Source organism: Rutidosis leptorrhynchoides, chromosome 9 (assembly GCF_046630445.1).
Source record: "Rutidosis leptorrhynchoides isolate AG116_Rl617_1_P2 chromosome 9, CSIRO_AGI_Rlap_v1, whole genome shotgun sequence".
In the NCBI taxonomy this organism is placed as follows: domain Eukaryota; kingdom Viridiplantae; phylum Streptophyta; class Magnoliopsida; order Asterales; family Asteraceae; genus Rutidosis; species Rutidosis leptorrhynchoides.
In genome coordinates this window covers 368,966,741-369,038,829 of record NC_092341.1, presented here as the reverse complement: position 1 = coordinate 369,038,829, position 72,089 = coordinate 368,966,741, and the positions used below count along the sequence as shown (strand labels likewise).

Sequence of the window (72,089 nt, the reverse complement as noted above, 5' to 3'; positions counted from 1 at the left end):
GTGTCATTATATTATACTAACTCATGCATCAGTTCCCAACATTACTTCAATAACATTCATATTTAAGCTCGAAAGTTACAGAATATAGAAACTAACAGTTTCTATATGATGTAACACTGATAGCACGAAGTGATTAATGATTTCAGATAAGAATAGTTATGAAAATATTTTCAGAAATATAGAGGATATTTATAATGAAAGATACGATGATATCTTGGAATTTCTAATATCGAAGGGTGGTGAAGAAAATTTATTCGCAAGAGTTTGGAGTCAGAAGGCAGGTATTCGCTAAAGATTTCATCAGAAACAGAATCATCAGGATTCTTAATGTACAAGCTTAGTTCTTGTGATTTGTTCAAAGACTCCTTCGTAGTTTGCTCAATCAGTTTTCTAGTTCTAACTTTTCTGAGCTTTTCCAACATACTATTCTTTATCATCAAACTTCCGATGATTAAGGGCGTTTATGGTTGTCTATGGTTTCTACTGCTTCATTTAGCTTTTTCAACATTCAGAGTATTGATTTGTGACTGAGTGCTTTTCAGAATTTTAGAATGAGAGATCATAATTCTAAGAGATAAATGTCATACATATAACTGTTGATGTAGATATGATGTGAGTTTTCAAAGTACTGATTGCTGATTCCCGGTAATTAGTATGGCAGTTCTCGTTACAAGATGCGAATGAGTATATGATAGGGTTTCAATGAATAAATATAATGATTTGTCAGAGAGATTTAAGCCAAGAAACAACGAGGTTGCTGGTACGTCTGCTGGTAATATGGTGGAATATAAAAGAATTCTCCGGTATCAAAAGGGTAATCGTATATATTAGGATTTATAGTAAGGCTACTTCGAATGAAAAGTCGAAGTTGACCTGCTGGAGCTGTGACAAAATTGGCTACTTTGAAAAGGGATCGCAAAGTTATTTTTGCTAATAAATGCCAAAGGATCTGACGCGGCTACGTGTTAAACTTTTACTCAATTGCCGAGAGTTTCTTAGGTGCATAACTATATGCATAAATCTTTTCTTCCGTAGATGAAGTGCAGTTGATTCATCCTATCGATTGAGGTGTTTTCAAAAATCATGAAAGGTTTGAAGGCAGATTGTAATCATCAAGATACTAATGAAATTTAGAATGAAATCAAGTGGCAAACTTGAAGAATTGTTTAGTTTCATATGTTATAATCAATATTTTAATTCATTTTAATTGTCCAATGTTGATAGTCCTCAGTTGATAGTCCACAGTTAGCAATTCAATAATTCATATATAGTTTAATATATAATATTCGAATTAATTAGTACGTATCGTGACCCGTGTACATGTCTCAGACTCGATCACAACTCAAACTATATATATTATTGTAGAATCAACCTCAACCCTGTATAGAGAACTCGATCATTACTGCATATAGAGTGTCTATGGTTATTCCAAATAATATATATAAATGCGTCTATATGATATGTCAAAACCTTGTATACGTGTCCCGATTATTTAAAGTGCGTAAAATAAATACAGAATTTAAATGACGATAAATAAAATTGCGAGAATGTAAATTGCGATAATTAAATTGCGATAAATAAATGTACAATAAGGAATTAACAGTTAGCTAGGAACAGTTAGCTAGGATTTTGTTAGCGTGGATTCTTAACAAAATTACTCATAGTTAATTTGTTTGTTTCTAACAAATTTTTATTTTGTCAAATGTTTTCTTCACTATGCCACTTGTTGGATTCTGATAAGTCAAAATCCAAATATGAAATTAGATGAAAATGGTTATTCTGTGGTGAACGGATTTGCATATCGGTGGATGTAAGTAGGATAGTAAATGACTGTTGAATCAGCTTTGAAGAATGTACAGTGTAACTTATTAATGTGAATCTTAAATATTCCTCAGGTATTACCTACCCGTTAAAATATTTTCATCATTAACAGTTTGTACAAAAGGATTTTTAATTACAATCTTTATGAAACATATATACATATATATTTTCTTCATATGTAATCATGGATTTAATGAGTCAATATGATATTAGACTCATTTGATTTACCGTTTAGAATAAGAATATATAATCTCTAAAACATTAGAGATTATATAACCGCCATGTCGAACGAAGATAATTGATGTAGAACGATTCGTGGAACGATAATTATACTCGAGGTACAGAATGAGATGTTGAGGCATGGATTGTTGATAGTACTTGTGCTGTTACTGATGGTACTGTTGGTGCCGGTGATGTTGCTGAAGCTGGTAGATTTTGCACCATATTCTCCAAATTGATTACTCAAGCACGAAGTTCGTTGTCTTCTTGTATTACTCCGGGATAATTGTCGATCGGAACGAGCAGATGAATAAGGTTTCAAATTGTGGATAGAATATAATCATGTCGAGCTACTCTGGAAATGAGGGTGAAGATGGTGTTTTGGATTGATTCACCGATAAGTACTTCGGGTTAGTCATCAAGAGGTGAATTTGGTTGATGGAAAGGATTGCCTTCTTCTTGTCTCCATTAATTAAGTCGACTACGAACTCATCATATGAACTAGGGATGGTTGGTTGGTTGATTCATTCTGGTAGCGTTGATTTCGGAGCTTAGGTGAACGTCCACGTCGGAATAGCTGTCGGAATAACTATCGGAATAGCTATCGGAATTCGAGGGACTCGAACTGGTTGAAGGATTCATCCCGTATGATCAGATGAAGGATTTTCGATAAGAAATAGATTATAGGATGTAGATTAGTACCCTGAAATACATAATTTACATATGCATATATAATACTGAAATCCCATAAGTTACGGAGGAATCTATGGAAGCTGTCAGGCAAAGGTAACAATAACAGATACGCTAAGATATGAATTTATCTATACACTGTCTATGCAATAGAGGCATTAAGACGTGTCTAGACTAAGAGTGATAAGTAAGTGATTCCCTAATAATGATAAGCAGGTAATTTTCGACACGAAATGATAAGCAAAACTTTTGACATGTAGACACGGTCGGAGTCCAGACTCACTAATGCATCCTATCGACTTATCAATTAGACACACTAATGCAGACCTGGTTCGCTAAGACCACCGCTCTGATACCAACTGTAGAGACCCGTCCTAATCCATCCGGACAAAGTCCATATCGATTACAAACGATTCACAATAGTTGGTTACATCGCGAGGTACTTGACCTCTATATGATACATTTTACAAACATTGCATTCGTTTTTAAAAGACAAACTTGCTTTATATCGAAAATTGATGACATGCAAATCATTTCATAATATATTCAACTATAATTAACTAAATAATAATCTTGATGAACTCGACGACTCGAATGCAACGTCTTTTGAAATATGTCATGAATGACTCCAAGTAATATCTTTTAAATGAGCAATTGCACAGCGGAAGACTTCTTTCATACCTGAGAATAAACATGCTTTAAAGTGTCAACCAAAAGGTTGGTGAGTTCATTAGTTTATCATAACAATCATTTCAATATTTTAATAGACCACAAGATTTCATATTTCAATTTCTCATAAACATACGTCCCATGCATAGAGACAAAAATATCATTCATATGAATTGAACACCTGGTAACCGACATTCACAATATGCATATAAGAATATCCCCATCATTCCGGGATCCTCCTTCGGACATGATATAAATTTCGAAGTACTAAAGCATCCGGTACTTTGGATGGGGCTTGTTGGGCCCAATAGATCTATCTTTAGAGTTCGCGTCAATTAGGGTGTCTGTTCCCTAATTCTTAGATTACCAGACTATAAAGGGGCATATTCGATTTCGATCATTCAACCATATAATGTAGTTTCGATTACTTGTGTCTATTTCGTAAAACAGTTATAAAAAGTTACGCATGTATTCTCAGCCCAAAAATATAAAGGGTAAAATGGTAAATGAAACTCACCATACTGTATTTTGTAGTAAAAATACATATAACATCTATGAACAAGTGTAAGGTTGGCCTCGGATTCACGAACCTATTATTCAATCATGTATATTAATACAAGTAATGGTAATTGAACAAATATATATATTATTAGTGATATCATTTTTATATTAATAACCTATATGTTTCATAGGTATATTCATTTTATGTATTATATAGTTATGTTATATGTATTAAGTATGGTTTTATATAACTAGTAGTTATTTGATAAAATAATAATAAATAAGATGTTGTATCTTTTCATAATAATGATAATATTAATCATAATAATAATAATAATGATAATAATAATAATCATAATAATAATATTTGTAGTAAACTTAATCATAATCTTAATCATAATTCTTCTTATTAATCCTACATAATATAATCATAATAATAATAATAACAAGAATTTACCATTAATATATTAAACCATAATATTTATACTCATAATATCATAATCATCTTAATTAGTAACTTAATCAATTTCATAATAATATTTGTATTTATAATATTTATCTTTCTAATCATAATCTTAGCAATATTATTAATCAAGTCATAATACTTAGAATTTTTAAAATAATAATACTGATAGAAAACTACCTCAAGGAATAAGTTCCAAAAAAACAAAAAATGCTCTTGTCCAGGCTCGAACCCGCAACCACTCGTTCCTCACACAACACTCTAACCATCGAACCCGCAACCACTCGTTCCTCACACAACACTCTAACCATCAGACCATGTCCGTTTTTCTGAATTGTTATGAACCTAATTGTATTTAACCCGTAACTTATTTTGATTCAATTTTCTTCTTCTTCACTTAAAATTAATCAAATCATATAATCAGCCTTAACATCCTTCCATCATTCTCTACATCTTCATCATCATTTTATTTCGTGGTTAAACAGAAACATGATAACATCAAATAATCATTATCATCTATATCATTATCATTATTATAACATCATCATCTAAGTAATCATATCCTCTAATTCTATCAATGCATCTCGATCACCCATCTATATTCTGGCCCAGCAGCTATTAACAACCACGACCCACATAAATTTACAAGTTAATTCAATACCCAAGATATTTGTCCAAGGTACCGATTTACATCGGGTTCCATTTAAATCCTTCAACACTCGCCTCATGTTCGACCCCACTCCCCACTAAGACTATATTATCATCATGTTCCATTCCACAAGTCCACATCGATTCATAACTCATAATCATATGTATTAAGAACCGGCTTTTGCAGGGATACAAAGAAAAATTTAAATAAACAGAAAAAGGAAGGCAAGTTGTAGTAGCCCCCATCGTGACCCCTCCATCTTCTTTAATTCGAAAAAAATATATCAAGCATTCAATTTGTAATTTAATTAGTGAGCTGTAAAAATCTTGATAACAGCAACTCTTTCGGTGTTGTTTGTATCGATGGGACCAGAGAAAAACAAAAGAAAAAGAAAAGCAAAAGTTTTGCACTCTTCATCGTTATTTAAAACAAGATGATCTTTCATCATTCAGTTTGTTCCATCGAAACAGGAACATAATCATAGTAGCATAAACAAGAGTCTTTATATTGATTTCGAGCTGTAAGATCAAGGAGGATTAGTGGTATAAGTTGCTGAAACAGAAAAAAAAATATATAATATGCATACGCATAAACAAGGATTCAAGTGAAGGTGAAAGTTAATTAAAAGACTGCAGCAACAATGATTGAAGATAACAGGAGTTAGTAGCAGTCGGTTTGATCATGTTGATGATTGATTAGAGTAGAAGGCAAGATGGTAAAAGAAAGAAGAAGAAGAAGAAGAAGAAGAAGAAGAAGAAGAAGAAGAAGAAGAAGAAGAAAAAAATAATTAGGGTTTCGGTGACATGTTGTTGATGATGGTTTTTCCGATGGAAACAAGGAACAAGACGAAAGCAGAAGCCTATTTTGATAAAGGTGTGGATAGGGAAGGTGTCGAGCTTCTCACGGTTGTGTAAGGTGATTGTTTGTTTTCTTAAATTTCTGTTTTTGAATTGTAGTGAAAAATGGGATGTGTCTGAGAAAAATGAACGAATTGTAATACTTATAATCGACCCTAATTTGTTTACATTGTAATTCGATATGGACGTGTAACGATAGCAGACAGGAAGTACTAGCCGTATGTAGCAGATGAAGAAAAGATTAAAGCAGATAGCTTAATTCAACAGAATCGTACGAATTCCTAAAAGAATTTGTTATGTTGTGGTTATTTGGAATCAAATTTTGTACTGGTTTCAGACAGAAATCAAGATTATCTATAGTATGAAAGAGATTGAAAACTGAATACGTACATTGTCTATATCTATTTTTATTTATACCGTATTTATATGTTCTTATATATGTGTACCTGTATTTAGTTAATTGTATATAATTTGTAATCGTATTTGTATATGTATTTATATATATATATCTGATTTTATATATCTGTTTATATATCTGTACTTATATATTTATATGTATATATATTTGTATTTACATAATATGATAAATCTTATTAATTAATAAATATAACTAGAATAATACTACAATTAATAATAATAATAAAAATTTACATTAATATACTAGTAATCATAATAATATTATTAATGAATATGATGATAATATCTACAAAATTTATAACAACAATATTAATAATTTATAATAATAATAATAATAATAATAATAATAATAATAATAATAATAATAATAATAATACTAATTATAATACTAATATTAAAATAATAATATTGATAATCATACTATGACAATTTATATATATCTATTTCATTTTCATATGTTGTATATTGAAAATAATAATGTTAATAATACTGATTTTATTATTAATATTACTATTGATAATAATATTGAAAGTAATGACAATCATACTCCAATTTGTATCTAGATTTAATATATTGCAATTTATTACTATTTTCTAATTATTCAATATATTGAATCTTTAATATTTATTATATATATATATATTCACACATATTTATTTAAAATTAATTGTTCGTGAATCGTCGGAAGCGGTCGAGGTCAAATGATTATATGAACACAGTTCAAAATGTTTGAGATTTAATTTAACAAACTTTGCTTATCGTGTCGATTTCATATAAAGATTAAGTTTAAATTTGGTCGGAAATGTCCGGGTCATCACAAATGTTGTATGTGAGAAGTGCCAACGGTCTGGGCATGTTGGAAAAGACTGCAAGGTCACCACTTTGAATGGGAAGCCGAATACCAACGGACCGAAGAAGTGTTATGAATGCGGGCAGACGGGACATTTTAGAAATGCGTGCCCAAACAAGCGAAAAGATGGCGGACCACCCCGCGCTAGAGCTTTCAATTTTAATGCAAGAGACGCACGCGAAAACCCCGACTTGGTGACAGGTATATTCAAAATCAACAATCTTTTAGCTTCTGTCTTGTTTGATACTGGTGCGGATAGAAGTTATGTATGTAGACATTTTTGCGATAAGATTAATTGGTCATTAGTCCCGTTAAAAGAGAGTATGCTTGTCGAGGTCACCAATGGAAAACTTGAAAAGGTTGACCATATTAGTCGTGGAGCTATTATCAACATAGCTGGTGCAGATTTTGAAATTGATTTGATGCCCATCAAACTGGGAAGTTTTGACGTGATCGTCGGTATGGATTGGTTGAGCAAGATAAGGGCCGATATTATCTGTGAAGATAAAGCACTTCACATACCACAAGGAGATGGCGAACCACGGGTGATCTATGAAGAGAGATGTACCTCGAAGTTGAACCTCATTAGTTGCGTGAAAGCGCAAAAGATTATGAAGAAAGGGACGTTTTGCTGTCCTAGCACATGTGAAAGCGGTAGAAACTGAGGTGAAGAGCGTGAACGACGTTCGAATTGTGAATGAATTTTTCGATGTCTTCCCTGAGGAATTGCCTGGATTACTGCCGCCAAGAGCAGTAGAGTTTCAGATCGACTTAGTGCCAGGAGCTGCACCTGTAGCTCGCGCACCTTATAGACTCGCACCTTCTGAGATGCAAGAATTACAAAGCCAACTACAAGACCTACTTGATCAAGGATTTATTCAACCAAGTTTCTCGCCTTGGTGCGCACCTGTGTTGTTTGTGAAGAAGAAGGATGGATCCTTCCGTATGTGTATCGACTACCGCGAACTCAACAAATTGACTATCAAGAATCGGTATCCTCTTCCACGAATTGATGATCTTTTTGACCAACTACAAGGATCGAGCGTCTACTCAAAGATCGATTTGCGATCCGGTTATCACCAGTTGAGGGTGAAAGAAAGCGATGTAATGAAAACTGCATTCAGGACCCGTTATTGTGACGATCGCTCCAAATCCATATGGATGAACACGTCATTCATTGATTTCATTGCGAGGTATTTGACCTCTATGTGATACATTTTGTAACATTGTATTCGTTTGAAAAGGTATTTCATAAATGAATATATAAATTCCAGGTTTTTAACATCTGATGATTCCTACGTATAGACAATCACCATTTAAATAGTTTACAATAATACATCTGTTGACAATACAGTCAAAATAAGATACATGGTAATGGTTTGGTGAATGAAAGTTTCTTGTATATAGCATGTATGACTCCAAGCACATATCTTGTATCACGTATAAGCAAACAGCGGAAGACTTCTAGAATCCTGAGAATAAACATGCTTCAAGTGTCAACACAAAGGTTGGTGAGTTCATAGTTTTAATATTACACATAATCCGTATATCAATGTGGATTACAAAAGTTCAGTTGTTTTATTCAAAACGTTTATCAATAGGTTTTACATAAAAGGTGGATCACAAGATTTCAGTTGTTTCATCCGAAACGTTTATCAATCGGTTCTACAAAATTGAGCACCCTGGTAACTAAACTTTAACGTTTATATAATTTGTACCCTTTGTATAATCATCTTAATAATACACGCAAACCAACGTGTACGCTTCTCAAATAGCATACGTCCGTTAAAAGGCTAGTGCTCTAGCTCGGACGGGGATATCAAGCCCTATGGATCCATATACTACTACTCGCGCCCACCAGTTCTTATAACTGGCAGTTAACAGTTACCAAAGCTAAGGGATTTTCGGTTCAAACTCAGTGTAGAATTTAGTATGTACTTGTATCCATTGCGTTTAAAATAAAGTGCATGTATTCTCAGCCCAAAAATATATATTGAAAAAGCAATTAAAAAGGGATCAATGAAACTCACGCATATAAATATTGTATATCGGTTAATAAAGCATTTGCATGTTTTCTCAGCCCAAAAATGTAGGGAGTAAAAGGGATCATATGAAACTCATTGTTTAATATTGATATACAATATTGTAGGAAAGCACGTAGACGCATCGGAGATGATAAACACGAGGTTTGATTCACAAAAATACCCCCGAACATTACCCATAATTTTCTTGGAAATAACCCATAATTTTCTTAGCTCTAGCTCGCTTGGAAACCATTTTGAAAGTGACAAGCTCATAACCTCGTCATAGTATTTTATGTATAATACTAATTAATAATAATAATAAGATTATTAATAATATTAATCTTAATAATAATAATAATAATAATAATAATAATAATAATAATAATAATAATAATAATAATAATAATAATAATAATAAAATAAATACGGAGTAATATGTATGTGTGTGTGTTAATGTGTCGAGCAAAATGCCATTTTATAGCATCAGGCCAGACTTTTGCCTCCATGCGATCGCATGGATTTATAGGCTTGTGGCCATGCGATCGCATGGCCTCAGATTCCAGCTCACAAATTTTTGTTTTCTTGTTTGTCGACATAATATTAAATTAATATAAATATAATTTATATAATTTATATAATTAATTATATATTATATTAAATTTACGTGCATAGTTAACTTGTAATTTTTGTTTCGATAAGTCGTACGTCATCACTCGACTTATGTCCCGGTTCCGGTTTTTCAAATGTCCTTTCGTACCTTTAGAACACTTGCATTTTACGTTTCGTGTCACGTACCTTTGTCAAAATATAGCCTTAAATTATTCATAAACTATACCATTCATAGTATAACTTAAACTTTCAAATGTTTTGGTCATTTACTTCTATAAATCATCGTCTCGCTATTTGTTAATATATATATATAATATATACATTTTCATTTTGAAATAGTGTTTTACTGTAGCAATTCACTGTAGCAAAGTCAATTTCACTTTAGCAAATAGTGATTTTCGAAAACACTGTAGCATTTTGAGTAATGTGGCAATTTGAAAACACTGTAGCAAATTAGTGTTTAACTGGTTCATCTTAAACGCTTTAGTTAACTTATCTAAATATCAATTGAATCAATAAACGAATGTTACTATCGTTTATTATATATATATGTATATATCTTTTTAATATACATAAATCAGTTTTTAAATACACATTGAAAGTTATTTATAAATAAATTTTAATAATAAATATTTCAACTTATCATATACATTCAAATAGATATTTAAACCAATAAGTTTAATGTACGGTATCAAAAAATTAATACATTGTTACTTTTTCATGTTATAGTATATATGTATCTATTTACATATAATTGTTCGCGAATCGTCGAAAACAACCGAAGGGTATTTAAATATATAAAAGTAATTCAAAAATTTTGAGATTCAGTTTTACAGACTTTGCTTATCGTGTCGGAAATGTAAATCATACAAAGATTAAGTTTAAGTTTAGTCGAAATTTCTGGGTCATCACAGTTATGGTCATTATGAGTTTCTCGTGATGCCATTCAGTTTGACAAATGCACCTGCCGTGTCCATGGACCTCATGAATCGTGTCTGCAAGCCGTACTTGGATAAGTTTGTTATCGTCTTCATAGATGATATCCTCATCTACTCTAAGAGCGAAGAATATCATGAGCAACACCTCCGACTAGTACTTGAACTCTTGAGACAAGAGCAACTTTACGCCAAATTCTCCAAGTGTGAATTTTGGTTGAAGGAAGTACAATTTCTGGGTCATGTTGTGAGCGACCAGGGTATCAAAGTTGATCCCACCAAGATTGAAGCTATCAGTAAGTGGGAGACCCCCACTACTCCGACTCATATTCGCCAATTCCTAGGTCTCGCCGGTTACTACCGAAGGTTCATTGAAGGATTTTCTCTGATTGCGCGTCCTTTGACCGCGCTTACTCACAAGGGCAAGAAGTTCATTTGGGAACCCGCACACGAATCAGCATTTCAAACTTTGAAGAAGAAGTTAACCACCGCACCTATCCTATCACTTCCTGAGGGCATTGACGACTTTGTTGTTTATTGTGATGCATCGAAGAGTGGTTTTGGTTGTGTACTGATGCAACGATCAAAGGTTATTGCCTATGCCTCCTGCCAATTAAAGATTCACGAGCGGAACTACACTACTCACGATCTTGAACTGGGAGCCGTTGTCTTTGCGCTCAAATTGTGGAGACATTATTTGTATGGAACTAAGAGCACTATCTTCACTGATCACAAGAGTCTCCAGCACATCTTTGATCAGAAGCAACTGAATATGAGACAGCGTCGATGGATCGAGACGCTCAACGACTATGATTGTGAACTTCGCTATCATCCTGGCAAGGCCAATGTTGTAGCTGACGCTTTGAGCCGAAAGGAGAGAGCGGCACCTCTTCGTGTTAGGGCTCTGAACATCACCATCCATTCGAACCTCAACAGCCAGATTATAGTAGCCCAAGATGAGGCTCTCAAGGAGGAGAATATATCTCATGAACATTTAAACATACTTGTCTCTCGATTCGAGGTTAGGGAGTCTGGACTCCGATGTTATACCGGAAGAATTTGGGTACCACTTTATGGAGATCTACGGAACCTTATACTTGATGAAGCACACAAATCGAGGTATTCGAATCACCCTGGAGCGGGCAAGATGTACCATGATCTTAAGGAACAGTATTGGTGGCCGAATCTTAAGAAGGACGTTGCGACTTATGTTGGTAAGTGTTTGACTTGCTCGAAGGTTAAAGCCGAGCATCAGAGACCTTATGGTTTACTTCAACAACCGGAAATCCCACAATGGAAGTAGGAAAGGATCACAATGGATTTCATTACTAAGCTGCCGAAGACGGTGGGCGGATACGATACCATCTGGGTTATCGTTGACCGTCTTACCAAATCTGCACACTTTCTAGCGATGAAGGAAACAGATACAATGGAGAGACTTGCCCAACTATACATCAAGGAGGTTGTATCTTGTCATGGTGTACCTTTATCGATCATCTCCGATCGCGATCCCCGTTTTGCTTCTAGATTTTGGCGTTCTTTGCAAGAAGCCATGGGAACTCGTCTTGACATGAGTACTGCTTATCACCCTCAGACTGACAGGCAAAGTGAACGAACGATTCAGACCTTGGAAGACATGTTGCATGCATGTGTCATTGATTTCGGAAAGGCCTGGGAAAGGCATTTGCCACTCGCCGAATTTTCTTACAACAACAGTTATCACTCGAGCATTAATGCTGCACCTTTTGAAGCATTGTATGGCCGTAAGTGCTGATCTACTATTTGTTGGGCCGAAGTAGGCGAAAAGCAAATCACCAGACCCGAGGTAGCCCATGAAACAACGGAAAAGATTGCTCAGATTCAAGCTAGACTTAAGACTGCCTGTGATCGCCAAAAGAGTTATGCCGATCTTAAACGTAAAGACTTTGAATTCAACGTTGGTGACCGTGTAATGTTAAAGGTTGCACCTTGGAAAGGTGTGATCCATTTTGGAAAACGTGGAAAGTTGAACCCACGATACATTGGTCCTTTTGAAATCTTGGAACGTGTTGGACCCGTTGCTTACCGTTTGGATCTACCAGTACGATTGAGCTCAGTTCATCCTACCTTCCACGTGTCAAACTTGAAAAAGTGTCTTGCTGCACCAGAACTTATCATACCACTTGAGGAACTTATGATTGATGACAAACTCCACTTTGTGGAAGAGCCTGTTGAGATTATGGATCGTGAGATCAAAACTTTGAAACGCAACAAGATTCCGATCATTCGAGTACGATGGAATGCCAAACGAGGACCTGAGTTTACTTGGGAGCGAGAGGATCAAATGATGCAGAAGTATCCTCACCTTTTTCCGACTCCTCCATCTACCTCAGCTTAAAATTTCGGGACGAAATTTTCTTTAACAGGTGGGTAATGTAACGACCCTGGATTTTCCAATGTTAATTATTAATAATTATTATTATTAATATGTGTGATAAAATGAATGTATGTTATAACATTTACATGTTGCCATGATTGCCCGTACTTGACTTTAATTGCCCGAAACGTCTTTGTGACACGCGAAACTTTTACGAATAATATTTTTGAATATTATTTACATTCATGATTAATTTATTAATCATTTTAATTAACTATGGTTATTAGTTAGTTAGTTGGGCTTTAATTGGATTTATTTGTTAATTAATTGAACTTGGGCTTTATTAGTGTAATGGACTCATGATATTGGGCTTATAAGCCCACCCTACATTTTAAGTGGACTAACTAGCCTACTCTTGCATGTAAGTATCAAATTGACTGGAAACTAGTTAGTTAAGAACAATTGGAATCGTGTTAGCTCATAATCCCCATGAAACCCCATCTATTAACCACCCTTTTGAACTTTAACATGCTAGTAACCATAAAACATTTCCCTCCCCCTTTTTTTCTGCAGAAAACCGTGGCCTATAGGCCTTGGGATGGAGTGTTTGGTTTCAATTTTTCATTACTTACTTCATTCTCATTTACTCACTCTCAAAACACACACATACTTGCTTCATCTTTTCTCTCATTTTTCTTTCTTTCTTGTAAGTGAATGGAACTTATTTTCTCTTCTTCTTTCTTACAAAAACCGAACCACATACACATGTATCATCATCATCTTTTGTTATTTGATTATTGTTTACTTAATTGTAATTGTTAGTTGTAGTTGCTTACTTTGTTGTTGTTTATTTACTATTTTTTCTAAGAAGCAAACTTGTTAGTTTGATTCTCCATCTAACTTGTTCTTACAAGGCATACAAGAACATAAAGTTTCTAGCTTATGTTCTTCATTTATTGTTTCAAAAGTTTGTAAGTTCATAGTTGTTAAACTCATACTTGTAAGTCATGTTAGTAAACTTTAAAGTTTACTCTCTTAAAGATCAAACTTTGGTTTGAATCTTTAAAGTATGAACAACAATGAACTAGTTACTTACTTATTTAGTTTATTACTTCATTTCTTGTACATTTAAATTCATGTTTGTTGTTAAATGGTCAAGTATTACAAGTTAGTCTTGATCTCATATCTCTTGGAACTAAAAGTTAACTTAAAAGTTCAAGAACATGTAAGTAAGTTTTCTTTAAATATAACTTTGTATACTTATGCTTGATCTAGACTTTTGAGTCTTGGATCTTCAAGATCAAACTAAGAACTATGTTCTACAACTTAAGATCTTGATTTCATAAGTTCACTTTCAAGTTTGTAACTTATTATTAGTTTTAAAGTTCATGTATGTGTTAGATCTAAGACTTTGATGTAACTTTGGTTCATCAAAACACTTGCAACACTTAAGTGAGTTGTGCTTCATGTCTTAGACTTGCACTTGGGTTATGATGGTCAAACCATGGTAAAGATGATGTAAACACATCAATGAGTTGTACACTTGAAGCTATAGGCATCAAGGATGAGAACCATGATGAACATCAAGCACCAAACTCACCGGAACCCATTATTTTTCTGCTTTCTGTCTTCTACCTACTGTTTTCTGGTTTTTGTAACAGACCAGTAGACCTGGGATGTTGTGATTATGATTTTCAAATAGCTCTGTTCGAGTAGATAACTTTTCATATAGGACTCATCTTAATCCGAGTTACGGTTTAGGATTTATGGCCCTCCGATCGTCACTATGTCCTTTTAACGTTGTGCAGAAATTTCTGACCTACTCGCACTTAGACCGTCGCCACGGTCAAACGAAGACGAGTTTGCCTCTGTAAATTTTAACACACTTAAAGGACTCATATATAGAGCCATGGCCACTGGTCTCACCTTAATTCAGTAAGGGTAGAGGCCGTGGTGACTGATCAAAGTCAGCCTTTGTTTTAAACTACTTTCATAAACGAAACTTACTTTACACCTTTTGTTTGATGATGAATGATGATGACCTTTAAGACCTTATTTACATACTTTTAAACCTTTTGGGACGATTTACTGACTTAGTACTATTTGACTTAGGTTGAGGACCCGTTTGGACAACCTTCATTACTTGCTTACTTTCCGAGTCATACTTTATCGCTACTTTATCATTGTGAGTTATAGCATTCCCTTTTTACTTTAACTTATTTTGGGAACTGAGAATACATGCGGATTTTATGTTTTACATACTAGGCACGAGTACTTAAACTTATATGTGTGGGTTATACAACGGCATAAACATTCCCTTTAGCTCGGTAACGTTTAATCATTGGTTTTTGAACCATGAACGCGAATCTTAGATATGGATCCATAGGGTTTGACATCCCCACTCGGGCTAGTAGCGCTAGCATTTAACGAGTGTTTAATACTTCGTAGACATACGCACTTTCCAAGTGTACTTTCAGGGAGTATAAACGTTAAGTTAGTTACCAAGTGCCCACGGTTAACATATACTTTATCATACTGTTTTGAAACGCTCTTTGTAGCACTGAAATCTCGTGGCCTACCTTACATACTGTTATACTTAAACTATAGCTCACCAACCTTTATGTTGACGTTTTTAAGCGTGTTTTTCTCAGGTGATTAAGGTTATTTGATTCCGCTGTCGTGCTAGTCTTGCCGTAGACACCCGATGCTCTATTGTTATCACCGCATGAACTGTTTATCTTGCATTCAAACTTTAATACATTTGAAACTATGTTTTGTAACGACCTAAGGGTCACATACATTTATTCTTGCTTGCTATTCGTAGAAGCATACTGTTGGTGTAAAACATTTGATGTCGGTTATGACGTCACCTTTTTTTTTATCATGAATGCAACTTCTTTTATTACAGCATATAGTACTTAACCTTGTAATGATCCTGTTGTTGATGATTCGTACACGATGGTTTTGTACGGGGCATCACAATTATCTCATTCGAAAGATAACCTATATAATCATAAATGACCACCAAGTCATTCTCACTCGTGATCATCGATTGAACTACTATAGTAGTTCCAATAATCACACCTAGGTTAAACTAAATAGTTTTAACCACCGAAAACGACCACCGAGTCATTCTCATTTGTGATCATTATCTGAACTAATACGAAAGTTCCAAAATCACAACTAGATTAAACCAAGTATGTTTCAACCACCAGAAATGACCACCAAGTCATTCGCCCTTGTGACTGAATTAATACGAAAGTTCCAAAAATCACACTTAGGTTAAATCAAATATGTTTCAACCACACATGTTAAACCAAACAGGTTTTCACACTCATGAGATATGTAATATATCCACATAGTTCTCATCACGACCCTCTTGTGGAATGCAATTCGGGTCTCTAAGTTTTAGATCCCGACATCCACTATCTCATATTTATATTTCATTAAGAAACTAAATCTTAGAGCAAGCAAAATTTTACCGTCAAATAGTTAACAAACTACATCATCGGGTAGTTTATATTTCTCGTCAACTATTAACCAAGAAGGTACTAAACCTTCTGTTTTGAATAAAAATTATCAAACTCAATAAGTCACTAGAACTTACGTTTTAAATAATTTAATCCAAAGTCATTATGTTTGAATTCTATGTCAAACAACATCATGTTGTCAAATTCATGATCCAAGATCATTTTAACAACAAATTTGATAAAGCCAATTATCTTTACAATATGCAAAGAAGGTGTAGAAACACACTCTACACCATATTATCCTTATATCTTTAATAAAAGGACCAAGATATTATCCAAAGACATTCAAATATATATTTTAACCATTCTCACAAAACACATATGTTTTGTATTCCGATAAGTTCATACTTGGCGCATGAAAACGTTTTCACAAATCATAAAATGTTTTGTCATAAGCACAGCCGTTATGAAACTTTTCCCACAAAACAGTTATACATGTAGAAACGAACTCTACACGTATAAATGTTTTGTTAAGAGGTTAAACTTACTGTCAATCTCATATGTAGAAACAAACTCCACTCAAACTATTGTCTTGTCAGAAAATTACATATTAGTCAACTTCATATGTAGAAAACAAACTCTACATATATGATTGACTTTTCATACTATTAGACATTTAGTCAACCTCGTATATAGATGTATATATATATATGGGCAGGATCAATGGGGAAGTAATTAATCGGGGGGAAGCGGTGGGAAGCAAAAAAAAAAAAAAAATTCTTTTTTTTTTGAATTTTTTTTCCCGGCGTCAAGATCACACGAAAATATGAACATTTAGAAGAGACACTTCGTGATGAATGTTATTATTTAGGCGGGAAAACGATCAATAAAAATAACATTCAAGATAATATTGTTCGTGAAGAATATGAACGTTTTTTTTTCATGTTTCGTGAAGTAAAATTTAGCCCGATTTAGAGTTTAGGGTTTAGGGTTTAGGGTTTAGGGTTTGGTGTTTTGGGTTTATTCCATAAACCCAAAACACTAAACCCTAAACCCTAAACCCTAAACTCTAAACCGTTCGTGTTAAAAACTCAATCTAAATCCTAAATCTAAACCCTAAATCTAAACCCTAAACCCTAAATTTCTAAACCCTAATATCTAAACCCTATAAACCCTAATATCTAAACCCTAATATCTAAACCCCAATAGCTAAAACCTCAAAATACGCTCGAAAAACACGATAATTGTTATATATTACTTCTTCGAGCGTTTTCCCGCCAAAATAAAAACATTTATCACAAAGTGTCTCTACTAAATGTTCATATTTTCATCTCATCTATAATGTTCGTGAACAAAGTTTTTTCAAAAAACGAAAAAAAAAAATTGCTTCTCCCCGCTTCCCCCCGATTGGTTACTTCCCTCTTGATCCTACCCATATATATATATATATATATATATATATATATATATATATATATATATATACACGTAATGACCAATGTGTCAAAACGAGACGTGTGAAATGATTTATTAAAAAATAATAATTTCATCTCATTAATAATAAACTGACCTACAGCTCGGCCTTCGGTTTTTGAGGCTTCCTCTAAAGTGTTCCATACACACATCCCCTTTATAAGAATATCAAACGGTTATACAAAATAATCACCTTATCGTTACATGTAATATCATATCATGGGTCTATGGAAACAAACCATATACAGTTTCACCACTTATGCAAAATCAACATTTACAATTTGAAAATACTTGCAAAGTTGAACTCCAAAAAAAAAAAAAAAAAAAAAAAAAAAAAAAAAAAAAAAAAAAAAAACTTCATGTTTTCACTAAACATGTTTTAGAACCCGTTTATATAAATATCTCAACCAAAAACCTTGTTGTCATTTTAACGATAAGTTAGTGGCCATCGTCATTATTAGCTCAATATTGTACTTCTAATACCAATCAATAATGGTCAAGGAAGTTACACAGTAATAGATCGTTCCATATACCGAGTTTTAACCCATTTAAACCCACCATTATTCTTTGGTTGACGAATATTCATAAATATTTGATTAGGACAAACGAAACTATACAAGTTAGTGTCAAATCATCAACATAATGAACAAAATTATGTGTAAACACAAATTTAAATATATACCACACTCATAGTTTCAATATGAAAGTTTGAGATGATGCATGACATCTATTTATTTTCCATCTTCGATCATGGCATCAAAATAAAACCATGTATGATTTTGTTTATTCGAATGGGTGATGTTCAAAGCATTTTGTTCTATTCATTTCAAAACATAAATATTCTTTATCGCCCGTTTATTCATTGAAAATCTTCGTAGTTTCTTATGAAACTTATTTGGTACTATTTATAAGAGCTGTTTTAAGATTGTAGGAAATAGTACTCATACATATATATATATATATATATATATATATATATATATATATATATATATATATATATATATATATATATATATATATATATAATTTATAATATATTCATTATAAGAAATCAAATATAATGAAATACACGTACCTTCAAACGGGTTTAATCAAAAGGATATATGAATCATCTCACTAAGAGAAGTCAAAAATATTCATCAACAAATGATGAGCCGAGGCCCGTGTTTGACACGGTTCCCTTAAAACAGTTCCGCCGTCTATACGTCGTCTGTTTTCCAGGGTACAACGGTCGAAGCAGTGGTACTGCCGGACTTGAACACTTGCCTGAAAAAATTGTCTACATTGGTCTTTGTATGCTAACCCACGTTTGTGTCTCTCTTGAACAAAGTCATAAATAGAACAAAACAAGTTATATGTATACTTATGTGTGTATTTCTATGGATGTGTGTATTTCTATGGAGCTAAGGATATTCTTCCATCTTTTTGATATATATCAAAATTAAACTCCAAAAGAATAATACTCTTATTTATATCAATTCATGAGGGAAGATCAAAAGACTATTTTAATGATCATAAACCATAGTTTTAATGGTAATAAAATAGTACATATAACTTATATGTTACATAAAATTGAATGGTCATATTAAGTCACTTGCAATAAATTACAATCAATTTTCATTCAAACACATAGTTCTCCAACAGATTATTTGATTCATATGTCTAGCTAAATCTTTTGTGTTCACTTAGATAATTGAACTTAGGAGAAGGATTGCTAATCTTTTGTGTATTTAAATTGATTGCTCTTGATCCATGATTCTTAATTACTCCCATTAATAGATTCCATTAATTACTTGTCTTTTGGTTAATGTAACGAGAGTTACTAGATTAATTAACTTGTCTAGGTTATTGAGAGATAATTAGATTGGTTAAATTGCATGCGGGACACCAGTGTAATTAGATTAATAATTAATCTTATCAATTGAGTAGGTAATTGTGAAGCTTAAAGAGGGACACCGATTTACCCTTCAACTGAATAATAATCTTGAGTAATTACAACTGATTGATTGTGTTCTTCAGAAACGCGTGGGAGACCAACATGAAAAACCGATACTTTCATGATAGAATTAGTATCTAAGTGAGGGACACCAGCTTATCTTACTAATTGATTAATGAACTTAGTTAACGAAAGTTATACTTAAAGATTTAATTACATTGTTCTTAATAAAAGCAATCCAGATCCTAGGAAATTGAATCTAAGTGAATACCCTTTTAAATTCGTTTTTGTTTACTTTGCTTTAATTAATTTTAAATCAAAACTCCCATTTTTACAATTAAATCTTCAGACTAATTATTAGTCTTAAAATCTTAAACACGGCTCTCTGTGAACGAATTCGTAATCATATTACAATAAAATTAGGTGTGTTTTAAACATATTAGTAATGAAGTGTGGTTAATCATCAAGACCACATGAACCCGGTGCAACTATTCTTTTCAACTTGGTATTTCTCAAAATCAAAGAAACACACTACTCTCTTTCTCAAATACGTCATTATCACAAAATATATCATCACCTTCACTTTCAATTATAAATCAGAACTCTAAAAAAAAACCCAATTCATATCTACCCCTAAAACATCAATATTAAAAGTACCCATTGCAAATCCTTTAAAAAGTTCAAATCATTTTGTTTTGAAATCCAAGAAACCGGCGGCGAGGACGACGTGGGGGCAGGGACAGCGGCGACGACGGAGACGGAGGAGTCTGTACTGTGGCCGGAAGTTCTTGATGACGACGTCGCAGGTGGTGGATTTTAGAGATTAAGATAAATAGATCCCTTGATTTTGTTCATGTATCAATTTCTAGATCTTTGATTTAAAGGATAGGATCCTGCTTCAATATTTAGATCCCTTGATTTTGTTGGGTTTTAGAAATGAAATAAGGAGAGATGAAACAGGTTCTACTTCAAGATGTAGATGTGAGAAATGAAATGAAAAAGAGATCTGGAGAAATAAAGAAGATAAAAGGGCTTGTCTTGCTTTGAATTTTATTTTAGATAGAGTTAATTAGTCGCGGTTTATTAATTGGGAGAAGAAATGGGGAAAAAAAGAGGAGCATGATGGATGGAGGATAATTAAAAGATGAAAATAACCTCATACAGCACATGACATAATTTAACAGAGAAAATTAACCATACTCTTCTTTTTGATTATCTTTTGAAAAAGACTCCTTTATTTGTATTCGAAAATAGGTCAAATAGGTTACCTTTTTATGTAATTTGCCCATAAAAAAATTCAAAATTTTAATCCTAAAAATTTAAAATTCACTTAGTCATCTGCCCCTGTCCCTTAGTACTTTCGCCCCTGGTGATGGTGGTTGGTTGTTCATCAACATCCCCGACGTCATCGAGCAGATTGCCAATGCATACATTTTTTCTATACTTTAAAATTTTACCTTTTACCTTTTACATGTAACACTCTAGGCAAATCCCACATCGCCCACGGACATGAGTGATCATGGGATTATAAGGTAATACTCACGCTTAAATGACACAACGCGTTTTGGGACCACAGGCTGAGCAGATGTGTGAGTACGCCGCAGTTAAGCGTGCTCGGGCGAGAGCACTACCAGGATGGGTGACCTCCTGGGAAAATGCTTCTCGTGTGTGGTCGCCAAGAAAAAGCCGTGCGCCTACGGGCAAAGCGGACAATATTGTGGTCATGTTAAGCTGGGGTGTTACAGAATGGTATCAGAGCCACTCATGTGCCATTGGGGGTGGTGGGGCAAACCTCATCGAGGACGATGAGTCCCTGAGGGGGTGAATGTAACACTCTAGGCAAATCCCACATCGCCCACGGACATGAGTGATCATGGGATTATAAGGTAATACTCACGCTTAAATGACACAACGCGTTTTGGGACCACAGGCTGAGCAGATGTGTGAGTACGCCGCAGTTAAGCGTGCTCGGGCGAGAGCACTACCAGGATGGGTGACCTCCTGAGAAAGTGCTTCTCGTGTGTGGTCGCCAAGAAAAAGCCGTGCGCCTACGGGCAAAGCGGACAATATTGTGGTCATGTTAAGCTGGGGTGTTACATTACATGCAAAAGTTAAATGACATAAAGAAATTTTACGGTGAAAGTAGATTATTAATTTCGAACAATGTGATTAAGTCTACCATTTGAGGTAAATTCATTTAACTTACTGGTGATGTTGATTAATTTCACATTTATATTCTCTTATTGATATTAATTATAACCATGAAGGTGAGACTTATTTACCGATCTTGATTGGTCGTAGTGGAAGATGTTATTGTGATTGCGAAATACCCGAGTGTAAAGGAATTTGTAAATCATGGTACATCTTGAATAAAGATGTTTCTAAAGATTTGCTTGGTGAATTTAATCCGAGGTCTAAAAAGAATATGAGCGAGACTTCTACTTCGAGTAATTATAAGCTTAATGATAATGTTGATGACTTGAATTACGGTGACGCAATTTAAAACTTGTTTATGGGTCCTCAAGATGGTTAAGAAGACGGTTCATTGGCAATCGGGCGAGGCAATATGTTCGCAGAGGCTTTTGCGGCTTTCGTTTTTATGATGACATGTTTGGCCGGCAAGAGCGGACTGGGTGATGGTTCCGCCAGTGTGTTATCATACAAGATAGAGAATCGGTTCGAGAAGAATTCCTTGAAAGTGATGGTTAACGGTATATTGAAAAGCGAAAGTCCTCGTGGTTGAGTGATCGGGTTTGTTTTGATAGTTAGTTTGTGTGATTCCTCTAATCCTTTTTTTTTTTAACAGCGATTGGATCACCCGAGGGGGACTAAACCACCCGTTGCGATCATTTCCCGTTTCGACTATGCTGATGCAGCGATAATAACCTCGCCACATCGCTGCCCGGGAGGAAACCTTGAAACCGATCCAAGGGCACGGCCAGGGGCGGGGGGAGGGGGGTCAAGTGGGGTCAGCCGCCCCCGACGATTTCGAAATTTTAGTGTAAATTTTTTCGGTTTTTCGATTTTGCCCCAGGTGGAATTTTTTTTTGCCTCAAACCCTTCATATTTTGCCCCAAAACCTTCATATTTTCCCTAAAACCTTCGTATTTTGCTCAAAAGCCTCTAAATTTTGCTCAAAAAACTCTATATTTTGCCCCAAAACCTCTATATTTTGTCAAAAAAAAAAAATTCCTTACGTTTTAGAAAAAAAATTGCCCCCGGTGAAATTTTTTTCTGGATCTGCCACTAGGCACGGCCAAGTAAACCCCCCCCCCCCCCCCCCCCCCTTTACCCCCCAAACGATATGGGAAAGTTGTTATGGGTGGATACTTCATAGCAAGGATGAAATTGTGTTTTTAATATGTAGCCAACGGGGGTCGAACTCCTGACCTCTCCTAAAGGAGGCAGGCCACCAACCGCTGGACCACATCACAACTTCTAATCCTGACCTCCTCTAATTCTCTTTACGTATTGTAATCGATTTTCTTTGATTTATTTGTCTCTATGTTTTTCCGGGTTGTTAAGGAGCCTCGTTTATGAGATAGTTTCGTTTACATAGTTGCTTTCTGGGTATGAGCTTGCTCATTTTTTCCATCTTTTTTATATTCCTTGTTGACAGCGTTTTTCTTTTAAAAACTACCTGGTTTTCACGTATTCATATGAGTGTGGGTTTTTTGGGGATAGTTGCTTTCTGGGTATGAGCTTGCTCATTTTTTCCATCTTTTTTATATTCCTTGTTGACAGCGTTTTTCTTTTAAAAACTACCTGGTTTTCACGTATTCATATGAGTGTGGGTTTTTTTGGGGGGGGGGGGGACTTTAAAAAAAAACGCCGAAACGAGATTTTGCTCAGCTGAAAAAAAAAGACTATCGCCCACCTTCTCTTCGTCTCTGCTCTTTTGTGGCGATATTTATTTGTCTCTATGTTTTTCCGGGTTGTTAAGGAGCCTCGTTTATGAGATAGTTTCGTTTACATAGTTGCTTTCTGGGTATGAGCTTGCTCATTTTTTCCATCTTTTTTATATTCCTTGTTGACAGCGTTTTTCTTTTAAAAACTACCTGGTTTTCACGTATTCATATGAGTGTGGGTTTTTTGGTGTGGTGTGGGGGGGGGGGGGGGGGGGCCTTTAAAAAAAAACGCCGAAACGAGATTTTGCTCAGCTGAAAAAAAAGACTATCGCCCACCTTCTCTTCGTCTCTGCTCTTTTGTGGCGATTGTTCCATAAATCTAGTTTAAAACAAAAGAAACCCTAAAAGTTGAAATCCCTAATTCTTGTAATCTCTATCATCTTAAAGAATTCATCCTTCAGAAACTTCCTTCTACTTCAAATTCCCCTGTTTTACATTTATCTTTTAAACAAAAAGACGAGCTTACAACTACATCTTCAAAAGATTCCGTTCAGTCAATAGGGATTAATCAGGTAACCTCATTCACTTCACCACAAATCCTAATGGATTTTCTACGCCAAGCCACGTCAGCAAAGAAAATTGATTCTAAAAATGAAGCCAAGGAAAAACAACAAGTTGCTGATGAAGTGAAATCCAAAATCCATCAGCCAAGAAAACCTCCAATTCCGTTGTTCAGACCATTAAGTTTGAAGGATAAGTCAAAATCCTCTAAATCCACGTCACACGAGTATTCTGAAACCCCTGTAACATCCAAGGCCGTGTCTAGTCAGCAATTGAACAAGAGAAAAGTTGCACCTGGTGACAGGAAGACAACTATAATAGAAGCCAAGGACAAGTCAAAGTTAGTAGCTGAGTCAATGAAAGTCAACGGACTCACAACAAGGTTACACCAAAAGGTAAATAAGCCGATTATCCTGGGCATTTGGTTAGTAATCTATGTTTGTATGATTCTTCTTTTGTCATGTTATATTACATTTGTGTTTTCCTTTCTTGGCCTTTGAAAGTGGGTTGTGCGGCCCTATACATATGTTGTGGTTTGTCTATAGTTGATGCACTCATTGTTCGGTCAAATTAAAGCTCAGGATTACTCGGAAAATCGCTCAAAAGCCGGTCTAAACTTGGTCAAAACTCGGGATTACTCCGATACTCGGTCTAACCTTGACCAACACTCGGAATTGCTCAGAATATCGGTCAAAATTGGTCAAAAACTCAAACTTTAGTCAAAACTTAGTCAAAACCATGTCAAAGTCGGTGAAAGTCAAATTTGGTCAACTTCCGAGTGCTCCCTAAAATGTCTTGACCGAGTACTCCCCGAGTAGAGAGTCTTGCAACCTTGCATTTAAGTCTTTATGTCGCCTTATACATGTCTTAGTTTCTTATTATTCAATGCTCTTATGTATCTTTTTCGTTGTCTTTAGATTGAATGATAAGATTGGTTGCAACAATTTTCTCGCCTGATAATTCTATTTTATTTCGTAATTAGAAAAGCCATAGTAATCAGCTTTCAGTATCTTTTTGTTTCTACATCTTTATGTCTGTTTGTATGGTTACTTATTGACAAATCATGTTGGTGGCTTTTATCAGTTTATGTACAATGCCTCATTTAATATAAAAGCTGATTTGATGTTGTTTTGTTTCCACGAGATTGTATTGATAGTACTATCATAGAATTGCAACTAGATTCACTATTTTCTTGATCCAATAAAGGATTTATCATTTCCTATTTGAGGTAAATTCCATAAATTTACTGCTGACGTTGATTAATTTTTGTTTATCGTTCTTTTGCTGATAGTAAAACCATGAAGTTGCAACTCAGATCCTTTAAAACGAAAAAAACCCTAATTGTTAAAATCCCTAATCCTTGCACTCTCCAGCATCTTAAAAAACTCGTCTCTCAGAAACTTCCTTCTACTTCAAATTCCCTTGCTGCTAATTTACATTTATCTCTCAATCAAAAAGACGAGCTCACAACTACGTCTCCAAAAGATTCCGTTCAGTCAATCGGGATCACATCCGATGATGTCGTCTACTTCACCACACACCCTAACGGATTTCGTGATTTCATAAGTCAAATGTCAGATGATGTTCTTGTTATAATACTCTCTTTTTTGCCTATAAAGGAAGCTGCCATTACCAGCATATTATCCACAAGATGGAGACTCTTATGGCGTCATTTAAACCAATTGAACTTTGATGGAAATCGAACTTTTAATAACGAGGTTAGTTTCAGGACAGTGTGTGAAAAGTACATCACCCAGGTGAATAGTGTCATCCAAAGCTACAATCACCCATTGATTAAAGACTTTCGGATCCGTTACTGTTTGAGAAATCAATATGTAAGTGTTATCGATGAATGGGTCAAGTTTGCAGTTAATAATAAAGTTGAGTTTCTTGAACTGGATTTGTCAACTGGTTGTCGTTATGTAGGTGGTAGTGATGATGAATTTCTTATGGGAGTATTTGAGATGAATCCTTTTACATTTGATAATATGTTTGTGGAGGAGCTAGTGTCACTTAAAAAACTTATCTTGAAAAGGGTTAAGATGAATGATACTATTCTTCAGAAACTTTTGTCTTACTCTCCAAATCTTGAGACATTGTCAATCAGTTATCTATATTCCCTTACACCTGTACGTGTAGGTGGACCAACTCTTAAATTAAAACACTTTGAAATAGAGAATTATGTTCATTCTGTTGAATCCATTCATTTGTATGATTTTGACCTTGAATCATTCACTTACATTGGTCAGAGGATAGACTTAAGATTTTCTGGTCTTCGAAAACTTAAGGTATATTCGTTTTTCAGTGATGATGTTGTCCCCGGGTTATCATTATCTTGTTGTGCCTCATCCCTTCAGTCTCTCTCCATTTGTATAGAACATGGAAAGGTCAGTTCTACCTCTCCTCTCTTAATGTGTTTACTATCATTGATCATTAATAATAATAAAAATAATGTTTTTTTTTTAATTATTTTGCAGCAATGTTTATGCTCCAACGAGTTTTGTGAGCTACCAAATGTGAAGCAATTAAGATTGGCTTTTAAGTATTTAAAACATAATTGTCTTCTAGATTTGTGTACATTTCCGAGGTTGGAGAGTTTTAAACTTGAGGTATTTAAGCTTTTCCAAATTTGTGTACTAGTATGCTACGGAGCATTATTAATTAATTCTTTAGGTAAAAATTAATTGTTGTATTTGCAGATACCTCGTGCTTCTCTTGTTGTAAGGAGGCCAGCAATGGATGATAGTAATCCACATCAACACCTCAAGTTTGTTGAAATCGTGGGGTATCGAGGTCGAAAATGTGACTTTGAACTTGTTGCGTACATCATTGAGATTGCTGTTGCACTAAAAAAATTGGTGATTCGAACTTTAAAAGACTGTACGGAGGAGAAAGTTGCTCGATTATCTGCTAGGCGTCTAGCTAAGCGTCTAGAATCAATGCTGGCTGAAGGTGTGGAATTGGTCGTAGTCTAAATAACCATACTAGTGTACAAAATTTAAGTAAAAATTTTGTTGCTTTTATATGTTTATTATTAATTCAGATGAACTGTAGGATCCAAGTTCATCTAGTCTTTCTGCAAATATCAGTGCATTACTATTACTGTGAGATCGCCTTGATGATCACCATTTCAAATTTTCTAGCTATACATAATACATGTATGAACTAATGTCGGAGTATGTAATTTGATCATCGTTAATATTTTGTTTATGTGGTTTTATCATACCTGTCAAACAAGGGTGAGGACTATCATTACTGATAGAATGCAGTCGGTGTGTTACTTATTAGGTTCCGTTTCTTCACTTCATTAAGTTCTTTCACTATAAAAACAATGGATGCTAGGCAGTGACAAATTTATTTATAGTTTGATTAATACTGTAAAAAACTTCAAATAATAACTAGCAACCGCTTTGGTAAACTGCTTCTGTTAATTAAAGTTGTTAAAAGAAACAGGTGGTTGACGAAATTAAAACAAGAAAAGGTTTGGCCATTTGTCATATTTCTCAAATATGACAAATGAGATCTTTCATTTCCAGCTTTATTAAGGCCAGATACCTCCATTTTTATATTGAAGTGTAGAAATCATTACAATGAGAGAAATCAATGGACAAATAAAAACTTTGAAATGGATGAAAAACAAGTGAACAAATAAGATCACCCATTTCCATTTATTCACAGTTAGATACCCCCTATCATAGCAATAGCATGACCATACAAACACAAATACAGTAGAACTAAGTCAACTAACTATTGCATAAATAGTTTGTATATGAGCCATCAATTACCACAACCATCAACCATTTCCTTGCAAACAACACACAACTCTTCATCATAATAATATTCGTACAATATACGCATTTGTATACCTATCAATTTGGAACTAAGAATTCCCCGGAACTTTGCTTAAAATGTGCATAAATACATGGGGGAGATGACCTCGGACCAAGAATGTCATGTAAATATGATCATATAATATATATGTACACCACATATGCATCCAAAATTCTATATAACATCCCTCATAGTAACATATTTAATTCTCATGACCATGTTCCAATTTGTGAGATTTTGGATCGGAACTCGAACCACAGAGGCTGCAACGGTTAGATGATCGTTGTGAGCACCAATCATTTGGAACAGTGAGAAAGTTTGTGTCGATAAACTTTCTGAATCTCTTTTTGTATTCTTTTGGGGAGATTATAGTCGGCATTTGGTTTTTCGGAATAACAAAAGACTTGACCCAGTTCTCGAGTTGCTTGTCCCAAGTATACTGTCTAACATAATCAATTATGCCACAAACAAGCTCCTTTTTCTCCGAGTCCACTCCAACCAACAATGAATAATCCATCACACCAATTGACTGAATACAAAAAAATAAAAATAAACACAAGATGAATAACAAAATAAGTGAAGACAAAAAGTAGGAATACTCACTTTAAGGAAGGCAGTATCATTCCATACAGCCCTTTGCAAGTTCCGTTTTGCTTTTATACTAACATATAAAGGAGAAACGTTCATGTCGTTCACAAAATTTTGGTCCAAAAGAACATCTCCCGCACTATCAACGGCAGCATTGTAACGAGCATACAAAGCTCCTTTTAGATCATACTGTCTAGTAATTTTCCGGCCATACATAACATTCTCCATCACCATTAGATCATGCTTTTCCCCACTCTTTCTTTTCATCACCTGCAACCATTTTATATTAATAACAAATAACATAACATAATATATAAATTAAAAAAAAAAAAAAAAGCTGGACGTTGTAATCAAAACTCATTAGAGTATCAGTGGGTGGGTTCTTTCGGGTTATGCTTTTATCTGTAAGATAAGTAATAGTGTAATACAAAACATACTATCTTAGAAGGACGTGGGACTCAAATGTGGTAGAAGTCACCTAAAGTGTAACTCTTTTATACCTAAAACATAACAATTTATTAACTTTTATTTGAAAGAACAGAAGCAATTAGAGAAAGAAAAGCAAAAACCTGATAAATCCCAAGAATTTTTGCAAGGCATGTTTGGTTTCCTTGATTAAAGCATTCGTTCATATATCCGAAATAGTTCGAACCAAACAAAATAAACGAGTAAAATTCGGTGTTCTTGATTTCCTTTATAATGAAACGGTCATCAATAGTTTTAGCAAAGAATGATTTACTCTTTCCACCTTTTGCATTCCAATTCTTACAACGGCTTATTGAAGAAATATAATCCAATTCAGATAAGCCACATTGACCACGAAGTTCCAAGAACTCTTTAGCAAATAAACAACCAACTGTATACTTAGGTTTTTTATCTGATCTTTCCAAATGAATAAGTCGATGAGGTTGCCCTGAAGATGTATCAGAATCGAACGCTTCTAACCCATTGAAACTCGAAAACCGCGAGTCATCAGCCGAAAAGCTAAACGACGAAGCATTGGACTCCATGGATGCAAATGAAGACAAATTTGGGGAACTCAAAGATGACAATCTTTGTGGATCATCATACGATTTAGTTTCATCGTTCAAATTTTCTGATGACATCTTAGCTAATGCACATGCAATCAAACTTGATAATTCATCTTCATAATCAGATACAATATGATTACCAGAACCCACTGGAAAATGAAGCTTTGAACCTTCTTCGGTAATTATTTTGTATATTGTGGATCCTTCTTTATAGCTATTGGTGGGTTCATAATTTGAAAATAATCCTCTTTGAATATCATTAAGATGCATGTTTTCAATTTGTGAGAAAGATGTCCACATCCATCCTTTAGGATCTGCTAATTTTGTTGACAATACAAACGAAAAAATTTCACCGTTTTCCCCCTTTTGAGATGACAACGTAAGATCACCGTGGACCCCGTTTTCTTGATTAGCCTCGACCTGATTCGAAGAATCCATAGATAATCCTTCATCACCTTCAACTGCGATTGTTTCAGATCGTAAGCTATTCATTTCTTCTGTTGAATCGGCTATCAAAACAGGAACATTATCAGATGCTGATTCAACACTTTGAACATGTACAGTAGAGTCTGTATCTTCAATATTAATTTGGGGGTTGCAAACTTTAAGCTCGGACGAAAGAAGTGAAAAGAGACGTTCAACCCAGATGTATGAATAAAGTAAGAGCTCCCAATGCATATAATTCAAATAGAGAGGCTTGTACAACAATTTATCGACTGAAACATCACTAGTGTTTGCGGTAAGCTTCTTCATATCACCCTATAATATGTAGAATAACACAACAATAAGATTCCTGTATAATATTCAAATGCAGTAGTTATATATGTATATATCAATCCTTGAATCCCATCTTTATGATATAGAGATAGAGTGACAGGAACCACAAAATACAGAGAGGCATATGACAGAAGATAGCCTAAATTCGCGTAAGGAAATATGTAAAAGTAGCATTACAATGTAAACCTTATATGGCCCTTCAAAAATCTTGAGAGTATGAAAATTATTATTTTAAAAGTAACTCAAAACTTAAATTTTTTGATCTATGAGCGGTATCCAACAATGAGATAAATAAAAGACCAACCTGAAATTGATCTTGTTCTAGTTTCAACATCTCTTTGATGTCCGAGAAACTTTTAGATGATCCTTGAAGGTTCAACAGAGATCCAACGTACTCTTTTTCAATATTCTTAAGAGAATTCTCAACCTCAGAAAATATCTTCTGCCCTTCTTGGAGCACCTTAAGACCACATAAAAAGTACATATTGTTATGATCGAGTACATAAGGTAACAATAAGCCAACAAACTAGTCATAAACATACATACATCCTCAACTTCATTTTTTAGAAAATCTCCTTGCACTGAATCATGGAACTCAACCTTCCAAAGCGGCAGAGATACAGAGTAAGTAGCAACTGTAGAGTATCTAAACATTGCAACCATGGATCCTAATCTGCAAGTTTCACAAAATTATGATATCAATCAAATGAGTTTCATAGACTAGTCAACTGGTTACTTTCAATAAAAAAGTGGCAATGTCAACACATTTAAAAACGAATGGGTAAATCGGATAAAAAACTTAATAAACAAGCATCAAATGAAATGGGTCAAACAGGTATCCAGATAAAAAGTAGCCCACAATGTACCTCTTTTCGTATAAAAAAAACCAGATTATATATGAAATAACATAATCATGTGTATCCATACCTGAAACTCCATTTACTTACAGTAAAACTTTTACAAATTTGAATAGTGTTTTAGGTTAACCTACCACAGCCTATTTCAAACCACACTTAAAGTTACCCATGTTGACCCACTATCACACCCACACAAATGCCAACTTAACTTTCAATTGCAAAAATAGTAATAGTTGAAACGGAACCAAACTTCATATCCTAAATCGGCCCGGTTATAGAACATAACTTGAATTGACCCATTCATAAATGGGTCATAAAGATAACCACCTCTATCAATCATGCTGTAAATATTGACAAGTGTTTTATGTATTGACCATTCAAATTATTGCAAATTGCCATACCCAAAAAAGTGTAAGTAGTCCTTATAAAAGGAATGTCCACAGCTAGATGGTACTTCATCCCATGAAGAGTGATTTGAGAATCCAAGTTCTAGAAACTTCCCAAACGATAAACCACGAGCAGCAACTGAAACCAATACCCTTTTGGTGGACTTCAAACTTCCATTAGAGACTTTACATTGGCCACAACAACTCCACATCCAAAGCTTTCCTTCATTTTGACCAGACAAGTGCTTATCTGAAGGGAGACGTTTGACTTGAATTGTCAGTTGCTTGTTGTGATGTGCATAGTAATGAAGATGAGCTTCTGGCAGTTCATTGCATGTTCCACATGAAAGCTTCTGCATCAGTAAAATCCATTTGTATGAAAATGGTTCAGTTGAGGTTGTATATATTTCACAATGGGTCAGAGATGTAAATTGTATAGAAAAAATCAAAATATGTAACAGTCCAACTAACTGAATGAATTGGACAAGTATTTGCACACTAGTAAGTAATAAAAATCCCAACTTGTTGCAAAATTAGGAGGAATACAAAAGAAGGCAAAACAATGTTGGTGGGTAGGCCCAACTCGAACCAATCGGATTTAACCCACACAAACAAACCACCAATTTTGCCACCTGACCCAACTCAACTCAAAAAGTAAGCAGGAAAATTTGTCTATTACAGACCCATGAAGCTGATGAGAAAAATAAAATATAAGTAGAGTTTAAAGAAAACCTGATTGAGTAAGTTATCCCGCAAAAACTTTCCAAGTGGAACATCAAAATTGCGGTAGAACTTGATACAGGAGAAAGAACTTTGTTTACAAGTTATCCCTCTTGTTACATTCCGTCTAGACATTAAAACCAATATACTTTCAGAATCCAACACTGCACTAATGTCATCTTTACGTTGCATATGGTCTTCCGAATCCTTCATTTCTAAAGGAGACTTTATATATGTTGATGACGACTGCATTTGGTCACCTTTGAAAGTCTCTGCTTCATGAAAATCATCTTTGACTTCAGTATCAACACCTTCTAAAGAGTTCAAATCTTGATCAAAGTAGTTCAAGCCATTGTAGCTAAGGTATGTTGACATAGTCTGCTGATTAGTATTAAAAAGTGGAAGCCCGGAAACTTCATGCAAAGAGGCTGAGAGCGAAGATAGCCCCGAGAGAACAATCGGGTCGTACGGCTCATAAGATGATAAAGTAGACCCTTCTAGACCAAGATTGTCAGATCCAGATCCATTTTCATCAGAACCATTGGAAATGGGAATATCAACGGTAGTGATCGAATCATCTTCAGGACTGGTCTCATTAGATATTGGAACGTTTGTATCATCAAGCTTATCATACATAGGTTGACCAGTAATCGACGGAATGATCCCGTCACCGTTGTTAGGAAATATAGCCATCCCATTGGGCGCAGTTGTAGAAAACATTGCACGTTGATTTAGAATGAACGAATTCTCGAGGATCATATGATATGCCATAATAACCGAAAACTGGACCACACATTTAATTCTTTTAAGTTCATCACTATGAGATCCCTTCAGCAAAATCTGTACGGATTACAGATTACGGATAAAATTCATGATTACTAATGAACAAATTCTGGTAAGCAAAATAAAAATTAAAATTGAAACTAACCGTAAAGCCCATTCGTGTCGGAACTCCTTCGAGAAACATTAAAGTCTTCTTTGGCTTCTTTCCACTTTCGGAAAACTCGGCATGTTCTTCTACGATCTTTTCAAAATAAAACGATTCACATTGTCTCAGCTTTTGGTCACTTAAATTATCCGAGGACAAGATCGGTGAGCCGGTACAACGAGCAATTCTCTCCAATCGATGTTGTTTCATTTCCAAAACTAAAGTCATTCCTTTTGCAAGGATAGACTCTTGAATATCACGAGAAACAGTTTTCTCAACTAAAACGACATTTGGATTCAGCTTCTCTATCATCCCGGTAACATGGTCTGCTCTATTGCTGCTCTCCTGATCACGAATAGCATTAGAGGCAATAAAAGATACATCAATAAGAAATTTCGAGGTGCCAATTTGAATCATTAATTTAGATACGGTTAATAGGGTTTATACATGGGTCAGTTCACTAGAATGTCCATCAAGAACGCTTATAACCTCTTTTATTATTCTTATAATATAATACATTATTAATTATTAATAATATTAATAATATAAATAAATTTCGTATGCTTATTATTCCTAATGTTCTAAGACAAAGGAACAATAAAATGCTGGCAAGTTAACCCAGCCCAACCCCATTTCAACTTGTATTAGAATTATCCTTTCTAAACAGACCCATTTAAAAATCATTACAAAACATAATTTATCACCTAATAAGAGGTTACCAGGTTTACCTGTTTCATTGCGTTTAAGGATGACAATCCATCAGATGAAACACTAAGTGCACCCTTAATCAATAGCAGCTTGGGTTTTTTAAATTTTGTTGGCATGCGCTTGTGAGCTGCATGCTTTTTAAAGACTAAGCCTTTGAAAACTTCACTGCAACATATAAACCAAATATGATTAAAATATTAAAGGCAGTAGAAAATACGATTAGTTCTCATGTGGCGTCAACGGAAACATTTGATTGGTTTAAAAAGTATGCAAAAGTTTATACAAACAGAAAGATACAAAAGTGTAGCAAATAATATTAGCCGTATTTGGTACATCCAAAAACCAATGTTCAAAACACTAATATGACTACTTTATGACGCATGCTATATTTCTTACACATAAATTGTAACTGATCTCTATATACAATCACTGGAATAATACCAATGTGTTTCAACAAAAATTAGCAGGTAGTCTTTGCGATGTCATAGGAGAATAGTTCTCGTTGACAATTATCATTTAAGTCATTTAACGATATATAGGAATGTTAGTTATCATTCAAAATGAATTAATAGCTAAAATTAGAAATGAGAGAGTATGATAATATGACAACCTTTGACTTCGAGCACCCGTTGAAATACATTTAACCTTGACATATCCATCAGGATCCATTGCTTTTCCCTCAAAAGCATCTGGTTTCAAATGTGAAGCAGCTTCCCATGATAAAGCTGTAACTGTATCCACCCAATTATCATCATCATCATCATTTTCAGAACAAGAAATACCCATAGATTGAAGAAGATGCTCCACAAGTGTCTTAAATTTTCCATTCATAACATCATCCATCACTTTTTTCGTTTCCTCTTTTAACCTGAAACTCGCACTCCCTTCTTGTTCAAGACTACTAAGATTACTCGGCTTCCCCCATTTCACGCCATCAACGTACTCTTCGTCTTCGTCATCATCATATGTAGCAACACTACCCTCAATATCATCCTCGTGATCTTCGGGTTCAGGGGGAAACCAAATATGGGAATCAATACCTCCATTTCCTAGATACCGCTGATTCTTTAATTGTAAGTCTAAACTTTTATTGTCCAATTCTTCTTTACGTGACCTAAATGTAGACAATCATATCATTATCATAGATTATGTATAGGACCGACAAGTAAGATTCAAGATTCATCCAACTTTATATTCTTAATTGTCAATAAGGAGAGAGATGGTGAAAGGTGGCCATCAGTTACCTTTCATTTGAGGGATCATCAACAAGATACTCATCTGAAAGACAAAACCAACCATCAACAGATTATGAAATTAGACGAAAAATAGACAAATATGTGTTTGAATAACTAAGCGAAAGATCTTACTATAATATGAAATAGAGCTGTCACTTTTTGCCAGAGAAACAGCTGGACTGATCAATGATTCCGGAGGCGAAATCAAACTATTATAACTCATATCCACCAACTTTTCTCTTTCACCAGAAAATTCTCATCAAGCAGATGCTTCGTTTGAATCAAAACCTTCGTCAAGAAACAATATAAAAAAAGCTATCAAATACCAATAGTATCCAGATCAAAATATTAAAAGCCTAAAGAAAACCCATAAGTAAAACAGAGATGATCAGTTTTCTTCCTAAAGCAGAGACTATATTTATATAACTCAATTTCTGCCATAAAGCTCCATAATTCAGCAAAATAAATAAATAATTGGTGATCCTTGTACATCACGTCACCTAATTTAACCTAAATTGCAGGCATAAAATCGAATTAATGTGTACTTTTCCAATTAATAGCATCAAAATTGAGTACTAAAAAACAAACAATTGAAATCTGATGGAACAAAAGCCGATCACTAACCATCGTTGACTTTTTAGTCAACATAAACTCAAAATCAAACATACAAACACAAAATTCAATCAACGACGAAGCATTGCATCACATCACATCTTCATAACACGATCAATTGAGTAGACTGTATTTTAGATTACCCTAGCCGTATCGACTAGAAACCCTAATATCCAAAATCATGAAGTTACTGACCTTTGATCGAATAGAAACCCTGAATTACTTACTTTTTCTGATTTGATGAAATGAAATCTTATAACAACTTGACTTTGGAAGAGGGAGAAGAAAATGCGTCAACACAGTACGAACAGTTTCACAAGACTCAAAAACCAAAAAGCAATGAAATTCAATTCAATTAAATTCAATTTTACAATGAAAGGAAGGTTGACATATGTTACACTTTACAGAAGCAGTATTTGGTAGAAATAATATAATATTAATAAATAATTTATCAATTTTATTTTTATTTTAAACTTTTAAATTTTTAAATTTTTATTTTTAGATTTATTAGTAAATTAATATTAAATACTAAATATTAAATTAAATATTTCAATATTAAATATTATATTGATATTAATAATATTATTATCTTATTCTTATACATAATCAAATCAAATAGAGATGGTTTGTTGGTATAATAGTATTAATTTTTTATGTTAACGACGACATCAATATCGAATGCTCTCATTTGTCACTCACACACGCGTTAGGAAAAACTAAGAGAGAAGGATTAAAGTAGGTTGGTTGAAGTGGAGAGCAGCAAAAGGGGTCTTGTGCGACAAGAAGGTACCGCTTAAATTAAAAGGGAAATTCTACAAGGTGGCAATTAGACCTGCCATGTTGTACGGATCAGAGTGTTGGCCAATGACAAAGGCCCAAGAGAGAAGGATGGAGGTGGCTGAAATGAGGATGCTTAGGTGGACGTGTGGTAAAACCATGCTAGATATGATTCCAAATGGGGTGTTTAGGGAGAACCTGGGAGTTAGAAGCATCATCGACAAGCTAAGAGAAGAACGACTTCGATGGTTTGGGCATGTGATGCGACGACCACGTTTAGCCCCGGTTAGGAGAGTCGAGGCACTCACGGTGGACGGCGTAAGGAGAAGGGGCAGACCAAAACGTATGTGGGAGGATAAACTAAGGCTCAACATGAAGGAGCTTTTATTGACCGAGGACATGACTTCTGATAGGGATGCGTGGAGGACTAGAATAAGAATAGTCGAGTAGAGGTTTTTAGTGAGTGGTATGTAGGTGTTGGTATGAGTCTGTGTTCCTACGTGTATACATTTTTTCTTATTTAGAAATGCATGTACGGGTGTGTATGTACGTATGCATGTTTTATGTTTGGTTGTATGTCTTGTATGTATGTTTGTATGTATGTTTGTATGTATGTTTGTATGTACGTATGCATGCATACCCATGTATGTATGTTTTTACGGTTGTTTGTATGTAGGTTTGTTTAGGGTCGTCCGTGTGCATGATTAGGTTTGTCTTTGTGTTTGTTTATGTATTTATATATATAGGCATGTATGGATGTTTATATATATATGAATGTATGTGTGTATACTTATGTATGCATGGATGGATACATGTATGGATGCTTATGTATGTATGTAGGTATGTTTATGTTGGTATGTAATGTTTGTAGGTTTATGTCTGTATGTATATGTATGTTTATGTAAGTATGCATGTATGTATGTATATATGTATGTATGTATGTATGTATATATGTATGTCTGTTTTTGCTTCTGTATGTACATCTATGTATGTTTTTTTTTTCACGACTGTACATGTCTATCGTTCTTCGTAGTGTAGCCTTTTTGCTTTTCTCTTGAGCTACGTATTGCACTCTCAGGTACGTATCTATTTATGTATATCATTATTTTATTATGTGTTTAGCCCTCTTGGTATGTGTTTGTATGTGCGTGCATGTAGGTATTATGCATGTATGTGTTATGCATCCATGTAGGTTTATGCATGTTAGTTCGTTTTTATATGTATGTATGTTTTGTATGTTTGTGGGGTTTTATGTATGCATGTATGTAGGTTTTTGTTCATAGATTTATGTATGACTAGGCTTGTATCTACGTATATGGATTTGGATGTAGGTATGCCTATGTAGGTGTCTATGCATGTTTATGCATTTATGTAGGTACGTAGGTATGGATGCTTTCGTAGGTTGGTATGGTTATATGTATGTATGTGCGTATGTATGTTTCACGTATGTATGCAGGTATGCTTATGGACAGATGTATTAGGTGCCTCGCATCGTTCGGTGCATCTTGGGGCCATTATGGCTGAGGACGACCTTCTTTGCTATTGAGCTTAGTTGGTTGTCACTTAGTTACGTGGTTTCGGTGATGTTTACCGTAAAGGTGCATGAGTGGTGTTTGGTTTGTTCCCGGTGGTTGGCTCTTTGCTTGCGCAACAACTTCCACCTGGCATGCCTTTCGAGTTCTGTTTCAATAACTTTTGGCTCTATTTATTGAGGTAACAACAAGCGTCGATTTATTGGCGACTTGACTGCCGCGTGGAGCCTATATTGAACCCCAGGCAGGCTTTAGAACCCATGAAAATTTGACCCCACCATTTTCATGGCGTCTCTTTTTATCCCGTTTTTATTTGTATTATCCCGTTTTTATTTGTATTACGTTTTTTTTTTTTTTTTTTTGGAGGTCCTCTCGGAAGCAATCTCTCTACTTTGGAGTAGAGAGGAGGATGACTTCCTCTCTCGGTGGGTGGAGAATTTTTTTCTCAACTCGTGGTTAGAGGGACGACTTCTCTTCTATTCTAGGGTAGAGGAAGGATTGTCTACATCTCACCTCCCCCATACCTCGCATGCGCGGGATTGGGTATTGTTGTTGTTGTTGTTGTTGTTGTTGTACACGCGTTAGGAAAAAACTCAATTTACGACTATAAAAAAAATCTATAACTTTGATTGTTTGTGTAACTAAGATATCACTCATAAACAAACATCGATAAAAATAATAATTTCCGTTTAAGTATGAAAGCAATAGAAGAAGGCTTATCCTCGATTATAGAAAGTAAAATTCGCATCTAATAAAGTGAAAAGTAAACGAATCTTCTATAATGGTGAAATGTGTAAACGAATTTAAAACCTAAAGTAGTATATGTATTTGATAGTTTAAAGCGTAAATAAAGTTTCAAGATTTAAGCAAACTCGATTCACAAGAAATGCAGTTTTATTAAAAATATATATATATATATATATATATATATATATATATATATATATATATATATATATATATATATATATATATAATAGGTATCATCTTCAATGTAATTGTAGTTTTAGAGTCATATTATCCATGTATTTATATTTTTACGATGAAAAACCAAAAACATATATTAAATAAAAATAGATTTAATAATCTAAATGTGTTATTCAAACAAGTGCATCCGAGTGTCATGATCCTACGGATTAAATTTTCAATTGAAACTAGAACCAATTACAAATCAATCACAATGAACCACTTCAACACATAGACCAAACCAGATTCGAAACCAGTGAAAGAAGTGGTGGTATTAGTTCAACCCCAATCAAAGATTCATCAGAATCATTCGCTGTTAGAAGGTGAAAATGCTGACAATCTGATGAACCTGAAAACCATTCTAAAAAACGTAAAGAACCCCAAATAAACTCTAGTCTTTGATCCCACCAAACACCTACACACAAGACGAGATCCCCACCAAAATAAGAAAAGTAGGAAGACATGTTTTTAAGTTTGTTTCATATGTATATTATATTATATATACTCTAGTAAAATAGGAAGAAAAATAATACTCTTGACCAAGAAAGAAACAGATACTCCGTTAAACATGATAGATGCAACTTCTTGAATTGTTACCTAAAGAAAAAGTTAAGAGAGTCTTCTAAATGTAGATAGTTTTTGAAGTCATATTTCACACATTAATCACTTATAGATTATCATTAGACAAATGACTGCTAGTACATATTACACGTTCAAGCGAAACACCAACACCATTCGTATTGCTAAGATTAAAAATATCTGCCCCATTATCGTGATAGTTCAACCCAGCTATTTAAAAACACTGTCCACGTGAAGAAGTACATGCATCATCACACAAGACTAAATTTACATTCATGATTAACATCTGGCTACATAACCTTTGAAACGAAGTAAGTTACATGAACACAAAAGGAGGGTGGCTGATCAACTTTAACTTAACTTCAGCAGCATCCACTAGATGCATCTGAAACTGGAGCTTTTTGATTAAATATGTTCTTCTTCACAGTAGTTGATCCCTCAGCTGTCAGACTAGGTGTATCCAAGATCTGCACATTTTAGTTTAAATGTAAAATTAGTTTATCACTGCTGCTCAAAAAAAAAATAAATAAATAAATAACAAAATAACAAAAAAAAAAAAAAAAAAAAAAAAAGTTTATCACTATGTTAATTTTATTTTGACCATTGCATGTCCACAAGTGCTTTCCAGCAAAAACAGGAAAAAAATTCTCACTAGGATCGTATTACGCCAAGGAGAAATTCGGAAAACAACTTCTGGGCTAGAAAAACGGTTCAATTGGATAGTAGATTTATTAGATGAGAATTTTTTTTTTTAGAAAGTTGATAGTGTCAATTTGAGAGAGCGTGAGGAGGTCAGGTGAGGATGAATTGGATAGAAAAATGAAGAGGAAAGTAATCGGCAGATAGAACAATCGAGAAGCATGGATGAGATTTTTGGGATATGTATATAATGATCTGAAACAGTATAACAGTAAGCGTAAACAGTTTGACAGTGATTTTAGGAAGGTTTAGGCAATAGGATTAGAGGATAACTTACGTGATTTAGTATAGAGTTAAATAAATGGTTTAATACTAACTAGTACTCTAGCAGTATAAGATAATAAAGGTCATAATTCAAATACCTTCAGAACAAGTTCCTCAAAACACTGTTCCACGTTGACCCGTGTTTTTGCACTACATTCAATGAACAAACATCCATATTCTCTTGCAAAATCAATTCCTTCTTTTTTTGTAACAACTCTCTCGCTTTCCTGTAAAGGCGGAGTATGTAATCATCTTTATACAGTAGTAGATTGCATACAATAGTTCATGCAACTTTTTTTTTCTTTCTTTTTGACATCAATTTGGGATCACCCAGGGGGACTAAACCACCCACGCGTTCATCTCCCATAGTTGCATAACCCGCCCCCAACTACTAACCCTGGAGGAAACCTGGACCAATCCGAGGGCATGGCCGGTAAAACCCCCCCGCCCGCTGCCCCCGCACTAAGCGAAAGGCGAACTGGGTGATTCTGAAAGAGGGTTAGAACATAGAAGGCAATTTGAGAAGAAAAATTGGGAAGGGCAAGACAATGCTCATTTTTTTGTAAAGAAAATTCAGGAAATTGTAATCATTTAAATACACTTCGGAAAATCAATACCCGTTTGACCTGTACCATCAGTTTGTTTGTCAACTAAATCTTGAATTTACTCATTATAGACGTTAAACATAGAAGGTCAAACCATATTGACCTATTCCAAGGTACACGTCTCAACATTACTTCTTCAAGTAGAAGTCAACTTGCAGTTGCAACTCTAAATGCCAGAAGCAATTATTTTCTACCATATGTTTTGATGTGGAAGCATGTTGATGCAACTGACGGATATAGTTACCTTATCAACTTTATTGCCAACAAGCATCTTAATGCAATCTTGATTTGTTGAGTACAAGTCAATTTCCTTTGCCCATATATCAGATAAATTTGTAAATGTATCTCTCCGGGTTACATCATAAACTGTATTAATGGTGTCATCATCATTTAGTAAAAAGATAAGAAAGACTAGACACCAACGTTTAAGTCAAAAAAGTTCAGAAAAATAAAAATATAAAAATAGGAATACAGATTGTCCATACCCATTATAATTCCTTGCGCTCCTCTATAATATGAACTGGTTAGAGTTCTGAATCGTTCCTGCCCAGCTGCATATTAAAACATGAAAAAATGAAGCCTATAAAACAGTTACAAACACCAACAAGATAAGAAGTTTACAAAGAACAAATCGCAACACATCAAAATAAAATTACCAGTATCCCAAATAGCAAGCTTTAGCTTCTTTCCCCCAATTGTAACATGTTTCACCTTAAAATCCACCCCTGCATAGCATGAAAATAAAATGATGAGCAAACAGTGTTCAGCTTAAAAACTAATTTCAGTAAGCTTATAAAGGACCCAGTAACTAGTCCTATAAAGACATTTAATAAACCCGAGAAGCCCATAACATACTTAAAAATATGTTTTAAAATCCAAAAAAAACTCTTGATGTACTTTAAGAGCATTGAGGAAAAGGCATGTAACATAAGTTCCACAAAGTATATCGATGAAAAGCAAGCAAATCTAGCATGAATGTAACCCATGTCTGTTATTCGTTTACCTTTTAACCATTTTTCTTATTTTACCATGATAATTAGAATGAAAATGAACATTAGAACAAGAAATCCTGTTCAAGGTAGCAGTAAGAATAATATGGACAAGGACTTTTACCAAAGAAAAACACCAACAAATGATATAAAGACAAAGCTGCCTTAACACAAACAACTGCTTTATACATCAACTGATAGTAAAAGGTTACAGCTAAATCAAGTAACGCCTTTTAAACCCTTTTCCCAACAACTTTCAAACTACTATGTCCTATTGTTTGCGGTTACATACTCTGACAAACTGAAAATAAACGAAGAAAGAGAACCCATAACTTAATTGGATATCTTCCGGCATCACGTCATACATATACAACTTCAATAATTTAAGTACCTATGTGTGTGTTGAAGATAAACTCTCACTATCCACTAAGCAACAACATCGTAAACATGATTATGGACCTGATTTGAAACAAACTCACAGCTCTATATCAATGTTACCAAAGTCAGAGGCACTCTCAAGCCGAAGCAAGCGAGTCATTTAAGGCTTCATATATCTATCTATATTTCAAGATTTACTTGCTGGTCAGTAGTCACCCTCGTAAGCTTCTATGCAGTCTGACAGAGCATAACACCGTATTGGAAATAAATGATGTATTATTAGTACATGCATAATCGTACACAAAAATGCGTTGCTTTTCAATTAACAACATCATACGAAAGAACTGGCCCATGTCTGTATGGCACTAACAAAGGTATTGCATAGCTCTACAAGTTTTGCAAACCGGGCAAGCATATGCAGTTCCAATCAATAATATAAGTAAGAGAAGATATCACAAGTCAACACTATAAACCCTAATTTGAGCCATTGGACTTGCATATGATTTTTAACCAACAATTTCATGAAATCTATGTACAAATTAAATACAAATGTCTTACCAATGGTGGGAGATAGCTCTTCAAATTGATCAGAGGTGAAACTTAAAAGAAGACTACTTTTACCGACACCTGAATCACCAATCATCAACAACTTGAACAGATAATCAAATTCTGTCCCTGAAGATGAAGATGAATCCATTTATACGATAATAATCCAACACAAACCCTAAAAAAAAAAAAGTAAATCGGTTAAGCAAGTCTAGTCAAAAGATGCAAATACAAAGACAGATGAGAGTGTGTGTATATACCAGTATATATCTACAATCAATCAGACCGAGAATCAAGGGGAAAACAGATCTACGATGCAAAAAGTTTCTTAGAAATACGTATAAAGTAATTGCTGATGTGTGTTGATATTTAATTTAAGACAAAATTACCAAAATAGTCCCTGTTTTTGTTCATTTTATCCCAAATAGTCCCTCCCAATTATTTTCTGCAAAATAAGTCCTTACTTGCATTTTGGAGTCCCAAATAAGTCCCTGTGTTTGTTCATTTTATCTCAAATAGTCTCTGGTAACATGAACAGCAGATAGCAGCACAATGCGCTTGAGAAACGGTTTTCGAAAGGCTATAACTTCTAAACCGTATATCCATTTTTGATGAATAAGCTGTTGATAGAAAGGTGAGATAGTCAACTTTTCATTGGTCAGGTCATAATAGGTTAAATCGGATTTTACGGGACCCGAAACGTATCCTAAATTTGCTGAAAAGAACAAAAAATCAGATTTTTGGTTTTTTTTCAGCAACTTTAGGGTACGTTTAGGGTCCCATAAAATCCGATTGAACCTATTATGACCTGACCAGCAAAAAGTTGACTATCCCACCTTTCTATCGACAGCTTATTCATCAAAAATGGAGTTACGTTTTAGAAGTTATAGCCTTTCTGTGACGATCGCTCCAAATCCATATGGACGAACACGTCATTCATTGATTCCATTGCGAGGTATTTGACCTCTATATGATACGTTTTGTAAACATTGCATTCTTTTGAAAAGGCATACCATAAATGAATATTTAATTCCAAGGTTTTCAACATCTGATGATTTCTACATATAGACAACCACCGTAAATAATAGTTTACAATAATACTTCCGTTGACAATGCAGTCAAAATAGATACATGATGATGGTTTTGTGAATGCAACGTTTTCTTGAATAAAGCATGCAAGACTCCATGCACATAGCTTGTATAACATGTAAGCAAACAGCGGAAGACTTCTAGGGAACCTGAGAATAAACATGCTTCAAGTGTCAACACAAAGGTTGGTGAGTTCATAGTTTTAATATTACACATAATCCGTATATTAATGTGGATTACAAAAGTTCAGTTGTTTTATTCAAAACGTTTATCATTATGTTTTAAATAAAAGGTGGATCACAAGATTTCAGTTGTTTCATCCGAAACGTTTATCAATCGGTTCTACAAAGTTGAGAACCCTGGTAACTAAACTTTAACGTTTATAATAAGTACCCCTCGTTTAACATGCAACCAACATGTACAATACACGCAATCCAACGTGTACTAACTTCAAATAGCATACGTCTGTTTTATAGTTCAGGCTAGAGTTTCTTTCTATACCTGGAACAAACGGGGATGTCAAGCCCTATGGATCCATATAATACTACTCGCGCCCACCAGTTCTTATAACCGGCAGTTACTAGTTACCAAAGCTAAGGGATTTTCGGTTCAAACTCGGTGTAGAATTTAGTATGTACTTGTATCCATTGCGTTTAAAATAAAGTGCATGTATTCTCAGCCCAAAAAATATAGATTGCAAAAGCAATTAAAAAGGAAGCATATGAAACTCACACATATAAATATTGTATATCGGTTAATAAAACATTTGCATGTATTCTCAGCCCAAAAATGTAGAGAGTAAAAGGGATCTTATGAAACTCACGCATATAAATCTAGTATTTTCAGTATTTATAAACAGTTGCATGTATTCTCAGCCCAAAAATATATTGAGTAAAAGGGATCATATGAAACTTACTCAAATTAGTTTTAGTTTTTGTATTCATTTTATAAAACAGCGCATGTATTCTCAGCCCGAAAATATGTATAAAAAGGGATCATATGAAACTCACTGTTTAATATTGATATACAATATTGCAGGAAAGCACGTAGACGCATCGGAGATGATAAACACGAGGTTTGATTCACAAAAAAATACCCCCGAACATTACCCATAACCTCCTTGGCAATAACCCATAATTTCCTTAGCTCTAGCTTTCTCGGAAACTCGTTTTGAAAAATTACTTGGACAGCACTCCGTCGTAATATTTTATGTACATTATTATTTGTGTATCGCAAAAATAATAACACTAATAATAAAAATAATAAGATTAATAATAATCTTATTATTAATAATAATAATAATAATAATAATAATAATAATAATAATAATAATAAAATAAATAAATACGGAGTAAAAATAATATATATGTGTGTGTGATTTATCTGGCCAAAACTCGAGAATTTATAGCACTTGACCTGAAATCTGGAGTCATGCGACTCGCATGGAAATGGCCTTCTGGCCATGCGACTCGCATGAGGACCAGGGACAGCTCACATTGTTTTGGCTCCTAGCTTGTCGACATAATATAAAATAAATATAAATATATAAATAATTAATATAATTATTTATATATTATATTTTATTCTTGTGCATAGTAGACTAGATATTTTTGGTCCGTTGCGTCGGGCGTTTCTTCTTGACTCGGGTCCCGGTTCCGGATTTTCAGACGTCCTTGCGTACTATTTTATATCGTGTACTTTGCGTTCCGCAACTTGTACTCTTGTCATTTTTAGACGTTCTTCATCAATAATTTGAACCTTTTTAATTGTATCTTGTACATTTGAGCATTTTGGACCTTTCCGTCTTCAATTCTTCGTTTTCGCCTTTTGTCTTCGCACTTATTAAATATAAACGAATATTACTTGAATATGGAACAATTACAACTAAAATCCTGTCTTTCTTGGGGGATAATGCTATGAAATATATGTTCCTTTTTAGCCTTATCAATAGCCTTAAATTATCCCTTAATTATATCACTCAAAGTGTATCTTAAACTTTCGAGTGTTTTGGTCATTTACTTCTATAAATCATCGTCTCGCTATTTGTTAAAATACATTTTTATAATAGCGTTTTACTGTAGCAAAGTTACTGTAGCAAAGTCAAATTTTACTGTAGCAATTCACTGTAGCAAATAGTGATTTTCGAAAACACTGTAGCATTTTGAGTAATGTGGCAATTTGAAAACACTGTAACAAATTAGTGTTTAACTGGTTCATCTTAAACGCTTTAGTTAACTTATCTAAATATCAATTGAATCAATAAACGAATGTTACTATCGTTTATTATATATATGTATATATCTTTTTAATATACATAAATCAGTTTTTAAATACACATTGGAAGTTATTTATAAATAAATTTTAATAATAAATATTTCAACTTATCATATACATTCAAATAGATATTTAAACCAATAAGTTTAATGTACGGTATCCAACAATTAATACATTGTTACCTTTTCATGTTATAGTATATATGTATCTATTTACATATAATTGTTCGCGAATCGTCGAAAACAACCGAAGGGTATTTAAATATATAAAAGTAATTCAAAAATTTTGAGATTCAGTTTTACAGACTTTGCTTATCGTGTCGGAAATGTTAATCATACAAAGATTAAGTTTAAATTTAGTCGAAATTTCTGGGTCATCACAGTACCTACCCGTTAAAGAAATTTCGTCCCGAAATTTGAGTGAGGTCGTCATGGCTAACAATAAAAATGTTTTCATGACGAATATGAGTTGATAAATAGAATTTTATTACCGTTGAGTAATATGGATAAAACAATCCAATTACTCAGAGCTTATAAGAGAAGTTATCGTAATAGAGTGAAATGGAGAATAGAGATGCGTCTTATCTCTTGATGTAGTAACGATTGATTTTCGGAATTTAAGGAATAGAAAATCTTCATTATCTAAATAAGATTTGATTCTTCGGGAATTAAGGAAATTATGATTTCCTTTGATTAAATGCGTAATCTACCTCGATTGCTATGTCTGATATTTCGCTATAAATTGACCTCTTCCGTTTCATTTATTTTCACCACTCCTACTTTCTTTCCCAATTAATACATTCAAAAGATTGTGAAAATGTTTAATCCAGTTCTGGTTCTTGACCTAATATTGACGTTTGCCACACTCATCCTTCTTTTCCAGCTCCCACCAGAAGAATCTGTTTATTTCTATTATGCTCTAGGGATAGTTGTATTTATCATTCTCCCGTGTCTTTATATTGCTATACGCATTGATATACACGGTTTGTAAATTTATGTGTTTTTATCTGGCTTTTATTTTCCATTATATTTCGGAGCTTCATGCTTTCGTTTTCTCTTCCCGACCTTAAGTCAAGCGGATACTGGTCCAGAATTCGTAGCTATACATTTCAGAATGAACATAGTTATATTTTGGCTGTTAAACGGTGCTCCCTTGGCGTTTGACAGCTATATCATTCAGATAAATCTTATATTATCTATTTTCTTATGGAGAAATTTTATTTGAACTATTTGATATTATCTAGTTAAAGACCAGCGACTTCGCGGATTGATTTAAAAAATAATTTTGAAAAGAAAGTTTAGTTGTCTGGTATAATTATCACACGATCGAGTTATATAATAAGTAAAACTCAAACAATCCACAATAATAAATGTTTACAATAGTTCCAAATACAATGTTGAAGACATTGTCTATTTTTGAACATAAATGAAGTTCGTAATATAGCGAATAAATAAAGTAACCAATAGTATTATATTGGTACTGCTTCCCATTGATGTTTAATGAAACCAATCTTCTTTGGTAGTTGTGTAATGCGATTAATGCCAGCGCTCTATGACGTATGGTGAGTATATTTTGCATCTTCTTAATGGTAGAAATCCGCAAGTCATATGTCCTAAGTATTGAATGTGAACAAATGTTTATTATAAAGCTTTAGTATATTGGAACCAAATGTTTAACTATAAAAGTAAATGATAGTTAACCTGATCACAAAAGCTGTTGAGAACAGTTAATTTTCCGAGATTTTCTGACATTTCATTAGAGAATTGTTCATAGCTGAAAATTCTCCTTTATCAACAAAAGTTTTGCCAATAAAAGAATTAGCAAGATTATCTTCCAAATTTTCGATGTCAGTAGTAATGTTCATTTCTTGTTGTAACGCAGTTGATTGCAACATAACCATCTTTTCAGTTTGTTGTTTGCTGATATCTACATGGTTAATTATTAACTGAAATTCAAAATCATACGTAAGAACATGTGTTGAATATTATGTATATAATACAAAAAACTGTTTTGGTAATTAATTGCTTACTTTGACTATATTTGATGGTCTAAAACCACCAATCCACGTGAAAAATTGTTCTACATGTGACATTCACGAACCGAAAAAGATACTCAATGCATTGATTTTTACTGCATTACTTCTCATAAGTGATAGTTTTTCATAATGTTGAAAGACAATATTGTTTATAACATCAATATCTTCGTCAGTACATTGCGCCATCAATGTTTTATGAAGACGTATAACCAATTGATCATGTTCCATAAACCATGAATTGTATATCTCTGCAAAGTTAATAGGATCTGTTTTTGAAATATAGTAAAACATGAATTAGTAATTAGTAAAGTATGAAAATATATGTTTTTTTGTAAATCATTAATAGCAATTTTGTATATGTATTTGATGCAAGAATGTGATACCACGTTGTATGTCATGCTTCATAACATCCTGCAGTTAAATAATGTCAAATAAGTTGAACTTAAGAAATATATCAGTATTAGTAAAATTGAAATATAAACATATGTCAAAACTAACCTGATTGTGTGACAACCCGGAAATTTTCGACCAAATTTAAACTTAATCTTTATATGATTTAATGTTTCCGACACGATAAGCAAAGTCTGTAATGTTGAAACCTCAAAAACTTTTGAACTGTGTTCATGTAATCAGTTACCCTTTTGACTATGCTCGACAATTCACGAACATTTATGTGTATATAGATATGTATATATAATAATATTAATTGAAAACGTTAACAAAGTATTAGATGTATAATACTTTACATGAACGTAATTGTTTCGATATATGTTTAATATATTTAACGACAGAATTAAAAGATAATATCAAATGATTGAATTATCAGATACATTGTGATATAATTACGGGTCTCTGTTGTGAGGTCCACGTTGATTTGAGAAATCGTTTCTTTTTAACGGTATTCGGAATAAATGGAAAAGTTATTTAGAAGTAAAAACAAATGTGTCAAATAACGAAGATTAGACAAAAGTTAGTGGAGATTTGGATTTCATAATATTCAATTGATTTAGTTTCAAACATGCGGAAACGTTTTTCGATTCAATAGAATTTGATTATTTAAAATGTTTTGTTTAAATAACATAATTTGAATATATACAATATGATATTAATTATTAGAATTAAATATATCAATAACTCGCAACGTGTTTATGAATATTGAATATATATATAGTTCAAATTAGTAAAGTAAACAGTAATAACACTTGTCTACTGATTCGATTGATATTTAGATTTAGAACGTTTGAGAAATTAAAATAAACGTTGACGTATAAATGAATTATATCAGATTAAGTTCTAGAGCATAAACGTTAGGTGATATAATAATTTCTATTATTTAAACTATTTTAAATATATTAAATTTTGAAATATAATTAGTTTTGGAAAACTAAATATTATATTATTAATTAAATATAAATTTATTTCTAAATAAAAATATATTTATATTTTACAAAATGATAAAATATAATTAACTTAACCATAAAACGTTTGATATAAAATAATATACTTTGATAAACAACGAGACATTGATTTATAGAAGCAAATGACCACAACACTCAAATGTAAAAGTTATACTTTAAGTAATATAGTCTATCGATGATTAAGTCTGATTATTGATAAAGGTACACGTCGCGTAACATAAAGTGCAAGTTTTCTAAGTGTACGAAAGGACGTTCGAGAAACCGAAACCAGGACATATGTCAAGCGACAACGTACGAATTATCGGAACTAAATTTACAAGTTAACTATGCACGTAAATATAATATAATATTTAATTAATTATAAAGATTAAATATAATATATAATTAAAAACGTGTGTCGGCAGAGAAAAACAAAGATGTGAGCAGGTAAGGAAGGCCATGCGATCGCATGGCCATAATGCCCAAGACCCATGCGATCACGTGGAAGGTTGGGACATGTCAGGTTCTATAAATTCGATCGAATTCGTTCAGTTTTACACACACTTACATATTACTTCCTTCGTAGGATTATTTATATTATTTATATTATTATTAATTATTAATAATATTAAGATTATTAATATTAAGATTGTTATTATTTAGTAGTGTTATTATTAGTAATATTATTACATAAAATACTAAGACGAGGTCATGAGCGAGTTATTTCAAAATGAGTTTTTCGAGCGAGATAGAGCTAAGGAAATTATGGGCTATAGCTATAGAGGTTATGGGTATTGTTCGGGGGTATTGCTCGTGAGGTCAAACTAGTGTTTATTATCTCTGTTGCATCTACGTACTTTCCTGCAATATTGAATCATAATATAGATACGTGAGCATGCATATCTTATCTTTTATATATTAATAGTGTATCCCTGACTAGTACTCGAGTAGATATGATTATATATGCTTGTATACTTAATTTCGTCGTTAAATAGTTTATGATAAATCATGAATTTAATACATATGCTACTGAGATAAGGTATATGATATGCATGTCGTTGGAAAGCTGGCGAAAACTTAATAACTTTTCATTTAGAAATCATGTGGTTTCGATGAATGGATTAAAAGATATAGTTAACTGAATTATCATTAGTTTTAGTATTATTATTAATATGATTATTATTATTACTATCGTCGCTATTATCGTCGTTAATATTATTATCTAATTATTATTATTATTATTATTAATTATTATTATTATTATTATTATTATTATTATTATTATTATTATTATTATTATTATTATTATCATTATCGTTATTAATATAAGTATTATCATTAAAAATTGTTATTGTTATTATTATTACTATCGTTATTATCATTAAGGTCATTATTAATATTATCATCATCATCATTATTATTATTATTATTATTATTATTATTATTATTATTATTATTATTATTATTATTATTATTATTATTATTATTATTATTATCATTAGTATTATTATAATTACTATTATTAGTATCATTATCATTAAAAACTAATATTGGTATCATCTAATTATTATGATTACTATTATTATCATTATTATGAATGCGATATAATGAAGAGACCCGTCATAATCCATAAGAACGAATACAATAACATATGATTACATCGCGAGGTATTTGACCTCTAAATGATACATTTTACAAACATTGTATTCGTTTTTAAATGACAAACTTTCATTTCATCGAAAGTTGACAGGCATGCATACCATTTCATAATATATCAAACTATCAATGACTTAATAATAATCTTGTTGAACTCGACGACTCGAATGCAACGTCTTTTGAAATATGTCATGAATGACTCCAAGTAATATCTCTAAAATGAGCAAATGCACAGCGAAAGATTTCTTTCAAATCTGAGAATAAACATGCTTTTAAGTGTCAACCAAAAAGCTGGTGAGTTCATTAGTTTATCATAAACATTCATTTCCATCATTTTTAATAGACCACAAGATTTCATATATTTAATTGTACACGTAACCCGAGTACAAAATAATACGCGTAACCTGCGAATTAAAAATCATTTATATGGTGAACGCTTGATAACCGACTTAACTTTAATGCATAGAATATCCCCAAACAGAACCTCTCGTCTGTATAATAATAATAATCTCGAAGTACTAAAGCATCCGTACCCCGGATGGGACTTGTCGAGGTCCATAGATCTATCTTTAGGATTCACGTCAATTAGGGGCCATACCCGTTTCCTAATTATTAGGTTACCAAGCTAAAAAGGGGTGATATTCAATATTCATAATCCAGCCATAGAATGTAGTTTTTGATCACTTGTGTCTATTTCGTAAAACATTAGTAAAATCAGCGCATGTATTCTCAGTCCCAAAAATATATATAAAAAGGGAGTAATGAAACTCACAATACTGTATTTCGTAGTAAAAATACATACGACGTCATTGAATAAGTGCAAGGTTGGCCTCAGATTCACGAACCTATATTAAGTATATATATATTTATATATTGGTCAATATCTGTCTAAAAATTTAGGTCAAGTCGTAGTGTATCACAATCCTAATGCTCGAGATTGATATGCAAAAGTTAACAAAAGTCAATTTGACCCAAAATGATTTCTAAAATTTATACATGTTTATTATATAACCTAAATATATCCGTTTTATATATATCTAAATGTATTTATAAGATTTTATTTTAGATAATAATAAAAGTCATTTATTAATAAAAATTTATATTGAAGTTTATATATAATAAAATATACTTTCATATATCTTATGTAGTAGAATTTATAAAATTCACTTAATATCGTAAAACTATAGTGGTAGGTATTATTAATATAATTATATTACACGTGGTAAAAATATCTTTGTATCACATATTTATTTGATAAAATAATATTGATAAATAAAAATTGTATTATTTTGTAATAATAATAATTATTATTATTCTATTAATAATGATAATAATAATCTTGATAATAAATAATAATCTTTTGTAGTAATACAAATATTATATTCCTGCTAAAAATATTATATTCATGATAATAACAATGATAATAGTATTGTTTGTTAATGATAATTTTAACGAAAATATAGGTTTTAAGATATATACGATAGTTTCAGATAAACATGATAATTTTTAATAATAATAAATAATATTATTTTATATGTAAATAATAATTCTATTTGAAATGATAATTTTTAATAATAATAATAATAATAATAATAATAATTTCCCAATAATATATTTTATTTTAATAATAATTACTATATAATTATTATAATAAGAATCGTAATAATATTTTATAAAAATAATCATATCAAAAATGAAATTTTTTAATAATAATCCTAATATGATAAAGATAATAAAAATGATATCTTTATTAGAATTGATAATTTTAACAAACCTGATAATTTTAATATTAATGATACTTTTAATAATAATAATGATGATAAAAATAGTAAAATGATAGTTTTGATATAATTATTTAAAAAATAATAATAATAATAATAATAATAATAATAATAATAATAATAATAATAATAATAATAATAATGAAGATAGTAACGACAATAACGATAACGACAACGATAACGATAACGATAACGATAACGATAATAATAATCATTTTAACAATAATAATTTAAAATTATAGATAATTCAATTGACGATATCTTTTAATCCGTTCATCAAAACCATACGATATCTAAATGAAAAGTTTATAGTTTTTCGCCAGCTTTCCAACTACATGCATAACATATACCTTATCTCAATCGCATATGTATTAATTTAATGATCTATCATAAACTATTTAACGACGAACTTAAACATACAAGCATGCATAATCATAAATACTCGAGCACTAGTCAGGAATACACTATTTATATATAAAAGTTAAATTATGAGTGCTCACGTATCAATATTGAGATTCAATATTGCAGGAAAGTACGTAGACGCAACGGAGATGATAAACACTAGATTGACCTCACAAGCATACCCTCGAACATTACCCATAACCTCCATAGCTATAACCCATAATTTTCCTTGGCTCTATCCCGCTCATAAAACTCATTTTGAAATCACGCGAGCAGAACCTCGTCGTAGTATTTTATGTATATTTGATAATAATATAATAATACTAATAATAATAATGAGATTAATAATAATACTATTAATCTTAATAATAATAATAATAATATAAATTATAATTATAATACAGAGAAGAAAGAGAGAAAGAAGAGGAAAAATGATGCACAAACCGAACGAATTCGCTCGATTTATATTGTGGCCAGCTACACACTGCCATGCGATCGCATGGTATGTGTGCCTAGGAGACATGCGATCGCATGGGCCTCCTCTCCAGCTCACTTTTGACCAATCTCAATTGCCGACACTCGTTTTAATATATATTATTTATAAACAATTATTTAATCTATATAATTAATTATATATTATATTATATTTACATGCATAGTAAACTTGTAAAATTTATTCCAGTGACTCGTATGTTTACTCTCGACCTATGTCCTGGTTCCGGTTTCTCGAACGTTAACTCGTACGCTGAGAAAACTAGCCCTTTACATTTAGTGACTCGTACCCTTAATATTAACTAGACTTAAATTAATGAAAAACTAACCCACTCAAAGTGTAATTTAATCCTTTGAATGTTATGGTCATTTGCTTCTATAAATCATCGTCTCGTCATGTATATAAAAGTATTATTTTAAATCAACACGTCTTATAACTATAATATATATATATATATATATATATATATATATATATATATATATATATATATATATATATTTAAAAATATAAACTTGTATATATCATAAGTAATGGAAATATTTATGTAATGATATAATATTTAGTTTTTCAAAACTAAATATATTTCAAAGTTCGTTTTAAATTTTGTTTAGAAAATATCATAACACGTATCGTTTATACTTTAAAACTTAATTTGGCGTAATCCGTTTATGCGCCAACGTTTATCAAACGTCCTAGATGACATATATAAATATCAATCGAATCAAGTGTTATTTAATTTGAAATTATATATATATCTTCAATATTCGTAAACACGTTTTAAATACACGTTGCAAGTTATCTATATATTTAACAACCAATATTCTATCTCATGTTATATAATCAAAGACATCTTAAATAATCGAGTTCTATTATATCGAAAAGCGTTTTCGTACATTTGAAACTAAATCAATTGATTATTATGTAATTTAGTCTTCCACTAACCTTTGTCTAATTCTCGATAATAGACACATTTGTTCTTACTCGTAAATCACTTTATCATTTTCCGAATACTGTTAAAATGAAAAGATTTCTCAAATCAACGTGGACCTCACAACAGAGACTCATAATCATGCAATGTATCTGATAAATCTATCATTTGATATTATTTTCTAATTCCATCAATAATTATATTGAAACAAATACGTTCATGTAAATTATTATATATCTAATACTTTGTTAGTTATAATATGTACACACACACACACACACACACACACACACATATATATATATATATATATATATATATATATATATATATATATATATATATATACACACTCACACACATATAATCATATTCATTTATATAATGGTTCGTGAATCGTCGGAATTTGGTCAAGGTTTAATGAATGTATGAACAAAGTTTAAAATTCTTGAGATTCAACTTAACAAACTTTGTTTATCGCGTCGGAATAATATAAAGATAAAGTTTAAATTTGGTCAGAAATGTGACGACCCCGTCAAAACACTTAACGGATCCGTCAGTTGGTCCCACAGCTTGATCGGACTTAAATGAATTAAATAAACAAAGTTGCATTCTGTTATTTCAAAAGTTTTCCCAAAAAGGAAACAAACCAAAATATGTAGTTTAAAACAACCCAACATATTAATAATCCAAAAGTTGACACAAAACCTTGCCAACAAACCCACAATTTAAATTATCCAAAATAGAATGCAAACTTAAGTTTCATAAATTGTTTCAATAAAATCTGCCCAAATGCATGCAGACTCTTCTAACGACAGCGGAAGCATCAATAACTCAAGTACCTGTGAAAACTTGCAAGTAAACTGTCAACACAAAGGTTGAGTGAATTATAGGTTTAAATAAATAAGTAAACTTTAGACCACAAGATTTAAAAATGTTAGAAAACATTAAACATTATTCCATTATCAATGAGCCACCTGGTAACCACTTAACCCTTTATTTACCCTTGCCAAACACAATAAAAATATACACTTGGACAGTGTATCTACAACAAATTACGAAGTACTAAACATTCCGATTATAAATTGCTAGCGCGACTAGCTCGAAATGGGGTTGTCAAACCCGATAGATCTATCCATAGGATTCGCGTTCACCGGTAGAAACCAATGATTACAGTTACCAGACTAGGGAATATTTTTGTCCAACTCACAATGAATAATTAAATTTAACTGTTACTTGTGTCTAACCGTAAATAAAAATCTGCATGTAATCACATCCCAAAAATATACTTTGAAAAGTATGTAAAAACGGGACTATAACTCACCTTAAATAGCAACTGAAGAAATCTCACAAACAAGCGAACAGCAAGTAAAGTAATGTGATCAAGAAAGATCACAACGCCGACCTATAAATAAAGCAGGTCGAAATAAATAACTAACTTAGGCCAAGTCTTAGTATGATAGCTATTGTACATGTTGCAAGTAGGCATAGAACATTACTCAGCAAGCATCGGTTTGATTGGAACAGCATAAGGACACACACTTTCTATTTTTAGAAAGTTTCTATTTTTAGCAGGTTTCCATTTTTGGAAAGTTTTCTATTTTAGGAAAGTTTCTATTTTTGGAAAGTTTCTATTTTTGGAAAGTTTCTATTTTTGGAAAGTTTCTATTTTTAGAAAGTTTTGAAGTTAGGAAAGTTTCCTTATTTAGAAAGTCAACAGAAGTCAACTGAAAGTCAAAGTCAACCGAAAGTCAACTCAAAAGTCAACCTTGGTCAAACATAGTCAACATTAATTTTAAAAGTGTAAGTTATAATAATAACATAGGTTATAATGTTATTTAAAGTCAAAAGTGTATAATAATGTCTTAACATAAGTTTAATTAAATAAAATGAATTATTAAAGTTAATATAAGTTGAAATGTTATAATTAGTATAACATAAGTATTTAATTAATTAATTAAATATCAATCATAATATAAATATTATTAATTTATAATGAATTTTAAATCATATCATAAGTATTATTAATTAATAATGAATTATTAATCATATCATAAGTTTCTAATTAAAATTATTAAATCATGAGTATTTAATAATTAAATCATAATTAAATAATAATTAAGTCTTATAATAATTAAATAATTATTTAATGTTTATTATAAGTCTTTTAATAATTTCTCAAAAACAAATTTAATACTTATCATAAGTATTTTCCTTTATTAATAAAAGTATTATTAATCATAAGTTTAATTAAAATATTAATTAAATTATAATTAATAATTAAATGATATAATAAATATTTATATCATAAGTCTTAAATAATAATAATTACTTCTTTTATCTAAAGTAATTTATTAATAATGAAATCCATAATTTTTATCATAAGTTAAATCATTAACCATAAGTTTTTAAGTTTAAAAGTTCGTCGGGTCGTATCTTGAGCCCCGGGTGTCGGTTTCGGGCAAGCCACATATGCAACTTCACCTACTAAAACCACCCGACACAATTATGAACTCAAGAACACTCCAAGAACAGTCCCTAGGTCGTGGATATCAGCCATGACAACATTTGGGAAATCAATTTACTCAAAACAGTAATTCGGGCACAACGGGTGAACCGTGGCTCGGATTTAGGTGACCCGAACATAAAAATTCGTCTCACCATCAGTCCTAACCAAATGACACACCCTAAAGACACCAAGGATGGTCACAAAGTCAGACCCAACCTTGTTCATGCCAAGAACACCTTTCAATCTTTAGCAAAAACCAAATTAAGCATATCTAGGGCTCCGGGAATCGAAACGACATGAATCCGGAGTCTAAAATTAATGTCTTGATGAGAGGAACTCATTTATGTACTTTATTTTAACATTCATATCAGTTACAAAGTCAGAATATACGAATCAAACTGCTGTCCAAAATTTACAAACCGAAAACATATGCAAACGAGTAATTTTACGCATCCAAACAACATTACAACAACTAATATACATCATACTAATAATATAAACTCAAAATACAGAAATATAAATAAATATGAAAAGTTCTAGGGTTAGGGTTTATACCCTAATCGAGAAACGATCAACGTAGTCGCGTAGAGAAAGACGAGAGGAATCCGATTATGTGAACGATTTAATGATCCAAGTAATATATTGTTGATGGATGATGATGAATGGTGTTGGTGGTGGCGTCGCACAAGGAAGAAGGAAAGAGGGAGGAGAGCAAAATTAATTTAGGTTTTTGATAAATTGGAAAGTGATAAGATGAAATCTCAAAAAAAGAAAAACAAGGAGAAGTAACCCCCTCCCCCCCTTGGCTTCGGCCGAATTTGCATGGGGGTGGGCCCCATGGGTCCAATTTTGTTAAAAGTTAATTTCCTTGTGGCCCGAAATCCCGAACGAAGCCCGAAACGCGAAAACACGCTTACGCGATTAAAAATCCGGAAAGATAACAAACGCGCGACGAAAAATAACTATAAATACACCTAATAATAATATGACCTTAAAATATCATATTTAAAATATTTAGGATTTAAAAATCCCGAAAGCTCGACCGTTGGTTTAAAAACCGAAAAGATTCGCCGGATGGAAATCCGCGAGACGTAGAAACGTATAAATTAAAATATGAATACATATATTCACATAACACATAATAATTATTATATATATATTATTACAGAAATAATAATATGGGTCATAGAAATGACGTGGCACACTAACAGTTAACGGTTGTTAAATAATTAACGGAAAAAGATAACGGAAAAAGTAGGGTCGTGACAGTACCTCCCCGTTATGGAAATTTCGTCCCGAAATTTAAACAGGCGCAGGGGTTGACTCGGCATCTGAGAACAAATGCGGATACTTCTGCTTCATTTGGTCTTCACGCTCCCAAGTGAACTCGGGACCGCGTCTAGTGTTCCATCAGACCCGAACAATAGGAATTCTGCTCTGTTTAAGAGTCTTAACCTCTCGGTCCATGATCTCAACTGGCTCCTCAATAAAATGCAATTGCTTGTCAACTTGAAGTTCCTCCAAAGGAATAGTCTGATCAAATTCAGCCAAACACTTCTTTAAGTTCGAAATATGGAAAACATCGTGAACAGCACTGAGTTCTTGTGGCAACTTCAAACGATAAGCCACCGGTCCAACTCTTTCAATGATCTCAAACGGTCCCACAAAACGAGGACTTAACTTCCCTCTTTTACCAAAACGAATAACACCCTTCCAAGGCGAAACTTTTAACATAACACGATCACCAACTTGAAATTCAACATCTTTCCTTCCCTTATCGGCATAACTCTTTTGCCGACTTCTAGCAGTCCTTAACCTTTCTTTAATTCGAACAATATTCTCAGTAGTCTCGTGAATAATCTCTGGACCTGTAAGTTGAGCATCCCCAACCTCATTCCAACAAATAGGAGATCTACATTTCCTACCGTACAAAGCTTCAAACGGTGCGGCTTTAATACTTGCGTGATAACTGTTGTTATAAGAAAACTCAGCTAACGGCAAATACTTATCCCACCCATTCCCAAAATCAATCACACAAGCTCGCAACATATCTTCTAATGTCTAAATGGTCCTCTCACTTTGACCATCCATTTGAGGATGATAAGCGGTGCTCATATCCAATCTAGTGCCCAAGGCTTCTTGCAACGATTGCCAAAATCTCGATACAAATCGACTATCTCTGTCGGAAATTATAGAAACGGGAACACCATGCCTCGAAACAATCTCTTTCAAATACAAACGGGTGAGTTTCTCCATTGAATCTGTTTCCCTAATCGGCAAAAAGTGAGCCGACTTAGTGAGTCGATCTACAATCACCCAAATCGCGTCGTAGCCACCCGAAACTCTTGGTAACTTAGTGATAAAATCCATAGTGATTCCTTCCCACTTCCACTCGGGAATCTCTGGTTGTACCAACAATCCGGACGGTTTCTGATGTTCAGCTTTGACCTTAGAACAGGTCAAACACTTAGCCACATACGTAGCCACATCACCTTTCAAATTTGGCCACCAATACAGCTCCTTAAGATCATGATACATCTTTCCTGAACCAGGATGAATAGAGTACCTAGACTTATGAGCCTCATCCAAAACAAGTTGTCGCAGTTCACCAAACTTCGGAACCCAAAGACGTCCTACAAAGTACCTAGTACCATCTGCTCGAATCTCAAATTTCTTAGCCATACCTCTTACGTTCTCTTTCACGAAATTCTCCTCCTTTAAGGCTTCTTGTTGTGCCTCAAGAATCTGCCTAACGAGGTTTGATCTAACTGTCATATTCAAAGCTCTAACCCTTCGAGGTTCAGTCCTTTCTTTACGACTCAATGCATCAGCCACAACATTGGCCTTACCCGGGTGATACAAAAGGTCACAATCGTAATCATTCAACGTCTCAATCCATCTTCGTTGTCTCATGTTCAACTGTTTCTGATCGAGGATATGTTGAAGACTTTTGTGATCTGTGTACACAGTACTCTTGACCCCATACAAATAATGTCTCCAAATCTTAGGTGCAAAAACAACGGCTCCCAACTCTAAATCATGAGTTGTATAGTTCTGTTCGTGAACCTTCAACTGACGTGACGCATACGCAATAACCTTCTTTCGTTGCATCAAAACGCAACCATAGCCTTGTCGTGATGCATCGCAATAAACAACAAAATCATCATTACCCTCCGGTAGAGACAATATCGGAGCGGTAGTCAGTTTCTTCTTCAAAATCTGAAAAGCATTCTCCTGTTCATCCTTCCACTCATACTTTTTCCCCTTATGCGTTAAAGCAATCAGAGGTTTCGCTATACGAGAGAAATCCTGGATGAACCTTCTATAGTAACCTGCCAATCCTAAGAACTGACGAATTTGAGTAGGAGTTTTCGGGGTTTCCCACTTTTCAATCGCCTCAATTTTAGCAGGATCAACTTGTATTCCTTGTTTGCTAACAATATGACCAAGGAACTGAACTTCTCTTAACCAAAAAGCACACTTAGAGAACTTAGCGTACAACTCTTCTTTCTTTAACAAATCAAGCACTAACCTCAAATGTTCTTCGTGCTCTTCATCACTCTTAGAATAGATAAGGATGTCGTCGATGAAAACAATAACGAACTTGTCCAGATAGGGTCTACACACACGGTTCATGAGGTCCATGAACATAACAGGTGCATTCGTCAATCCGAACGGCATAACAAGAAATTCAAAGTGACCGTAACGGGTGCGAAAAGCAGTTTTTGAAACGTCAGATTCCTTAACACGCAACTGATGATAGCCAGAACGAAGATCAATCTTTGAATAAACAGAAGAACCCTGAAGTTGATCGAACAGATCATCAATTCTCGGAAGAGGATAACGATTTTTAACAGTGAGCTTATTCAGTTCACGATAATCAATGCATAAACGAAAAGAACCATCCTTCTTCTTAACAAACAGAACAGGAGCTCCCCAAGGGGACGAACTAGGACGAATAAAACCTTTGTCTAACAACTCACGGAGTTGACTTGACAATTCTTGAAGTTCAGAAGGCGCAAGACGATAAGGAGCACGTGCTACAGGAGCAGCGCCGGGAACAAGATCAATCTGAAATTCTACCGCGCGTTGCGGCGGAAGGCCAGGTAAGTCATCGGGAAACACCTCGGGAAAATCCCTAACAATGTGAACGTCATCAACGTTCTTCACTTCTTTACTAGAATCAACAACATGAGTAAGAATAGCATGACAGCCCTTACGGAGATGTTTACGAACTTTCATACAGCTAATAAGGTTTAACTGTGCGCATTTCTTATCTCCATAGACCATCAGTGGCTCTCCAATAACATCAGTAACACGAATAGCCTTATCATAACAGACGATCTCGGCACGGTTCGCAGACAACCAATCCATACCAATAACAACATCAAAACTACCAAGTTCAATCGGTATCAAATCTATGTCAAAATCCCTACCACCTAAATTAATGTTACACTTACGATGTACAGTCTTAGCAGTAAGTTCCTTACCATTAGCTACTTCAACAACATAAGTATTGTCTAAGAGAGTTAACGGCGTTTTAATTCTCGGACTTAATTTACTCGACACGAAACTTAAATCAGCCCCTGAATCAAATAGAACATAAACTGATAAATTGTTGACTGAGAACGTACCAGTAACAAGCTTAGAATCTTCCTCCGCATCCTTAGCATTAATGTTGAACGCTCGGCCGCGTGCAGTCTCTGCAGTCTTCTTATTGGGACAAGCATCTCGGAAATGCCCCGGCTTCCCACACTCATAACAAACCCTTGGATTACCTCCATTATTCGATTTCCCATTACCGTTACCGTTACCACCTCTATTACCAACATTATTATTATTACCACCAGTCGCGGGAGTAGCAGACCCCGGCAAAAGCACTGTACAATCTTTAGCAATGTGCCCTTGCTTAGAGCACCTCTTACAAGTAACTGTGCAGTAACCATCATGAGCTTTATAGCAACGAGGACACACCCGTTGATTTCTGTTATTAGCACCTGAGGTATCCTGTTTCTTCTGCTGATTTTGGTTTTGATTGCGGTTGTTATCCCACTTTCGTTTCCCATTATCAGCCTTCTTGACAACCTCCTCACTACTTTCAACAACTGTAGTCTTGCTTCTTCTCAACACCTTGTCATTAAGTTTGTGGGCCATAGACATAGCTGCCTCAATAGTCTGGGGTTCACTGGACTCAACCCCGTGTTCAATCTTCTCGGACAAACCATCAATGTAAGCCTCAATTTTGCGGTCCTCATCCGCATAAACCCTAGGACACAGCAAAGTTAACTCGAAAAACCTTCGTTCATAGGCATCTAACTCGGTGCCATGCATTTTCAAATTCTTGAGCTCAACCTCTAGCTTCTTAAGCTCACCCCGAGGTCTATAGCGGGTGATCAATCTTTCCTTAAAATCATTCCAGGCCAAACCATAAGCTACATCACTTCCCAAACTACTAACCAGATTGTTCCACCATGTCAAGGCACTATCCTTGAGAGTGCAACTAGCGAAACTAACTTTGTCCTCTTCACGGACCCGACTGACCCTGAAAATAGATTCGATTTTCTCGAACCAACGAGTAAGCCCTATTGGTCCTTCCGTACCACTGAATTCTTGGGGTCGACCAGCCATAAAAGTTTTGTGGGAGCATCCCACGTTGTTGTTCACATTGGCGTTAACATTAGCATTTGCTGCCATAGCAGCAGCAATTCCTTCATTGATCAGGCGTTGCATACGCGCTTCAGTGGACTCTCTTGGAGGCATGATCTTCAAAATAGAATAACACATCCGTTAGTACTAAGAATAATACTAGTGTCATAAAGGAATAGATCAAATCACGAAAAGACTAACCATTAAGATATTAGTCAACTAACACTATGAGTAATAACATGACAGTTATGATTGTTATAGAAATAACCATCACATGCATACATATTTTATGATAACATCATACAACATACATAGCACTTAACATACATGAATATATATTACGCATAACATAACATGCCAAGAGCCACAACATCAGAAATAAAACATGATAATGATAATAGATGTCATAAAAATAACCATCCATACATAATGAAAAATATCCCATAACAAAATCTTAATAAAATCCTCGGCAAAACGCCGTACATAACCCAAAATGTATGTATAAAAAGGACATTAAGTCTGATGAAATAGATAATCAATATGAATAATCACATCACATTCGCTTAGAGCGGGTGTGATAAGCTGGTCCAGCATGAGTCTCAGCAGGATCCTCATACTTACGCAACTTCCCTTTCACAACATCCAACTCTTCCTTCAACACACAAACAGTGCTCTCGAGAGCCTCGAACTTAGCATTAACTTCTCGATCACGCTTGCGGTTCGCATCCTCAACCCTATGCTTGAAAGTGATAAAGTTACCCATGTCAGCACGGATCTCGTCCATAACTTCATTATGTGGCAAGGTGCGCAAACAGTCACTAAGGGCGTTAATACGTGTCACCTCATTATAAGCCCGGTTCATATGAGTAATGGTAGAAAAATAGTAATGAACAGGATCATCGATCTCTGGTTGATTAGCACGACGTCTAGCAGAAGACGGTGGAGCAGGAGCAGCAACAGAGTTATCGCTCGAAGTCGACATCTGCAAACAGCAAAACCGCAAACCACATACCAAAAAGATATAAAAGCTAATAATATAACTTATACGAAATGAAATGCATATTAATGCTATAGCAAAAAGGTCGGGCTGTAGACTAGACTCTAATGCACCCTAATAACTACGGGTTGACCACATTAAGACCGCCTAGTTCCCTACAACCTGGCTCTGATACCACATGTGACGACCCCGTCAAAACACTTAACGGATCCGTCAGTTGGTCCCACAGCTTGATCGGACTTAAATGAATTAAATAAACAAAGTTGCATTCTGTTATTTCAAAAGTTTTCCCAAAAAGGAAACAAACCAAAATATGTAGTTTAAAACAACCCAACATATTAATAATCCAAAAGTTGACACAAAACCTTGCCAACAAACCCACAATTTAAATTATCCAAAATAGAATGCAAACTTAAGTTTCATAAATTGTTTCAATAAAATCTGCCCAAATGCATGCAGACTCTTCTAACGACAGCGAAAGCATCAATAACTCAAGTACCTGTGAAAACATGCAAGTAAACTGTCAACACAAAGGTTGAGTGAATTATAGGTTTAAATAAATAAGTAAACTTTAGACCACAAGATTTAAAAATGTTAGAAAACATTAAACATTATTCCATTATCAATGAGCCACCTGATAACCACTTAACCCTTTATTTACCCTTGCCAAACACAATAAAAATATACACTTGGACAGTGTATCTACAACAAATTACGAAGTACTAAACATTCCGATTATAAATTGCTAGCGCGACTAGCTCGAAATGGGGTTGTCAAACCCGATAGATCTATCCATAGGATTCGCGTTCACCGGTAGAAACCAATGATTACAGCTACCAGACTAGGGAATATTTTTGTCCAACTCACAATGAATAATTAAATTTAACTGTTACTTGTGTCTAACCGTAAATAAAAATCTGCATGTAATCACATCCCAAAAATATACTTTGAAAAGTATGTAAAAACGGGACTATAACTCACCTTAAATAGCAACTGAAGAAATCTCACAAACAAGCGAACAGCAAGTAAAGTAATGTGATCAAGAAAGATCACAACGCCGACCTATAAATAAAGCAGGTCGAAATAAATAACTAACTTAGGTCAAGTCTTAGTATGATAGCTATTGTACATGTTGCAAGTAGGCATAGAACATTACTCAGCAAGCATCGGTTTGATTGGAACAGCATAAGGACACACACTTTCTATTTTTAGAAAGTTTCTATTTTTAGCAGGTTTCCATTTTTGGAAAGTTTTCTATTTTAGGAAAATTTCTATTTTTGGAAAGTTTCTATTTTTGGAAAGTTTCTATTTTTGGAAAGTTTCTATTTTTAGAAAGTTTTGAAGTTAGGAAAGTTTCCTTATTTAGAAAGTCAACAGAAGTCAACTGATGGTCAAAGTCAACCGAAAGTCAACTCAAAAGTCAACCTTGGTCAAACATAGTCAACATTAATTTTAAAAGTGTAAGTTATAATAATAACATAGGTTATAATGTTATTTAAAGTCAAAAGTGTATAATAATGTCTTAACATAAGTTTAATTAAATAAAATGAATTATTAAAGTTAATATAAGTTGAAATGTTATAATTAGTATAACATAAGTATTTAATTAATTAATTAAATATCAATCATAATATAAATATTATTAATTTATAATGAATTTTAAATCATATCATAAGTATTATTAATTAATAATGAATTATTAATCATATCATAAGTTTCTAATTAAAATTATTAAATCATGAGTATTTAATAATTAAATCATAATTAAATAATAATTAAGTCTTATAATAATTAAATAATTATTTAATGTTTATTATAAGTCTTTTAATAATTTCTCAAAAACAAATTTAATACTTATCATAAGTATTTTCCTTTATTAATAAAAGTATTATTAATCATAAGTTTAATTAAAATATTAATTAAATTATAATTAATAATTAAATGATATAATAAATATTTATATCATAAGTCTTAAATAATAATAATTACTTCTTTTATCTAAAGTAATTTATTAATAATGAAATCCATAATTTTTATCATAAGTTAAATCATTAACCATAAGTTTTTAAGTTTAAAAGTTCGTCGGGTCGTATCTTGAGCCCCGGGTGTCGGTTTCGGGCAAGCCACATATGCAAATTCACCTACTAAAACCACCCGACACAATTATGAACTCAAGAACACTCCAAGAACAGTCCCTAGGTCGTGGATATCAGCCATGACAACATTTGGGAAATCAATTTACTCAAAACAGTAATTCGGGCACAACGGGTGAACCGTGGCTCGGATTTAGGTGACCCGAACATAAAAATTCGTCTCACCATCAGTCCTAACCAAATGAAACACCCTAAAGACACCAAGGATGGTCACAAAGTCGGACCCAACCTTGTTCATGCCAAGAACACCTTTCAATCTTTATCAAAAACCAAATTAAGCATATCTAGGGCTCCGGGAATCGAAACGACATGAATCCGGAGTCTAAAATTAATGTCTTGATGAGAGGAACTCATTTATGTACTTTATTTTAACATTCATATCAGTTACAAAGTCAGAATATACGAATCAAACTGCTGTCCAAAATTTACAAACCGAAAACATATGCAAACGAGTAATTTTACGCATCCAAACAACATTACAACAACTAATATACATCATACTAATAATATAAACTCAAAATACAGAAATATAAATAAATATGAAAAGTTCTAGGGTTAGGGTTTATACCCTAATCGAGAAACGATCAACGTAGTCGCGTAGAGAAAGACGAGAGGAATCCGATTATGTGAACGATTTAATGATCCAAGTAATATATTGTTGATGGATGATGATGAATGGTGTTGGTGGTGGCGTCGCCCAAGGAAGAAGGAAAGAGGGAGGAGAGCAAAATTAATTTAGGTTTTTGATAAATTGGAAAGTGATAAGATGAAATCTCAAAAAAAGAAAAACAAGGAGAAGTAACCCCCTCCCCCCTTGGATTCGGCCGAATTTGCATGGGGGTGGGCCCCATGGGTCCAATTTTGTTAAAAGTTAATTTCCTTGTGGCCCGAAATCCCGAACGAAGCCCGAAACGCGAAAACACGCTTACGCGATTAAAAATCCGGAAAGATAACAAACGCGCGACGAAAAATAACTATAAATACACCTAATAATAATATGACCTTAAAATATCATATTTAAAATATTTAGGATTTAAAAATCCCGAAAGCTCGACCGTTGGTTTAAAAACCGAAAAGATTCGCCGGATGGAAATCCGCGAGACGTAGAAACGTATAAATTAAAATATGAATACATATATTCACATAACACATAATAATTATTATATATATATTATTACAGAAATAATAATATGGGTCATAGAAATGACGTGGCACACTAACAGTTAACGGTCGTTAAATAATTAATGGAAAAAGATAACGGAAAAAGTAGGGTCGTGACAAGAAATTTCCGGGTCGTCACAGTACCTACCCGTTAAAGAAATTTCGTCCCCAAAATTTGATCGAGGTTGTCATGGATAACAATAAGAATGTTTTTATGACAAATATGAGTTGATAAATAGAATTTTATCATCATTGATTAATATAGATAAATCAATTCATTTATGTGAAGAGTACGAGTGAAGCTATTACAAAAGAGTGAAATAAATAGATGAGGTTCATCTTAACCGGTGACATAGTCACGTTTGATTTCCAGAATTTAAGGGATTCTAGAGGAAATTTTCGTAATAAGATTTGATTCTTCGGTTATCAAGGAAGTTAGGATTTGCTTTAAATGCGATCATCTGTTTTGATTGCTCTGTCAGATGTTTTACTATACATCCACCTCCTTTGTTCCCTTACAACTCACACCTTCTATTCTTTCTCCTTTAACTCATATTTTAAAAACATTCATCAATATGCTCCATCCCGTTCTGATCCTTGATATACTCCTAACTTTTATATCTGTCATTCTTCTTTTTCATCTACCACCAGAGGATTTCGTTTATTTCTACTATTACCTTGGGGTTATAGTAATCTTAATTCTCCCGTGCCTTTACGTGGTAATACGTATTGATATGCACGGTTTGTAACTTATGTGTTGTTGTCGAGCTTTATATTTTCTTTTATATTCAAGAGTTCCATACTTTTGTCTCCTCTTCCCGACTTCAAGTCAAGCGAATAATGGTCCAGAATTCGTAGGTTTGGATTTCGGAATGAACATAGTTAATGTTCTAAGAAGGAAATTGTAATGGTACGATCTTGATTTGTCAAATTACCAGAATATCTCGGAAAAGACCGAATCATCAAGAAAATATTTTCTTGATATTTTTAGAGATTAAGTAGAATACAAGAGTCGTGCAACATGGCACATGATGACGTTATGATCTGTGAATCATCACGTTCCATTTAGAAACTCAGCATGACCTACTGTAATATAATCACGTTGATCAAGTGTCATTATATTATACTAACTCATGCTTCAGTTCCCAACACTACTTCAAAACATTCTTATTTTAAACTCGAAGGTTTCAGAATTTAGAAAATAAAATAGTTTCTTTTATGATGTAAACAGATAGTGCGAAGAGGTAAATGATTTCAGATAATAATAATTATGGGAATATCTTCAGAAATATGGAGGATATTTATAAGGAAAGATACGATGATATCTTAGAATTTCTAATATCGGAGAATAATGAAAGATATTGTCCGCAAGGGTGTAGAGTCAGGAGCAAGGTGTTCGTTAATGACTTCAGCAGACACTGAATCATTTGGATTCTTTGAAGGCAGGTTTAGTCTTTGTGATTTGTCCACAGCCTCCTTCATACTTTGCTCAATCCATTTTTCAGTTCCAAATCTTCTCTTTTTCTGAGCTTTGCCAACACACTATTCTTTATCATCAAACTTCTGACTGTTAAGGTCGTTTACAGTTTTTGCTGCTTCATCAGCATTTTCAAAATTTCGAGATCTAGTTCGCAGTTTTTGGGTGTTTTTCAGAAACTTCACATTCGAAGTATGTAAGTCTGTTATATGTACACATATAACTATTGGCGTAGACATGTTGCGAAATTTCAAAATACTGATTGCTAATTCCCGATGATTCGTATGGCAATTCTCGTTACAAGTTGCAGATGAATAAATGGTGGGATTTTGATAAATATAATGATTTTTCAGAAAAATCAAAGATCAGTTGAGTTGTTGGTAAGTTTATTGCTAAGGTAGTGGAACATAAACGGTTTCCCGGTAATGATGTCGAAAGGGCAACGTATATATGGAGTTTATAATAAGATGATTCAACTGAAAAGTCGAAGTTGACTTGTTGGAGCTGTGACAAAACTGTCTACTTTGAAAAGGAATCACAAAGTTATTTTTGCTAATAAATGCCAAAGAATTTAACACAGATATGTGTTAAACTTTTACTTAGGTTTCGAGAGTTTTCTGGGTGCATAACTGTGGTTAACATGTGGTAGGATCATCTTCTCGATTGTTCATTAGTTGAGGTATCTTCAGGAATTTTGGAGGGTTTGAACATAAATTGTAATTGTTAATATACATATGATGTTATAACACAGTTTTGAAGTCAAAGTATAGCTTTGAAAAATGTAAGGATCTAAGAGTGATGATTTTTGGTTATATCTCGAATTGAATTTTGCGATTTCAAAATCAGAATATGTAATTGAAATTGAATGAGTATGGTTGTCTTGATTTCTATGAAAGAATGTATATTGTTATGAAAATAGTGAATATAGGGGATGATTACTGAATCAGGTTCGAAGATTTGTAACATATTAATTGTGAATTTATATATCTCTCGGGTATTACCTACCTGTTAAAAAAAAATTCACAATTAATATTTTGTACAAAAGAATTTTTATTACAGTCTTTATGAAAATATATATGTGTATATTTTCTTTAGATGTAACATAGATTTAATGAGTTAATGTTAAATTAAACTCATTTGATTTACGGTTGAAACTAGAATTGAGTAATCCCTAAAACTTTAGAAATTACATAAGTATTTATTCAATAATATTATGAATCAATACTTCATTATTTGTTGATGCATGATGTAGCGACCCGACAAAATCGTCATTTGACGGCGCCGCTAACTTAGGTCCCGTTACGTGGTCGTAGTCCCTATATGAGACTCGTTGACCAAAATTATGTCGCATTCATTTGAAACGTATAAGACTTGCAAAGTTTAGTTCACCAAACGGATCGATAACAAGTTTAAGTTTACAAAAGGTAGTAAAGTATAAATGAAATAAACTTGCGACATAATGTAAGTTTGAAAATCACGGTTGCTATAAATAGCGTAAGTATGTAAAAAATATGTTTGAATCCAAAGGTGCTATCACTAGCGTATGTATGTATGTATGTATGTATGCTTGACTCCAAGCAAGTAATCAGAGTGTATGCATGTATGCTTGACCCCAAGCAAGTATGAGTGAACGCGGAAGCATGTATCAAATAGCCATGTATGAACCTGAGAAACATATAGAAAACTGTCAATACAAAAATGTTGGTGAAATCATAGGTGTTTGTAAACGTTGTTTTTGAACCACAAGATTTTGTATAGTTGATTATCTGAATCGTTTGTATTCCAAAAGTTTATTCGCGAGCACCCAATTATCAAACTTAACTGTTTTGCACCCTGTTGCGTAGTGTTAGAACATACACTAAACTCGAAAATATATTTCATCCGCTAACGGTAGCAAACCGTCCGAATGAGGCTCGTCAAGCCCATGTGATCACATAATATAAGTTCACGTTTACACCCTGCAAGTGTAACTAATGATAATTGAATTGAGGCTTTTCGTTCTAACCCGCTGTGAAATGTTTGTTTTCCGTACTTGTGTTCAAAGCATAAAAGTATGTAGTATAAAACTGTATATGTTTCTCATCCCATAATTTAAAAGTATAAAAGTTGTTGAAAGATGGGACTACGATCTCACCTCGAGTGCACGAGTATAAATGTACTTCATAAAGTAAACGTGTGCATGAAAGTTTCTTAGCCTTGACCTAAACAAGTAAGTTGTATCAATTAACCGATTACGACACAAGGTCAGGTGAAATGTGTTCAATTAGTCCTATGGCTCGTTACGACTCGAATGTATAGCATATGAATCACGTTGTCAAGTTTCATGCAAGAATCAAGTATAAAATAAGATTAGAACGATTGCATAAGTGTTTTGTTAAGTTTGACTAAAAGTCAAACTTGGTCAATGTCAAAGTCAAAGTCAACGGGGTCGGGTCGGGTATCCAACAATTTTTTCATGATGGGAAATCATATATAAGCATGTTGGCCAAGTTTCATGTTAATCGGAGGTGCGTAGCATAGTTAGAATTAAACGTAAATGAGACTTTTTGAGCAACAGGCAAATGGCACTCCGCTCAGATAAGTAGCGCGTCGCTCTATTTCAAGGCAAAGCCTCGGCACCATTTTATAGGCATTCGGTGCTCCGTTCAGAAATCGGCGCGCCGCTCCGTATGCCTGACAGAAATTCTGGGCTGTTTCATGTGTAGGCTCGAACCAAACTTCAAACAAAC

General features: G+C 33.5%; 4 protein-coding genes across 4 annotated transcripts; 2 read left to right on the top strand and 2 right to left on the bottom strand.

Annotated features, from left to right (window-relative positions):
• Window positions 1-25,643: 25,643 nt before the first annotated feature.
• Window positions 25,644-26,357, top strand: LOC139867709 (uncharacterized). Its single transcript, XM_071856072.1, has 2 exons — window positions 25,644-26,186; window positions 26,278-26,357. The coding sequence occupies exons 1-2, from the start codon at window positions 25,650-25,652 to the stop codon at window positions 26,317-26,319; spliced, it is 579 nt and encodes a 192-aa protein (XP_071712173.1). The 5' UTR covers window positions 25,644-25,649; the 3' UTR covers window positions 26,320-26,357.
• Window positions 26,358-26,393: 36 nt separating this feature from the next.
• LOC139869311 (uncharacterized) lies at window positions 26,394-27,326 on the top strand. Its single transcript, XM_071857623.1, has 3 exons — window positions 26,394-26,738; window positions 26,829-26,960; window positions 27,051-27,326. Exons 1-3 carry the CDS (start codon window positions 26,394-26,396, stop codon window positions 27,324-27,326), a joined length of 753 nt encoding a protein of 250 aa, XP_071713724.1.
• An 801-nt stretch (window positions 27,327-28,127) lies between these two features.
• LOC139867370 (putative 1-phosphatidylinositol-3-phosphate 5-kinase FAB1D) lies at window positions 28,128-36,346 on the bottom strand. Its single transcript, XM_071855738.1, has 13 exons — window positions 36,252-36,346; window positions 35,545-35,700; window positions 35,422-35,455; window positions 34,788-35,291; window positions 34,198-34,342; window positions 33,470-33,814; window positions 32,554-33,381; window positions 31,837-32,174; window positions 31,125-31,251; window positions 30,883-31,038; window positions 29,340-30,560; window positions 28,786-29,040; window positions 28,128-28,711 (listed from the first exon to the last, which is right to left on the bottom strand). Exons 2-13 carry the CDS (start codon window positions 35,633-35,635, stop codon window positions 28,385-28,387), a joined length of 4,371 nt encoding a protein of 1,456 aa, XP_071711839.1. The 5' UTR covers window positions 35,636-35,700; window positions 36,252-36,346; the 3' UTR covers window positions 28,128-28,384.
• Window positions 36,347-40,020: 3,674 nt separating this feature from the next.
• On the bottom strand, window positions 40,021-43,563 carry LOC139866147 (ras-related protein RABC1-like). The gene is made up of 6 exons (XM_071854282.1): window positions 43,372-43,563; window positions 42,103-42,171; window positions 41,932-41,997; window positions 41,691-41,812; window positions 40,940-41,068; window positions 40,021-40,345 (listed from the first exon to the last, which is right to left on the bottom strand). The coding sequence occupies exons 1-6, from the start codon at window positions 43,508-43,510 to the stop codon at window positions 40,241-40,243; spliced, it is 630 nt and encodes a 209-aa protein (XP_071710383.1). The 5' UTR covers window positions 43,511-43,563; the 3' UTR covers window positions 40,021-40,240.
• Window positions 43,564-72,089: the final 28,526 nt, after the last annotated feature.

Bases quoted from the DNA above. Each gene is read 5' to 3' on its own strand.
- LOC139867709 (XM_071856072.1), top strand. From the start codon at position 25,650: ATGAAGTTGCAACTCAGATCCTTTAAAACGAAAAAAACCCTAATTGTT. The intron at 26,187-26,277 runs GTAAGTGTTATC...GTCGTTATGTAG, and splicing joins ACTGTTTGAGAAATCAATAT to GTGGTAGTGATGATGAATTT.
- LOC139869311 (XM_071857623.1), top strand. From the start codon at position 26,394: ATGAATGATACTATTCTTCAGAAACTTTTGTCTTACTCTCCAAATCTT. The intron at 26,739-26,828 runs GTCAGTTCTACC...ATTATTTTGCAG, and splicing joins TTTGTATAGAACATGGAAAG to CAATGTTTATGCTCCAACGA. The intron at 26,961-27,050 runs GTATTTAAGCTT...TTGTATTTGCAG, and splicing joins TGGAGAGTTTTAAACTTGAG to ATACCTCGTGCTTCTCTTGT.
- LOC139867370 (XM_071855738.1), bottom strand. From the start codon at position 35,635: ATGAGTTATAATAGTTTGATTTCGCCTCCGGAATCATTGATCAGTCCA. The intron at 33,815-34,197 runs GTAAACCTGGTA...ATTCGTGATCAG, and splicing joins CCTTAAACGCAATGAAACAG to GAGAGCAGCAATAGAGCAGA. The intron at 30,561-30,882 runs GTTGGTCTTTTA...TACATATTATAG, and splicing joins TAGAACAAGATCAATTTCAG to GGTGATATGAAGAAGCTTAC.
- LOC139866147 (XM_071854282.1), bottom strand. From the start codon at position 43,510: ATGGATTCATCTTCATCTTCAGGGACAGAATTTGATTATCTGTTCAAG. The intron at 42,172-43,371 runs GTAAGACATTTG...CATGCTATGCAG, and splicing joins AGAGCTATCTCCCACCATTG to GGGTGGATTTTAAGGTGAAA. The intron at 40,346-40,939 runs GTATTTGAATTA...TAAAATGTGCAG, and splicing joins TTGAGGAACTTGTTCTGAAG to ATCTTGGATACACCTAGTCT.